This window comes from Hemibagrus wyckioides, linkage group LG13 (assembly GCF_019097595.1).
Source record: "Hemibagrus wyckioides isolate EC202008001 linkage group LG13, SWU_Hwy_1.0, whole genome shotgun sequence".
Taxonomy (NCBI): domain Eukaryota; kingdom Metazoa; phylum Chordata; class Actinopteri; order Siluriformes; family Bagridae; genus Hemibagrus; species Hemibagrus wyckioides.
Window position 1 is genome coordinate 18115247 of NC_080722.1, and position 56127 is coordinate 18171373.

The following is a 56127-nucleotide window of genomic DNA, read 5'->3' on the forward strand; positions in this document are numbered from 1 at the left end:
CAAAATCTAAAGTGACTTCTTTCCTGTTCACTCGTCCAATATCACTGAGCATCAGAATAACTGCTTTTTGTTTCAATGTTTGTATAAAGTTTTAGTGTATTAGCTTGTGTTTAGTGTTTGTGAGTAGTTCTCACACTTTATTAGGTATGTATCTAATAAATGTATCATTCTCTAGGCATGAATCAATGTAAAGTGCAAACAAACTGCCAATTTGCATGATTTTACACGAAATACACTCACACACCATGTAACATGCATGACTTGTGCAAAAGTGGTAGTTCAGTGGTTAAAGGGTTGGCCTAAGGTTGGGAATTTGAATCCCAGATCCACAAACCAGCCACTGCTGGGCCCCTGAGCAACTGCTCTGCTGAATAAAATTAGATAAGTTGATCGGGATAAGGGTGTCTGACAAATGTAAGAAAGTGTAGTGCTGTTTTGTCATTCCTACACAATTCTCTAGCACTTCAAGATGTTGAACAGTATGTGAACTAAATCATATACACACATCTACTTGTAGTTTATAGTATGTGATATTATGGGATCTAACAAACATAAATAATTTATAGTTATAATTCAATTCTACTTAACTGTAGCAATAAAACTGGATATTTCTTGTAACATAAAGGTACAATTATGTTGCCAGGTCCTACAAATGTCTTGCATGTTGTCTTTGGTCTTGTTTCATATTTATTTATTTAATTTTCTTTTTTCTACAACAATCAAGCCACATAAGAATAACACAAAAATGAAAACATTCTGGTATTCAAGATTTTTTTTTTTGTCATGTACACAGTTATATACAGTATGCAACTTGCAGTGAAATTGAATTATTATAGGTGTATTGCCATCCATTTAAACAGATGCTTATGTAACATGTCATGATTAAAGACCATCATGAAATAATCTGAGCAAAATTTATTTCATCCGTTTGTTTGATCAGATCCACAAAAACATACCATGTCTCAAACTGTTAATTACTGAATAGCAAGAAAATGTGTGAAGTAACACTAAGAAGTATTGAAGTAATCTGCAATATTAGTACTGCACAGGACATTAATCAATTAGAACCCATATTTACAGACTTATTCTATGCTGGATGGATGAAAGATTATTGCAGGCACATTTTATGAACAGAAAATGAACCAAATATGATAAAATCGAAAGAAAAAACATAATACTGGAATGTGTAAAGGCAAAGCTTTAACTCTTTTACCAGCTTTATAAATTGCTAGGTAGTCATTTTTGATTTGTAGACTGATTTCCTCTGAAGTGCTTCATAGACACTTAGATTTACTTCCTCGGTCACTGATTATCTACATCTTCATACATATTACCGAACATTGTGAACATGCATGTCTCAAAACTCCAGGGCAAACCACAGACAGCGGCATAAAATCAGCAGAAACACACTGGAAGCGGGTTCTGTCCTCAGCGAGGAATGCGAGTTCAAGTATACTAACAGCAGAAAACGTTTCTAGAAATGAAACATTTTACAAAAAATGGAATAAGGAACCAACCAACAGAGATAAATAATCAGCACATTTCTTTCAATATACAGCAGGTTTGTTGAGATTGTTATAGATTTGTGTGAGAGAACAAATGGTTGTGGTGTTGGATTCCTTGTGCCACCTCGTGGAAATGAGAATGACCGCATTACTGAAGAAAAAAAAAAAAACTTCCTGTAAATTCTATAAGCAATTTTTTTCACACAAAAATGAGTTACGTCAAGCAAGTGATGTAAATAAAATTTAAAGATTTAAAAAAAAAAAAAAAAAAAAGCACGTTTGGTTGAGATGAGAAAAAGTGACATAAGGTAACAAAGCTCCATGTTTAATAGGATCAGTCCCACATGGTAGAGAGCTGAGCCAAATTCTCTGTTGTGCCTTACACTAATCCTAAAGCGCAGACCACAGCAGGTGTTCCTCTCGCTCTAATCTAACAAAATCTACAACAGTAAGGTGTACAGCCTCCCCCTACTGACCTGTAGTGTGCAGCCCGAAATGAACAGGCATCAGATAAACAAACTGCTTTATTCCCCTCGATACACAACGATGTTCTTGTCCGTCTCATACACCTTAATCTCGTAGAGCATGTTAGGTGGAAGGAGCTTGATCATGTTTTCCCAGATAAACACTGCCAGGTTTTCAGTTGTGCTGTGAAACAAGAGAGAGGGGTGAGGTGTTAGGAAAGGTGTACGAATACTTACTGGCCACTTTAATAGAAACATCCCCTGCACCCCTGCTTATTCATGCAACCAATCATGTGGCAGAGGCGCAGATACAGATCAAGAGCTTCAGCTACTGTTCAAACATCAGAATGTGAATCTGAGGCACAATCTGACCAAAACTGGAGACTTTTTCCACTCCATTCCACTCAAATTCTTGTTCTTGGCTAACAGGAGTGGATCTCGATGTGGTCTTCTGCTTTTGCTCATCCATCTTAAGGTTTGACGTGTTGTGTGTTCTGAGATGCTTTTCTGCTCACCACAGTTGAAAAGTGTGATTACTTGAGTTACCCTAGCCTAGTCTGGATACTGACCCTTAACCGCCGCAGAATGAACTGTTTTTTTTTTCCTTCACATCATTGTATGTAAATGTCAGACAGTTGTGTGTAAAAAAAATATAATCAAACCAGATCCTCTTGCAACAACAATCATTCAAAGTCATTGAAATCACATTTCTACCTCATTCTGATCTTTGATGTGGACATTACCTGAAGCTCTGGACCTACATCTGAATAATTTTGTGATTGTATTGCAGCCAAATGATTGCATAATCATGTGATGAATGCAAAGGTGTACAATTGTTTCAAATAGAGCAGATTGTGAGAGTATAGACAGCAGCACAGAGCAGTACAGTGTATTATTCATACCTTACGGTATTAGCAAAGTACGGCACATCCAGATCCAGGTTTTTGTGGTCAAGTGGTTTCATGATTCCTTCCTGAAAACAATTCAGTTTTCATTGTCATCAAATATCACTGCCTCATTCACACTTGACTTTCTCATGCACCTTCACACCTCCACATTTCTCATTATTTACGATAACACTGTTGAATTCTCGATTCTGACTGATCAGAAGATTTCTAAATCATTTCTATAACCTCAGCTTTGACGGTTAGTTGGATGGAAGGAATCACAGGAATATATCAATACGCTGGTTTCTATAGTAACAACTTTCACAGAGACTAAAAAGTCTAATCTTTGTGGTGAACCTTTCTGTGATGAAAAATGTATCGAACATTTAAGGAAAGGCTCAAAGCTCAGGCCCAAAGCTGTTCCTTGCTGAATAAGGATTTTCGAAATCTTCAGGATGAATGATTTTCACACTTTCCAACATGTAACTTCTAACAAGCTGACTTTTTATCTCATTCATTTTCAGAGTGCTAAAAAAAAAGAGAAGTTGGTACAGGAACGACAGTGTAACTCTAAACAGATAAACATTATGGCGTGTTGTTCTGCCATATGTATGTAATGTTCGCAAATTGCTGTGTTGTAAGAGGAATAAAATTCTTCAGCATATACTGTTATAGGAAATAATCAGCTTCAGGTTGGCATCACATTATTCAGTCAATTATTATGCATCTCAGCATACCCCATGGTGTTTTAATCTTTACAAACCTCTATGGTCTGATCTCTTACTTAAAACTTATAACTACCCAATAAATGTTTATGCCAGTATTGTGTAAGAGTGAAACTTTCATCGTTTGGACGGTTAAAATTGGGTTAATGATAAACATATTAAGACTACTGACAATAACATTTGATTTGGGATCTATATTTTTTTTTTATCAGTTCAGTTATTGCCGTAAACATGTTTCAACGTTTCATTATTTGGTGCAGAAATAAAAATTTCAGTACATTTTTACAACCTGTATTGTTAAATCAAGAGATGAAGTTTCTATTAGGTTAATCAGTTTCATAAATTCATCATCCTTTTTTTTTTTTGTTGTTGCTTATCCGACACAAGGACACTGGGAACCTGGAGCCTATCCAGGTTATACTATACCTGGAGGAAATCCCCGAATCACAGGGAGATCATGAGGAAATGCAATTAGGTCTCTAAGCTCCAAACAACAATCAAGAACAGACCAAGCAGAACATAAGGGGTTAATAGGAATAGCCAATGGGAAGCTCCTACCTCTATATACTGTTTAAGATCAGTGAGGTTCATCACCATTCCTGTGTTTTGGTCAATCTGCATAAAGAGAATTTTTTAAATCTTATTTCCACAGTGTATCATACACTTGTGCCATGAGCAATAAATATAATGTATATTAAGATAATTCTTCAAAAATGTTGAGTGTTTTTCTGGGCGAATTCTGCATTACTACATCTGTAATCAAGTATAATAGTGCCTACCTTTCCTTTTACTGTGACTTCAACTGAAAAAAAAGTAAAATACATTTAAGCAGATACATGAAATCTGTAAAACTTTGGATTCACACACAGGCTATTATATTAATAAGAATAATGTCAGTGATTAACCTTTGTAGTTGTGCCCATGGCCATTGGGATTGTTGCATTTTCCAAATATTCTCTTGTTCTCTTCATCACTCAGTGATTTGCTAAATGCAAAGAGAATTTAAAAACAGATAGGAAAGCTAGATAGTTAGATTTAATCACTTTTCAGACCCTTTAAGTAAGTATATTTAAAAAAGGGCCTTGCTACAAGTCTAGTGGCTTTTGAGTATACACCACTGACTGTCCTACACTCAGTAAGTCTCTCCAATGAACATCATAACTGGTGTTTAGAGAAATTCAAACTCACCACTAGTGTCAAAATCCTGACAATTCTGATTACACAATTCTGTGTTTCTAACAACCAATCACTGATCTCCATTGTTTCTCCTACCCACAAACTCTTCGGTTCTTCATTTTAAATTCAATTTATGCCTATATTTACAAGTAATAAAATGAGTTATTCCATCTGTAACCTTCCCCTCATGTTTCCCAATTTCCTATATATATATATATATATATATATATATATATATATATATATATATATATATATATATATATATATATATATATATATATATATATATATTACACACACACACTATATTGCCAAAAGTATTCGCTCACCTGACTCGCATATGAACTTAAGTGACATCCCATTCCTAATCCATAGGGTTCAATATGATGTCGGTCCACCCTTTGCAGCTATAACAGCTTCAACTCTTCTGGGAAGGCTGTCCACAAGGTTTAGGAGTGTGTTTATGGGAATTTTTGACCATTCTTCCAGAAGCGCATTTGTGAGGTCACACACTGATGTTGGACGAGAAGGCCTGGCTCTCAGTCTCCGCTCTAATTCATCCCAAAGGTGTTCTATCGGGTTGAGGTCAGGATTCTGTGCAGGCCAGTCAAGTTCATCCACACCAGACTCTGTCATCCATGTCTTTATGGACCTTGCTTTGTGCACTGGTGCACAGTCATGTTGGAAGAGGAAGGGGCCAGCTCCAAACTGTTCCCACAAAGTTGGGAGCATGGAATTGTCCAAAATGTCTTGGTATGCTGAAGCATTCAGAGTTCCTTTCACTGGAACTAAGGGGCCAAGCCCAGCTCCTGAAAAACAACCCCACACCATAATCCCCCCTCCACCAAACTTTACACTTGGCACAATGCAGTCAGACAAGTACCGTTCTCCTGGCAACCGCCAAACCCAGACTCGTCCATCAGATTGCCAGATGGAGAAGCGCGATTCGTCACTCCAGAGAACGCGTCTCCACTGCTCTAGAGTCCAGTGGCGGCGTGCTTTACACCACTGCATCCGACGCTTTGCATTGCACTTGGTGATGTATGGCTTGGATGCAGCTGCTCGGCCATGGAAACCCATTCCATGAAGCTCTCTGCGCACTGTTCTTGAGCTAATCTGAAGGCCACATGAAGTTTGGAGGTCTGTAGCGATTGACTCTGCAGAAAGTTGGCGACCTCTTCGCACTAAGCGCCTCAGCATCTGCTGACCCCGCTCCGTCAGTTTACGTGGCCTACCACTTCGTGGCTGAGTTGCTGTCGTTCCCAAACACTTCCACGTTCTTATAATACAGCTGACAGTTGACTGTGGAATATTTAGGAGCGAGGAAATTTCACGACTGGATTTGTTGCACAGGTGGCATCCTATCACAGTTCCACGCTGGAATTCACTGAGCTCCTGAGAGCGACCCATTCTTTCACAAATGTTTGTAAAAACAGTCTGCATGCCTAGGTGCTTGATGTTATACACCTGTGGCCATGGAAGTGATTGGAACACCTGATTCTGATTATTTGGATGGGTGAGCGAATACTTTTGGCAATATACTGTATAATATATATATATTGTATGTATATATATATATATATATATATATATATATATATATATATATATATATATATATATATATATATATATATATATATATATATATATATATTATGCACTGTCACCTTATTTCTTTCTATAGAACAATTACACTGTTTTGGGACACTCCTCCATCTCATTGAATTCAGGTGTTGTTTTTCAGGGGTTGGGCTTGGCCCCTTAGTTCCAGTGAAAGGAACTCTTAATGCTTTAGCATTCCAAGAAATTTTGGACAATTTCATGCTCCCAACTTTGTGGGAATAGTTTGGGGATGACCCCTTCCTGTTCCAACATGACTGCACACTAGTGCACAAAGCAAGGTCCATAAAGACATGGATGAGCGAGTTTGGTGTGGAGTCCTATGGGATGAATTAGAGCAGAGACTGCGAGACAGGCCTTCTCGTCCAACATCAATGCCTGACCATACAAATGTAGGTCTAGAGGAATGGTCAAAAATTCCCATAAACACACTCCTAAACCTTGTGGAAAGCGTTCCCAGAAGAGTTGAAACCGTTATAGCTGCAAAGGGTGGGTCAACTCCACATTAAATTCATGTGCATGTAAAGGCAGACATCCCAAAACTTTTGTAAATATAGTGTATATAATACTTTTATGATATGGTGATATATGGTACAAAGTTGGCGTCACATGTTGACGTTATGACGTTACACCTTCTGACCAATCACATTCGAGCATTCAACCTCTCTGTGGTATAAATGCAAATTAGTCCATGACGCCATTTGGTGACTTGCAGCCGCCTCTGGAGGATCCATTACTCGAGGAATAGTGTAGTTCCTGGAAAAGTTCAGGAACTACAGGTCCCATGATGCATATGACCAAAGCAACAGGTTTTCTGTTTTTTTTTGGGTTTTTTTATTTCCGTATAGAACAGCTTATAGTAGTTTTGGTTGCGGGTTTAAACAGTAATGCTTCTACAGGATAAATCATCTTGGCCAGACATGTTTAATCTACCATAATGGTGTATATGGAGCATATCACAACAGCGCGTGCAACAATAATTTAAACAAGTGTGCATGCGAACGAAAGACGACTTCAACTTTAAAGATAGCTATATCGATTTTATGCGGGTTTTTGCGTAATTATCTGATTTATTTATTTCCTAAAGACATGCCGGTCGAGTGTGCTGACGTGAAGTATAATCGTTTACCTGTGCAGTCGATGGCACGCGCTGAAACTCTCCACTCGTGTAACGTAACAGAAACGCTCCTTTCCACCGCTCACACGCTTCACATCTTTCTCCATGATTACAGACAGCTGGGAGTGAGCGATACTATTATACACAGCTGGAACAACTCTAATAATAAAACAGCAGTTTATTGATTTATTCATTTCCTTCTTGCCTTATAAAGCGGTGTTTTTATTGGACAGCGCTCGTGCACTGTCATCATCCCGGAAGCTCGAGCGCTGAGTTTCAGCCATTTCATTGGCTGCCGCACAAAAACGCCTTAAAAATGGATTTCTTTAACCACACAAGTAATACCAAAATTAGTTTCCCAATATCTTCTTGTGTGCATAAAAAGTGGGAAACTGGGCATTTTCTACAGGGTGGATAGCAAGCATTATATGTGAATTAAATTAGAAAAATAAACCACAATCACTTACATTCAGGAAATTTCATCAGTGCATCAGATACAGTGCTTAATGAGTACTACAGCAACAGCTAATTTAATGTTAACTTTCCATTAATAATCTTTTTAAAGTTATCTTTTGATTCATAAACCGCTCTGACTCTTTAGAACAATTACTTTATTATTATTATTATTATTATTATTATTAATAATAATAATAATAATAATAATAATGAACATTTTGGTTTACAAATTAGTTGATACACCTGAGTTTCCTCCAAAAAATGAGATCATCTTCTTCTTTTTCACATCAAAAGAGCATCATAGTGTAAGATGTCCTTTGTAAGAATATACCATTTATTTTCTCTACTTACTAAAACAGGATCAATGTTACAGCAAGGTCAATGGCTTCTTTCCTGTTTGATATTTATTTAAAGAGTATTTCAGGCATACAATTTGGTAACAAAAAGGACTTGTTACAGGCAGAGGCAACCACACTGACACCACCGACATATTGTTCGAATTTATTTTTCCTTATTTGTTAACTATTTTTCCTTTCATGGTTTTCAAAATGTGTTACAGGAAACATATTTCATGTTACAGAATAATATAATGGAGATATTAACATTAATAATCCTACCAAAAGCTGAAAAAGCAGCTGCTTTTTGATTCCATGCATCTTCAAAAAAAAAAAAAAAAATGGAGATGTCCCCATATATCTGACAGTTTTGACCTTGTGGGGATATTTGGTATCACATTAATTATCTGCATTAAGAAATATGTCAAGTAATGATCCACAAGGATAGTGAGATAAACCGTAGAAACGATGAAACACTAGAACAGGTTGCATTTTTAGGAATGCAAATACAACTTTCCTCTCCTACATGTATTAATTGTTTTGGACACAACTTCACTAACTAGTTACACTTTTCAAATGTCAAAGGCCAAGTCTTGACTTTCCTACATAGCAAATTTTGTCTGATTTCCCTAAATTCTAGATGTAAACTACCACCTTTTTAAATACTGTAACATTTTTGTGGATTAATATAAAGGTTCAGAATGTGTAAAAGTCTGTATGTGTGATCTGAAAGGATTTTTAAGTAATGTATAATTCAGTTGAACTATAATTCACTTCAATATACACAGCAGTACAGTTGAAACAAATGTTTGTATACATCTGATGTAGGCTGAAAGAATGGCTCAAAACAATCATCTTCAATATCCAGTTTATCCTTGTCAAGAGAGAATTGGCCCTGTGACAAGACAAGTCTGTTGCATATGTTCCAGGACTTTGTGCAATGTCCCCATCATTTATTTCAATAGATTTTTGTCTTAGAATTCTATTTATATAAGAATAATACAGTTATATGCTCTAAAAAAACATTTTACACTTTCATTTGGATATCATACACTGGCTAAGATCTAAGATCTAACACGCGGTAATTTGATCAGGTTGGATTAATAAAGCCAAGAGGTTCCCTGCTGTGAACTGAGACACTAAGTCTGACGCCATAGAAAATATCCGAAGTTGTCCCTCTAATGGATCAAATCAAGATCCAAACCATGATCCCTTGTAATCCAGAGCAAAACAGTCTGGCTTTAAATAGCGGGTGTGATTATGTCAGGCAGTTTACTGAAGCTGAGCAGCTGAGCAAAGAATCCTTTCTCAAGATGGGCAACAGTAAAAGTGGTGCTCTTTCTAAAGAACTACTGGAGGACCTGAAGTCCAACACTACATACACTGAAGAGCAGCTTTACGCTTGGTATCAAGCCTTTCTGAAAGAATGCCCAAGTGGATGCATCAGCAGGGAGCAGTTTGAAAGCATTTACGCCAGGTTCTTTCCCGATGCGAACCCCAAGGCCTACGCTCAGCACGTGTTTCGAAGTTTCGACTCGGATAGTAATGGCACACTCGATTTTAAAGAGTATATTGTGGCACTGCATCTCACCTCCTCTGGAAAGACCATCGAGAAGCTCGAGTGGGCCTTCTCTTTGTACGATGTTGATAAGAACGGCAGCATAACAAAAAATGAGATCAATGAAATTGTCAAGGTAATGTTTTTGGCTACAAAAGTATTGTAGAAATGCATTATGTGTTGGTGTAATCCTGTAGGAACTGAATGGTATAATGCCTTCATTTTACCTTCATTTTTCTTTTCAAGTCAATATTTAACATGATCTCCCAAGAGGACCAGAAGAACCTCCCAGAAGATGAAAACACACCAGAAAAAAGAACAGAAAAAATCTGGGACTTTTTTGGGAAAAGAGAAAAGGGTACGATAATGAGTTTAGTTTAATTGAGAGTTTTATTTGATCACCAAGGCAAACAAAATGGTTGTCAATTTTCAGCAATGTATTAACAAAAACAGAGTATCTCTAGTATCTATTTTTATTCTTTCCTCCCTGCAGATAAAATTACAGAAGGAGAGTTCATCAAGGGAGTGATGGACAATAAGAACATCCTCAGACTGATCCAGTTTGATGAGCCTCAGAAGATTCAGAACCGAATGAAACAAAAGAAGCAATGATGTTTGCACTGTTGCCTGCTCAAGTTATCAAATTTTCACCTTTTAATTGTTGGATATTTTTTTCTATCCATTACTTATGACAAGAGACAACATTTCTTTGTCTAATAATTAGATTTAGCCACACTGAAATGTATGAAATATCATGTTTATTATGTCAATCCAAATCATTTTTTAACAACATTTATAAGAACAGACGCAAAATTGTAGATAAATACAGATGATTGGAACAATTATACACTATACAAATAATAATAATAATAAAAAAACATTCTAAGTGGCTCAATCATGAAAATGTCTGTCCACAATATACAGGTATGCCCAATATACACGCAGCCATTCGTTAAAAAACATCCTACATACACAGTTTCCATCTAGAAATATTTTTACATTTTTTGTCCATCAGTTCTCTGGTTCAGCTGTTTAGCATTAGATGTGTATTATTTTATTCACTTAGAAGTGTAGATAAGTTATCTCTAAGTTTTATTAAATGAAAGAAATGAAAGAAATGTTCATGTTATAGAGTTGTATGTAATATGTAGCAATGACCAATGTGTATTTTTGTAATTACTGGAATACTGGCCTTTTTGTGACGGAGATCAAATAAATCTAGGTAATAATTTTTACTGACACTGACTTGTCCTTTCCTTAGCCTGTGAATCTGATACATATTACAAACATTAAAGTCATCTATACATTTATGTCTGTGTGTGTGGTTTCATGTCTATCTGGCATTTTTGTAAGGAAAAGTGACAACTGAACGCTCTTTTTTATCTACAAAAGGAACTAAGATAAAGTGCTTCTGTACACGCAATACAAAGGACCAGCAGAATTTAGAAAGTAGCAGTTCGATAGGTAGGCAGTTCACATTGTATTTACATCAGATGACATCCTTTAAATCAGAGAGACAGAACTTAAGACTTGCTAAGGTTACTTGACGTATCTACATCTAAAATAATTATGTAAATATCTACATATCCCTTAAGAAAAGTTACGCAACATTGCATTGTAAGTTAAGTGCTTTTATCCGAAGGCTTAGACTGGAGCATTTGATAAAACAGAAGTGTATCTGTTCTAGGAAATGGCAGTGATAAGGACACAAAGGATTTTTTTTTTTTCATCTGCTGCTGCTGAAATCCTAATGCAATTAGATGGAGTGTATGGCTATATTCAGTAAAAGAAAAATAATAATAATACGAACGAGTATGAGTATTACCCAACAGTGTTTATACATAAATTCACCAGCACTTCTGGCCTATGAAAGAGTAAGAAGCAGCAGGAAGTTAAAACTGACTCTCCTCCAGGATCTCCTCCATGGTCTCACCCAAAGTCATGTCCCCATCACTGCTGGACAGACGCTTCCTGGTGTAGAACTCCAGACTCGGACACTGTCCACAGGACAACTCTACCCCTGATTGGATGGTCACCTGAGTGAGCTGAGTCTGTGTGGGAGCGTGGCTTCGCTCCTCATATGAGTCACTGTGATCCGAAGGGTGTCCAGTCCCCTGCAATGACTTTTTCCATAAGTATTTGGGGTGCATGTGGGAAAAGCAGTTGTGATCCTCCAAGCGGTTGGAGACGAACACGTGCCACCTGTTCTTCAGCTCAGCGCGGACCTGGTGATATAAAAAAACGTGTTTCACCAAGACTGCATTTGTGCCATAGTGCCACTGCATTTAAAAAAAAGCTGGAAAGTAAGAACCAGACTCACAAACATGTAACCTAACTTATTACAATGCTTCAACATTGTGTAATGGCCAGTGTCACATTTAAGGCTGTATTTTTACTCACTGTCTCCAGGCTCTCATTGACTTGGTCATTTTCTCTTTAAGGCAATATCCACTGCCTTCTTACGCTGTGTTTTAATACCTAATTATCTCAAGTGAATTATTTTGAGTTCATTGAGTCAATATGCCTGTAGATTTCAAGAGCAAAACTTTTCCTAGAGGCACTGTTAGTTTATTTGTTGCATTATTACATTAGATGATTTCAAACTGGGATTTCCTACTCTTCCATCCATATGTGACAAAACATACTTTGTTACTTTAATTTGCTAGTTAGTTAGCAAACCAACACTTGTTCAAAGGAAATATATATACATAAAATTCTCAAGAAAATCAGTGCAAGCCTGCCAAGGTAAGTATGTTCTGATTTGAAAACCTTTTTAAAAACTCCCCCATCAGCAGTACTTTTGCTGACCATTCGTCCTCGGTGTGTTTTTGTTCTGACATGCCTTTCCATGCTGTTTTTTTTACCTGTTTGCCCTCAATTAGTTTGTCTGTTATTACCCCACGGGTTCTGGATTTAATTATGAAGTCTTATGCATTCTTCTCATTAAGTCCAAGCCTTGTTTTTCATGTGCTTTGTGTCCTGGACACAACCATTGCCCATTTGTCAATTATGGATATTCTGTGTTTGCTGCTGGTTATCTGATTCTTAACATTTAATATGGGCCATGACTAGTACTGTATTCACCATAATCCAACATTTGATGAGTATACACATTTGCCATCCTACCTCTCACTCCAATATACTACAGATCCTTTATACACACCCCTACAGGGTTGCCAGGTCTGTATAAATTTTACTATACATGTGATTTCAACCTCTCACTTTACTCTACTTGTAAAAGCAGTGTAAAATTTTGAGAAGAGACAGATTATGAGGTTTGTTACAGGGACATTGTGCTGCTTTTGTCATTCTGACTTGGCAAACATGTACTTTTCCCTTGTGCAGCTAGAGTTCGCTCATTTGACATAGATATTCCCTTCTGAAGTGCAATTAACAAGCACATATCTCCAGGAAGTATCGAAATACAGAACAAATCAATTACATAACAACATATTTTAAAAAATTCTAGTGATGTATGCTTGTGAAAATTGCACATGAGCTCCACTAACATACCTCTCCATTGGCAAAACAGTACAAAACAGCAACCAAGAATCCCTAGTGAAAGAAATTCAATGATTAGCCCAATTACGGATAAGGAAGACTTTCTTAGCCAAGCTGACATAGACAACCATTAGGTTATTACCTGGAAAGAGCTCAGGGTTAAATTGATGAAATTTCGAGCATAGCGATGACTTCCCTCAATAGTTTCATCTATTAGGATTATGAACAGGATTTCATGGATCCCAAGCAATGGAATCAACACCAGTATTGCCCTTGCTAAACTGTAAAAGGGGAAAGAAATAATAATTGGAAGAGATGCTTAATATATGTTTAGATCATGGAATTGTGCCAAACTACAGTACACAACCACATACTGACCTGTATCTGTAGTCCGTAAACCGTAATTGGTCAGCTTGTAATTTTGACAGCAGGAGTTTTATGATCCTGAGAAATATACAGAAAATAACCTGAAAAACAAAAGGGTGTTTTTTTAGGGACCAGAATTATGACTTTAACTCTACATGTAAAGTATGCCCTACATGTACTCATCCTATGTGAGATATCCCATCAGAGCCATTAATAAGTACTTCAAAACACTCATAAAGGTATGAGGCATGCCGTTATGAGAAAATAATCATTGCTAGAATGATGTATGTGATTCGGTGTGATGTGAACCAGCATGAAGCATAGTTAATACAAAGAAGTGTTTTATTCTTCTTTTAACATGATGTTGTTAATGCTGTTATTTTTATTTATTAAAGAATGACAAGTATTTTTATCTATATATCGTCACACTCAATGTTGCAGAACATTGTGCGAAACAAATTCCTATTATTACAGATATTATATTAAGACTATAAACAGTTGATTCCTCAAAAGTTTCTTTTTGTTTCTCTTTCTTGAAGTTAATTAGACCAAAAAATGTCATTTTACCAAGAAACCCTCGATCCTGAAGACTTTTCTTTGTTGGAAAACTTAGAGGAACAGCTATAGCTATAACTTTTAGCCTAGTTAACTCACTATTTTCTCACTATATGAACAGTTACAAAGGTTAATCAGTCAGTGTGCTGCATCCACCATAATACTCCTAGTGTAAATTGTTACTACATAAATGCTAATCGATTAACGATGCTGCAGTACTTCAGTTGTATTTATAAAACCTCAACCTCTGTCATTATTTTCAACTTAATACAACTTCATATCAAATTCAATTAAAGTTAAAATTTTATTTGCCACATAAATAACCACACACCATATGACATGTCTTATATTTTGTGTTGTTAAATGGCATTTTAACAGAATTATAAGTTTAGATTTATGGTGTAATTCTGTTGATTTCAGCCCAGTGTTACTAATGCAATAAGACCACAATGATGCATACCTTATATACCTTACATATCATTTTTCATTGCTTAATTAAAGTGAAATATGAATTCATTTTTGCTCTAGACTACCATGTTTTTACAGAAGCACTGAAATGTGTTTCAGTCTTTTTCCACTTGAAATTCTGGATTGCATCTACATTTCTGAAAAGCTTGCAAAATGTGGGCTAAAACACTTAAATGATCGTTGTTTTTCACTAAATAACCACATTAAAAGCTACACAGTATCTAAGATAGTCATGATGTTAATGAGCAAATGGTACTGATAAGACATCTATACCCAGATGTCCAGCAGGGTTTGGTCATTTTCCTTCCCAATACCTAATCCAGCTCACCATGTTAAAGGGTGTGTTTAGCAGGCATGTTAGAGTAAAGAAATGAAGTGAAATAATGCTTTTTGAGCTATGATGGGCCAAGGGAAAATCATGGAGTATTATACTTACAAAAACTGACAGTGTAATTGGAGCTCTAATAATCCACCAGATCCATCTGTTAGTGATGACCCAGCAGCTTTGAGAAAAAACACAAGCAGCCATTATTTAAACATATTTAGATATAAAATACATCCTAATACATATATTGTATATGGAAAATAAAATTAAATTAAGAGCATGGTTAACTCCAGTGATGCTAGTTTGTCATGTCTTACCCTTTATTTTCATACAGAGCCTTAGCCACTGTCCAAGGTATCACAAACAGAAAAGGAGTCCCTGTATGAAAACAAGAGCATTTGAAATTCATGTAAAATTCAGGAGTTTTTTTTTTTTTTAATAGCATCAAGCAGTTGATCTAAATTTGTCACAAAACTGTATTTTTAACAGATATGCCAAAGCTAAAACCCATCCCTGTAATCTAAATACACTTTGTATTTATCTAGTTGCTGTTATCTAGTTTGCATCATCAGAGAATATCATACTAGCTAACATTTGACCTGTTGTTAGTTAGCTTGGTGTAATCCTTGTTTCCTTTATTTACAATCAGGAACTAAAGCAAATTTAGGAGTTTATACTTTTTAACTTTAACATGAGTTTAGAATTTGTAGCTGTACTTAAACATTTACCATTGTATTTACATAGATGTATAGTTTAACATTGAGAATGTTGCTATCCCTGCAAATTTAATAGTTAATCATTTCCACTCTAGCTTTGTTCCCCCATCAGATGATGTAGCATGTATGCTAATGTTTTTTTTCTATTCTAAGACAGCTATATGATTGACTGTTTATGTATTAGAGGATGGCCTACCCCATCCTACCAGCATGTATCTCTTCAGCAACCTCCTCTTGGTCAACACAGCAGTAAAGAGTAGAGTATGAAGGAAGATCGCCTCCAACAGGAGCCAGAAGTAATTACAGGCCACAAAGTACTGCATTGCTACCTCAGAGGCTTTGCACAGCAGGGCTTTCTGCAAGGTTTTAATTATATAGTTAATATCATGAAATACATTTATGCCAGGAATTTATGAACGATTATTCTAATTTTTATCTTCAGAGACAAAAAGTTTAATTGGAAATGTGCAGTGATGCAGTACTGTAGAATCCAGATAGTTGTTCCATCCAGCTTCATCGTTGGGCTTGTTGGAGTGTGTGACGTAAATTACAATTTCTTTGGTAATGACTGCCATAGCTCTAAGCATGAACGACACAAAGAGGTTCATGTGGATGTAGTTCCTAGTACAGTGAAGCTTCCTGAAAATTAGAAATAGAGATTTGTCCATTGCATTGTTTGTTTAGGATCGATATAATTAGCAAGCTTTGACGGTAATCAATATAATAAGACAATCAGATTACTGGAGCCAGCAGCAGACTCCATATGTATCAATGATAGGACAAAACAAAAACAACAATGCTTGATCAGTTGGTGAGGGGAACAAAGTCTTGCCAGAGAAAGACGCTTAGAAACAACAATAAAAACTAAGGTCACGATTCTGTAACATAACGGTGGATCAGATACAACGGTGATTAAGGATGGATGGCAATGATACACTGTATGGAAAAAATATGTGGACACCTGTAATATCATGTGATATGTGGGATATCCTCACACTGTAGCCAACAAGTTAGAAGCATACAATTGTCTAGAATGTCTTTGCATGCTATAGCATTAAGACTTTACTAAATTGGAACTAAGAGGACCAAAAATGTTCCAGCATGACAATGCACCAGTGCACAAAGCACCATCAATAAACAAATGATTTGCTAAGGCTGGAGTGAAAGAACATGAGTGGCTGTTCACAGAGCTCAATCCCACTGAGCAACTTTTTCACCCTACATCAGTATCATACCTGATCTCACTAATGTGACTGACCAGGAAAATCCCACAGCTACACTCTACAATTTAGTAGAAAGCTTTCACAGAAGATTGGAGGCTGTTAGAGTGGAATAAATCTATATTAATGTCCATGGTTTTAGATTGAGGTGTTCAGCAAGCACATAAGGTTGTGATGAACAGGTGTTCCCATACTTCTGGCTATGTACATATATATGTACTTTTGCATACTCCACTTACCTCAAAAATGACATAATAATCATAGCTAGAATCAAGCTGGACAAGGTCAACATGTAGCCAACTATGGAGAGGATCCTCAAGACTGAATTTTGAAATGCTTCATCTTCCTGTGTTAAAAGTAAACCACATTGTTAACTGATGTATAGAAGAATGCTTAGTCTTAGTATTAGAACTAAAGCAAATGTTTACCTTATTTTTGAAAAAGCCTGGGTCTTCACATTCTGACTTATCCTGCCAGACAGTGCTGGAATTCTCTTCTGTTTTCCAGGTTCCATTAGCAGTACATATTTTATAAACTTTTCCTGAAAATCCTGAATAAAACAGAAACATTGCAGATAAAACATGAAACAGAACAAATCCCGGTCTGAGAAAGTAACTTACAGTTCTTGTCTTTGTATGTATATGTTTTTCGCATCCTACAGTATCCACAAGTACAGGGTAAGAAAACAAAGCACACAAACCACTGTAGCAGCAAATTTTAACACCCAAATTTTCTGTTTTTTTTTTCGTGTAAGTATAGCATATATTTGCAAGAGCAGGAGACAGGATAGTGTACCTTCCTTAATCCATGGTAAATATGGGGGGCAGGGCACTGATATATTCCCGGGAGATGAATGTGGCCAACAGGCAAAAAGGTCTAATGTCCCATTGCAGTATATTCCTTGAAAAATTAAGGAAGAGGATCAGTGAAAATGTAGATGTTACACTGTATCACTAACTTTACAATACATAATTAAATATATTTTACAGTAATGTACTGTATATATTTACAGTAAATATGTATTATTTAAAAAAAAGCATATAATTTAAAAGTATAAATAGGTATAAAAGTATAAACATATATAAATAAGTATAAAAGTATAAATAAATATTATTTTAAAAATATTATTTAAAAAACCTAATTTTCACATGATGAGACATAGATCTTTACAGTTATTGTTCTTGTTATATATATATATATATATATATATATATATATATATATATATATATATATATATATAATTTTTTATACTGTAGTGACTACATATGTACAGCAATATCACACGATAAGAGTATAATATACTATAGTGAATATCTGCATGGCTGAACGCTCGAGGCCATAGGACATGCTGATATTACCACAGCATGATCGGGAGTGTGAGTTTCTATATATAAGAAATGAATGTAGAATAACTAAAAATTTCTGACAGAATATGGACAAATATATAGTTTATTTTTGCTCCATCACTAAAAGTAGTTTCTGATGAAGCCACTGGTATACAGGAACTGGCTCTGTGTTAATTTAACTAAGTACAATTAGGCTTTCAGGCTTTTCAATCGCCAAAAAACAGAAAAGTAAACATTTTTTGATTTGATGATATAAATAATATATACACAACAGTTAACAGTTTCATTGACTGAAGGAAAACTTTTGACATTTCTGAAATTAATTATTATTATTATGTTTTTTTTACAACAGAGAGGAAAATACAATTAAATCATTAGTATTATCATTATTATGCCATGCTATGGTTTACATTTACTTTTAATTATAGTAGCGGAGCTCTGCTCTGCTTGACATTCACATAAACCAAAGGTAGGGAAACTTAAACCTCTGTTTGTCAGTGAATAGAGACCACCATAGGAAAACAAACCAAATATTAATCATTCTTAGCACATCTGTGACACTGATATACTACACTAGTGTCATAGAAGTGTGTGTGGCATATGAGTGTATCAACAGGAATACCTCTGGGGTATTTAAACCCCAGTTGCTGTGGGGTCGAGAATGTCTCACCAACAAAATCTATCCAAACGTTTAATATTTTATATTTGTTATTTTATATCATTATTTATATCATTTTATATTATCTGGTTGTTCTACGCACCAGTTACAGTATGTTGGGTGGCTACCAGGGTTCTGGTACAGTTTTCTTTATATTCAGCATGGTTTTGCAACAAATCCTCAAAGATGGTGCCAGTGACCTTTATGAAAGGAGTTAAGCAACAATGAATTTGACAAATTCACACATCAGCTTAACACATCATACTGTTTATGCTATCATCCTAATACAATAAAACAAAGGAAGAAGAGTATATTTAAAAATTGTGTTATACTTATCAACCCATGTATGCACACAAGATGGCAGTGTTTAAATTCATTGAAGAGACTTAATAATATAATATAATATAATATAATATAATATAATATAATATAATATAATATAATATAATATAATATAATATAATATAATATAATATAATATAATATAATATAATGTTTGCATCAATTTTTGTAAACCTCTCAAATTAGTATAAATATCATAATATCAATAGCCAAAATTAAAATAAAGCATTTTGGATTACATTAGACACAGGTGGCCAACATCCATCCATTCTCTACATCGTTTAATCCTACTGGGTCACAAGGAACCTGGAGTCTATCCCAGGACATAGGGCACTCAGGGCATAGGGCAGGGTACAACCTGGACAAGATGCCAGTCTATCGCAGGGCACAATCGCACACACTACAGCCAATTTAGAGATGCCACTTAGCCTATAATACATGTCTTTAAAATGGGGGAAGAAACCAGAATACCCAGAGAGAACTGCTGAGGCACGGAGGGAGCAGGCAAACCCCTACACACACACAGACGGGAATCACACACCTAACCCTGGAGATGTGGGGCAAATATGGTAACCACCAAGCAACCATGAACTGTGGAAAGATATTAAAGAAAAATATAGCACTGTTAAGCTGAGACATTTATTTTGCTGTCATGTATTTTTTTCTTCCACAGCCTCATGGAAGCAGTCTCTTCTCTCATTCACAGGGTTTCACTGAATGCTTGGTTAAGTATGATTTTGTAAATAAATTATATGCTATGGCCTTCAAAGTCACCTAATCTCAGCTGAATGAACACCTAAGGGAGAATTTAGACTGCTCTTCATCATCATCATCATCGTCCCTTTCCAGACACTTACAAAATCTGTGCATATGTGCATTGTAGTGGAAAATTGGTTCATCAAACAAAATCAAATCAAACAAATCTTATTCAATCAAAAGTCTTTCTAAATATGTAATTATGTTTAATAGGTGGCAGTTCAGGTGATGTTACAGAGTTAACATATTAATAATGCAATTTTTACCGTTTAAAGCGTAGACACACCTCTGCTGTTTGTGGTGAAATATATGTGTCTAAGGGTTGGGGAGTTGGTCCTAATATTTGCTGCCTGATCACAACCTAGCAACCATTTGCTCACTCTGTAGCCCTTTACCAAATATTTACCCCCAAATTTCCACACTGCATCACTGGAAAGTTTTAAATAAAACAACTGAACTGGGAAGAGCTGGGATTTATCTCCAAAACATCATGTCTGAGGTTGTGCCTGGACAGAATCAGTTTACTATCAAAAATGTAGTTTTTCTCCACTTTACTATCTACTAAATTATTGTAGGATTATTTTATTCATTTTAAATGAACCTTTTTTTAAAATTTGGACATTCTAATGAATGAAGGACCTTCATAAATCAAACATGCAATGAAAAAAAAATTGTATTTTAATATTTGTAGCAAAAATGAAATCTTTCCTTTATGCAATAAATATTCGTCAAATGACAAAAGGATTTAGAGAAACATGCTGCAACCTTTGGCAAGAGTTCTGCAGCAGTAACAAGTGTGCCAGGGTGTTCACACTTACCCGTGTGTATGGAAGCAGCAGAAGGAGAGTGAGAAGTTGTATGGCACCCGTGTTTGTCAGCCTCGTGGCTTGCTGGAAGAAGATCCGTGTATCCATGTCTCACTGCTCACCTTCTTCCAAGGTGTACAGTGCACCTTGACTTCTTACTACATCCCTGAGCCCCTCAATCACTGTTGTTCCTGAGAAATCCTCCTGTTAGATGTGTGTACTTGATGAGATCAGATATGAGTAAAAGTAGCCTTGATGAATAGAAGTCCAGAAAAGAAAAATGGCAAGGGATTCTTAAGAATCCTCCTCTAATCCACACTCTTCCAGCACCCCGTCTTCAACTGGGAATGTGTCTTGCTTACTCGCTGGCTTCTCTCCTCCTGGCCCTCCCCAACCACTCAAGATAAGCAAAGAGGTCAACCTACAACGACAGCTCGTTCTGTAGGAAGCATTCGGGAAAAAAAAAAAAAAAGATCAAACCTCTTATCAAATGTTGCATCTAAATCACATTTCCAGGAGAGGTTTCAGATGTTCTATGGCTCTCAGATGTTATGAGTGCCATACCTCTGAATCATCGATAGCGGCACAGAGAAGACAGCCTGCACTTCATCCTGAGGGTCCGAGTCATGTAAAGAGTAGCGTCTGTGTGGATAGTGCATAATGTAATCGTAACAAGTTCTTATCCAGCTGCTTAACATTCTTAGACTGTTGTTCATCGAGAATTTGCTGCCCCTTCAAGCACAGCATAGAACTCTGGACTGACACAGAAAGTCATATTTGACACAGATATTTGCTTCTGTACAGTGTTTCACCTTTATTATATACATTAGGATAGTTTAAAACAGTGTAATAAATATAATCAGCATTGTATATATGAGATACGTATACAGAAAGACTGTTCAATTCCCTCATTTCTGGTCACATCGTCTATCTTCATGTATAGAAGCAGGTAAGAGGAGTTGGTAAATGGATTCGAACTCTCTGTAAATGTACACTGCGCTTCATTCACGGTCACATTAGTATGATTGCATTAGGCAAAAACCCACGCCTCCCTCATTTCATCATCAGAATTACCAGAGCAAAATACATTCATAAACAAAAGATTAAGACCATAACCATTTTGGCTAATTTGCTTGCTAGTGCATTACCACCTTGCATGTTTTTGCTAATTATGTAAATGCAAAATGAGAAAACTCAATTTGCATAGACATGAGGCACTGCAGTAATGGGCAAAATGGAAAAGCGATTAGCTGATGTGACTGCACGTATTTGTCATTAGAAACCTTTTAACTTGGTTACAGGTGTTTTTCTGTTCATGGAGAGTTAATCTGATCGTAATACTGAGAGAGCAGCGCAAAGCATCATCATATCAACATTTAACCAGGCTGACCTTCAGCATGCAGGATGTGTCCACTCTTTATGATTTGATTTTGCATTAAAGCTTGATCGAATGTGGGACATGAAGGTAATATAATGAGCCATTAACAAAGTTTATAGTCACAGACTTATCAGAGAGATACTCTCACACACATACATGTTTATTGGTTCAGCTTTTGAATATAAGAATCATACTGGTATTTTTGTAGCCTGACACTGAATAAAGGCCTCAACCAAACAAATTTATGTAAATTTTTTATGCCAGGATTTGCTTAAATACATGTATTATATCATTTGGGACAAACATTTGCGCTGTTCCTGCTGTTGCCTCAAATTCCCGGTCTTGTCTGAAAGGAGTAGAACCTGAGGTGGGTCTTTTTCCTGTTGTAGCCTGTTCACTTAAGGATTTAATGAAATGTTTTTCTGATCAACACGGTTGAAAAGAGTGGATATTTGAGGTGCTATAGCCTTTCTATCAGCACAAACCAGTCTGGCCATTGTCCTCTGACCTCTTACACCAAGAAAGAGTCCGCCTGCTGTATTGCCTCTCACTGGATATTTTTAATTTATTTTCTCCACATAATTCTGTGGAAATTTTAAACTCTCACCACCATGGACAGGGTTCGATTCCTGGGCAGGGAACCAACCTAGCCAATGAGGGGTTAAATCTTAGCGCCGGTCCCAAGCCCAGATAAAACTGGAAGGGTTGCTTCAGGAAGGGCATCCTGTGCCAAAATCAAATATGTAGATGGGTTGGTTCGCTGTTGCGACCCCAAACATGGATCAGCCCGAGGACAACAACTGTGTTAATTTTTAAAGGCAGTTATGCGTTAAAATCTTTCTATGAAATATGCAAACTAGCCAGTCTGGCACTCTCAGATCTCAGTTATCTAAGATGTTTCCCTGAACATTTGTTCCATGTACTTCACTGGCCTCCCAGTGACCAGATCTAAATCCGATAGAAGAATCAGATCAGAATTATTTTATGTTTAGTGAAATAATTAATATTCTGATGTTCTTAATATTATTATTCTCTCATTTCTTATCACCTGTAATCAGGTCTTTCCAGTGATCGAACTCCAGGATATTTAGGCTACAGCAGTGAGGGGATTAATAGCAAATTCTTGACTATTTCTTATTACATTGTGATGCAGCGTGTAGATGCATACAAGAAGGAAACCATGACTGTGTTCCTATATCTGTGACTGTAAAATAAATTCCCAGTCATGATATACTGTACATAAAATAGTCGTTAAGCTGTGTACATTTATGATAATAAAGTCAGGAAGTTATTAGAAAATATAAAGAATTTTTACAGTGATTTAAAGCATGTTTGTACAGTTCATCATTGTCTTTGGGAATGAAAATGTCTGCTTTCCTAAACTTTGGTAAATTATACGTCAGATCAACATCCTCTCCATTTGATTTAAACACATACTAGAAATATAAACTAAAATAACAGTACACTTACAATGTCTTTGCCTGTCTTCGAGAGACTTAAGAAATTTCCCATGCTCTCTGTCTCTGGGGTCAAGATGTGTAACGGATACACAAAGCAGAACAGAGAGAACGCAATTGCAGAAATTTGCACAGAAGCCAAAGTCACATGATCAGTGACTGCAAAGAATTCGTCATGCTTCATCTTGTAAAAAAAAAAGTCAGAATGCAACTGATTGAACTGACAAGTCCTGCTTTAGTGAAAGTGATGTGTCAAGCAACCTACATCTGATGAAAAGCTTATTTTCCACACATTTTCCGCAGTTGAATCTTCAGAACATTACTTTATTGGAACACAAGTAGTGTGACGACTACATAACCATTTCAAGATTTCATCTTTTTCTCCCTCATATTTTCCTCAAATCAATGTCCATGTAAGTTTATGGTTGTTGTCGGTATCGAAATGCATTTACTCACAGGTAAATAACTGAAGTGTCGCTGTGTAAACTCATCAAAGTGCTGTTTGGTTGCTACTCTCAGTGCTTACTCACACCATTGAAGATTGCATTGTATCCCATTTTGGGAAAGTGACTGTCTGTTTGGGGATGACTTCATCAACACAGGTGCTTGGTCTGACTGGGACGCTTGTGTCAGTGTTTTCTTTCGACTGGCAAGGTGCTTAAAAAATCATTGTTCAGTGTAATTATTTTTATACAACAGCAAACCAAAAGAAATCAGATATATTTTTAGATCATGATCGGCTTTTGATTGCTGTGTCTTATTGGGCTCCTACTGTCGAATAAATTGGGAAATAAATAGAGAGAAAAACTACGAAGTGAAGAAAGAAAGAAAGAAAGAAAGAAAGAAAGAAAGAAAGATGAAATCATATTTACATAATTTAGTGATTCAGTTTTTTTTTATCCATTAATTTCTGGATTAATAACTGATTTATTTGTTATATTCTTTTTTTTCTAGTCTTCTAGAAGCAATCTACATTTCTAGCAGCGCAGCACAACTTAATCTACATTTGAACTATTTGATGTTAAATCAAATGAATAACATGTAGAGTCCGATGAACTGAACCCAGATGCTTGTATTAATATGGCATTTACTTTTAGTGCATGTTTTAATACCATGCTGTGGCAATGAAACTTCTTATAAATACTATAAATCATTGGTTCACAAAAGCATGATATTTGGGTTGCACCTCATTTTCATCATTACCCCACAGTGCCTCGCTACCTCACGATGTTTTACACATTTGATAAACACATGGCTGTGCATGGGGAGGAGTCTTTACAGCGTGTTTATGGCCAGCTGTAAATGGGTCTGAGTTTGTTTGGTAAATCAGACAGGTGGTATCTAGGAAATTTAAACAGGCTGCCGGTTGGACACGTAAACTGTTTGGTTTGATCAAACATTAAGATGCATGTTTCTCCTGAAAATTTGAGCTTTTTTAACATATAAACAATTTATAACGAATGATTATCTTTATGAACAAAGCCCAGTGTCTGTTGAAAAAATTTTTGCACTTGAAAAAAAGTAAAGAACCTATTAAGCATTCGCATTTATTTAAAAAAATTTGCATTTTACTTTATTTTCGGTCGATTTACTGCTGTCAGATATAGCGAGTGGAAAACCTTTACAACCATGCTACAACACTACCAGTTTGGCAGCACTAAAGATAGCACAGGATGACACCATGTTCCAAAAGTCCATCAAATTTATATAAAGAAAGATAAGAAGATGTAAACTCTTCATGTCCCACAGGTTTATGGAGAATATCATTACTGAAAATGTGGTAATAAAATCATCAGTATAGTAGTGGAAGTGGAGAACTTCAATGTGGTGTCCATCCAGGATTTCCAGTTTCCTCCCACCTCCCAAAAATTAGCTAAAAGTTGGACAGTTGACTCTAAATCAGATCAGCACTAGGTGCGGATCATGAACTGGTGTGCATTCCCATCTGGCACTCAGTGTTTCCAGGACATAATAAAGTGGTTAATGGATGTTCAAATTAGACATTAACTGTAAACACAATACATAATACCAAGGCCAGTGATGCAAATGTTAAGCCTTTGCAAAGTTCTATGGAATGTTCTGGATTATATAAAGCATTTTCTTTGAGAAACATAAAAAGATTTTTGTTTTCTCAGAAGGATGAAGCAAGCACTCAGTTAAAATCTTTTGTCAGTGATTCAAAGTTTTTTTGTTTCACTCGCAAAGTGTTATATAAACTGACATTTTTATTAAACACTTTGTTGTATCAGCTTGTGGTAATCTCTTTTCACTGTTAAATACCACTCATTGATACAACACAATGTTTGCGTTACATAATACTGGTCAAGTCATGCATAAAATCTACCTAGAGTACCTAATGTACCTTTAGGGACTGAAAATCTGTTTGAAATCACAACAGCACTAAGCTTTTGAGTGATCTGTATATTGGTTCTGCTTGGAACAGATTTGCTTTAGAGAACTGAGCATGCTCATTCCTTCTTATAAACAGGCAAAGCAGCATACGGATGCTCAGGACACTTGCATGACTCCAGGGTCTGTTTACATTCTGGAGAGTGCTGGAGAGCCACTCAGCAAGCCCCCCGGCGCAGAGAACATGGCCGCGCAAACCCAGGAAGACCAGGAAAAACAAACAGGCCTCTGAACATCCTGTCCAAGCTCGGTCAACAACGCACACCAGAAGCCGTGGACATAGGTGAATCTGCCTCTCTTCACCTTATTGCTTTACTAAAGACACCACCACGGGCATTTCCTAGAAGTGACGGGAAGGTTGCAGATTTTCATTTTATTTTGCTTCTCAGCCGAACGCCATAATAAAAGAGTTGACAGGAAGACTGTGGCATTCTGTATGGAAGCCAGTTTTAGAGGTTGACAAACTGAGTCATTCAGGTGGAATTACCCGGCGATGACACTGCTTTCACCTCTGCACAATCTCATTAGCAGGAAGTCTTTCTGTCCCTGCGGGCGACAATATGCTCTCCGAGTGCAATCAGCTCTCTATGTCTTTCACATCGCAATGACAGCTGCCCTCACCGTTAGCACATAAACAGAGCCAAGATTGATTTCTCTCTAGACGTATTGACAATTTATTATTCACTTACTCCATATTTATTTGTGCTGTCCCATGATGTACATCATAAGAGAAAGTTATTTATTAGGTTTTACTGCTGCATCAAAGAAGAAATATTGGGGGGGGGGTTTCACTTTTCTTTCTAAATCTAGAACCCTACATTAAAAAGGTTTCCTACCAGGATCTGTGATGTTTTACTCCAGAGATCTGATAACCATCGGGTCAGTATGACCTCAAATCTTTTCTCATCTTGCAAAAACTGAAAAAAAAACAGAAAGGGGTTTGAGTGTATTGCTGTTAGTGGACCATGATGAACAAAGTATACATGGCTGAAGAAATTGAGAATTTGTTAGACAAGTTGATAGATTCTATATTTGGACTGTCTCACATCCATACTAAAGCCAGATGTCTAAACACCGCATGTGAACGGCCGGGCTTGTTCACATCCATGTACTTTTTATCCCTCTATGGTAATGCTATGGTTAATAGTAAAGCACAGCAATTCGGTCTTGGGGTTGATTATTAATAAAGTTGCCTGAGTGGAAGCTTTATCACGGGATGATATATTTATTCAGTGGTGGACAGTAAACCATCAATAAATGTGGCTATGGCTCCAAAGGAAAGCTTTTGACCATGTAATTGGATTATTTATCAACAGAAGACTAAATGACCAATGGTTGTTTATATCCCAGGGCTTGCTACGGAGGTCAAGAGGGAAGCTAGGGGTAGCGGCTATGAGGATGTGGCCTGCAGCAGTAGAAGAGACATTCATTACAGGATAATGTTTTCTTTTTTCATGCCTAAGCATTTAATATCTTTGATGTTCCCTTAGTTTGAACTCTTAAATCTTTTCTCACCTGACAGAAAGGTATGAAAGAAGTAACTGGTGCACATTCCACAGAAGGAGGAAATATGGTATGTTTAGCATAAAGTTCTTCTTTGAAGCAACGCCAAATTAATCTCAAATGTTCTTTCTGTGATAAACATATAATGCCTAGGAATGAGAAGAAATATACATCCTATGAGGATTTGCAAAGCACTTTATGAAGTAATGGCTTATAAGGCTGAATGCCATAGGATTAATTCCTGGAAGCTGCTGCAGGTCTCCATGAGAGAAAGCAGAAGCCATTCTGCTCCACATCTCCGACCGGCCTTGCTAACATGTATACAGCATTCTTAAATCGGCACAGCCCAACGAAGGAAGCGAAAACACTGTGACATAATGTACGTCTAACATTTCAGGACTTGGATTGCTAGTAAACGCAATCATGACAATTAGTGTCAGTAGTTCTTCACATCTGACTGCTTTTAAATTGTTCACTGGCAAATATTTTTCTGTGCATTTCATTTTTTTGTCTTTCAGAAAAGTTACGAATGAACCTACGAATATCTAGTCTGTGCACTTTCTGGAATTATTAAGTGTGGTATATATTCCTGCAAAAGAACTTCCACCTCCTTCATCCTGTGTTTCCTCATGGACTGTGGATGATCGATGAAACACTCAAAAGAGTGCAAGTTGTACAAAATCAACACAGAACCTGCATCTCTTCAAAAATGCAGGCAATGTTTGCCTGTGCGCAAACAACATAAATTAAGTCTCTGTCTATTGGGCTGAATCCAAGCGCACTAGATTCGCAGAGTTCACTGAGTCACTCCCACCATGACCACATTTGGCCACATGTGTCACGTTCTCTTTCTCTTGGCAAACAGGAAGGGGAACCTGGATAAAACTCACTGCCGGGGGACACTAATGAGTCCTGCAGTACCTGCCTGTATAATGTAAACAAAAAATCTTCAAGTCAATGAATAATAACAGGCTTCAAAACTGAGGTTTTGTAGTGTGTATCCAGAGTCTAGTGCATTTTGCACGATTTCCTGCTCAAACAAACCCACTAAAGCTTGTCATTAACATATGATGTCACCAAATGAGAATTTGGCTTCCTTGGGATGTCATGGCAAGGGAAGCCGTAAAGATCAGCGAACAAATGTGACATGAACTGCATGAAGGAAAGTTAAAGGCCATTGAGGCAAATGCATTCATGTTTCTAATGTGATGGAGTGCAGATGTGAGCCACAGTGAACTTCTGACCACACACACACACACACACAGAGAGAGAGAGAGAGAGAGAGAGAGAGAGCTCCCTAACATGCAAATAAATAAGCTATTGAATAATATGACACCAGAACAAGTCTAACACCATCAACCACCTTTTGACACCAGGTGTGCAACCTGTCCATTTCTTCAATCGATAAATAATCCTGCTAGCATGCTGAAATAGCACCACATTGTGACTAGCTTAAGTAGTGCTTACGACATGCAGAGCCACACCCTAAACTCTCATTTCTCAACACTCTTTCTGATGCTCTGGTAACTTTTGCCCTGAATCGTTTTTTTCTGATCTGAGATGTATTTTAGCTGATGCTACTGCAGCTATCTTTCTTTTTTTTAACCTTTAAAAGCAAAAGAGAAATGACATAAAGAGGGATAAAAACTATGTATAACAAGATTCCTTCTGGATTAAAAGATATCAGTGGAATTTCCTGAAGAAACTGATCATCTTTAGATAACATTCTTGAACAGTGTTTTAATCAAGGTTTTTTTCTTCCTTCAACTGGACTACCTTTACATCTGTACAACTGCTCTATAGTTACTCAGGTACTTATGTTAAATATTAAATATTAAATATTATTAATAATAATTAATATAATATAATATAATAATTAAATATTAATTTAATAGTAAATATTGTACATACCTAATGTATATACTTTATATACATAGTGTAGATACTTTCCAGAGATACAGGATGTTTCGAAATAAAATTTCATCAGCTGTGTCTGAGGCTGTTCAAGCCTATCTGCAAAGGTTTTCATACCAATCAAGCAGAAGCCACACCTGATTCCACCTGTTTAATCAGCTGATCTTGTCTTTCAGTAGACTCGGGTGTGGCTTCGGCTCGGGTGGAATGAAAACCTACCCCCACGCCGCCCCTTTGCGGATAAGCTTGGACACCCCTGCTGTAGGAGGTGAAAGCAGATGATATATACACAGAGTTTCCCCACATTTCTTTTTAGGGAAAAGGAACTGGATGGAATGTAATAGTGAGATTATGCTGCATTCGAAGATTTCTTTTGAAGTAAAAAATTGATATCAGTGGAATTTCCGGAAGACTCTCGTAATGCTGTGTATTTTCTCTCAGTCTTGAATTGTCAGTGCACTATTTTAACATTTGTATTCAAGGTTTATCGGACTTTGGATAGATAGATAGATAGATAGATAGACAGACAAAAAGGATAGATAGACAGACAGACAGACAGACAGATAGATAGATAGATAGATAGATAGATAGATAGATAGATAGATAGATAGATAGATAGATAGATAGATAGATAGATAGATAGATAGACATACAAAAAGGATAGATAGATAGATAGATAGATAGATAGATAGATAGATAGATAGATAGATAGACAGACAGACAGACAGACAGACAGACAGACAGACAGATAGATAGATAGATAGATAGATAGATAGATAGATAGATAGATAGATAGATAGATAGATAGATAGATAGATAGATAGATAGATAGATAGATAGATAGACATACAAAAAGGATAGATAGATAGATAGATAGATAGATAGATAGATAGATAGATAGATAGATAGATAGATAGATAGATAGATAGATAGATAGATAGATAGACATACAAAAAGGATAGCTAGATAGATAGGTAGATAGATAGATAGATAGATAGATAGATAGATAGATAGATAGATAGATAGATAGACAAAAGGATAGATAGATAGACAAAAGGATAGATAGATAGATAGATAGATAGATAGATAGATAGATAGATAGATAGATAGATAGATAGATAGATAGATAGATAGATAGATTCTTAAATGACACATTTGTCCTAACAGATTAATGACCCATGTCGAATTTGTTTTCTTTGTATAACGTCTAATAAAGTATGCCTTTCACATACATTTAGAAGTTGTACTTAATGACAAAGCTCTGTATTGTACCATAATGTTCACCAGAGGGCAGTAAAGAGCCATAAACGAACCTCAAATCTGGGGTAAAATGCTGGGATTGTATGTGAAACAAAATGCAGGTCATGCAATAATCTTACATGATCCAGAGAACATGATGATGTAAAGCACGAAAACACTGAAATCCTCAAAACTGTCACAGATGAGAAGCATGGCCATCCATAATCAGTCTGACAAGTTTTTTGAGAAGCATACTGTCATAAATCGGATAAATAGCAGGCTCGGGAATGATTAAGCAAAACCCGGCTGAAATGCGCTTCGTTCAATTAACCTTAAGGCCTCAGCATGTAATCAGTTGATCCTGTGTCTGGGGACAGGCGGTGAAATGAAACTATAATTTATGAATCATGGCTCATTAAGAGAGTAGCATCATTGATACAGGTGCTCAGGTTGAATGTTTTAAGACTCAAAAAATCAACCATGTATGTCTTCTCTTTTTTTTAGGATTCCTTACTACAAGTGAAAAGAAGTAAATATTTTTGAATGATATGTTGCTTACACTATATAAAAAAGCCTTGGGAAAGATTCTACAGGTTTTTTTATGACTGGAAAAATCAGATTTTGATCTTTTGATCCATCAGCCAGCGTATTTTAGGCTCAGTTAGATGCCGGACGCTCAGTATGTCTCAGACTGCAGTCAGGATGAATTGCTTTTGCAAGAACATCCTGTAAGGGCATCATCACACACTGTCTGTAATTTAGATCTGAGCAGTAGCACATAATGATCACACTGAATCAAAGAGAAGTGAGTTTTTCTGAAGCGCTTTAAATCAGACATGTCTGCATGGTGGGTATTTTTTAAATGCAACTAGACTGATTTGTGTTCGCGCTGGCTTATCTTCTTACAGAGGATATTCTCGAGGGACGCTGAAGCTGGTCTCATGCTCATGCTGTGACAGGTTTTAGGCATGAGAGCAGCATAAATCCTGTTAGAGAGAGAGAGAGAGAGAGAGAGAGAGCTGTATCGCTGAAATGTCCTTGTATATTATCCTAGCTAAATGACTGATTTCTTTAGATCGGATAAAAACCAATGTTGTGTGATGGTACAAGAGAGAATCATGTTCAAGGTAGCCAAGCTAAGACGGACATAAAGAAAAGGTGAAGTAGCCTTGACAGCAGAGCTCGAATTAAAAGTTCAGAAAGCCAAAAAAGGATTTAAGTGCATTACATTTTTCTTCCTAGACATCCTGGGCAAATGTAAATGTTGTATTCGGGTGCAATACCACCGGTTTGACTGGAGGATGCTAAGGGCATTAAAGGTTATCACAACCTAAGATGTATAAGACCATGGGTGGACAATATTCATTACTTATATACACTAGAAAGTATTATTGAAAGTGAACACTTTTTATTTTTTACCTAATTACATTTCCAGGAATAAAAATCATAGTTTTTGATCCCTAAATTTTAATTTAGACTTCAAAATACGCTTCAAATGTCTCTTCTTCTCTCATCCAGCCAATGACTAAACACGTTTGCTAAACATCAATCCAGTGGACTCAAACGTAGCATTCAAACATTTCAATTTAGCATCCAATTGAATTAAATGCATCAGTGTAGAAAGAAAATCCTTCTAAAGTAGGATGCTACACAGTAGCTAGTGGTTACTTCTATAGCTAGTGCTGTAGGTCTAAAAATGGATACTCCACCACATTTAGTCGAGCTTGATGATGATCACCCATTAGCCTGTTCTTCTCCAAAGCCTGCTGTAACTAGCATCGACTCCAGCGGCAAACAGAACTGATTTGAGTCAGACAAATTCTAGCTAAAGGTAAACAATGCTAACTTACAGAGATATGAAAAAAACATGACATTAACCTAATTTCTTCAGTTACAAACATTTACTTTTTAATAGCACATTTAATGGTAGCATCTTTTTTACCTTCACATTTATTGTACTGATTTTTATAGTTGCTCTAAAGTGTCTAATACCTAAGAGGAAAAATATTTGAATACTGGAATGATGACTTAAATCAACAGGAGTGATAAAAGTGTGGACTGGGTTTAGGGTTGAGAGTTTAGTGTTTTGGCTTGAGTATTGAGGGTTGGGTGTTTAGGGTTAAGTATTAAGGGTTTAGGGTTGGGTGTTGAGGATTGAGTGTTTAGGGTTGAGGGTTGAGTGTTGAGGGTTGAGGATTGAGTGTTTAGGGTTGAGTGATGAGGTTGAAGGTAAAGTGTTTAGGGTTGAGTGATGAGGGTTGAATGTTAAGGTTTGAGGATTGAGTGTTTAGGGTCGAGTGATGAGGGGTGAGGGTTAAGTGTTTAGGGTTGAGGATTGAGTGTTTAGGGTTGAGTGTTGAGGGTTAAGTGTTTAGTGTTGAGTGATGATGGTTGAGGGTTAAGTGTTTAGGGTTGAGTGATGAGGGTTGAGGGTTAAGTGTTTAGTGATGATGGTTGAGGGTTAAGTGTTTAGTGTTGAGTGATGGTTGAGGGTTAAGTGTTTAGTGTTGAGGATTGAGTGTTTAGGGTTGAGGGTTTAGGGTTGAGGGTTGAGGATTGAGTGTTTAGGGTTGAGTGATGAGGTTGAAGGTAAAGTGTTTAGGGTTGAGTGATGAGGGTTGAATGTTAAGGTTTGAGGATTGAGTGTTTAGGGTCGAGTGATGAGGGGTGAGGGTTAAGTGTTTAGGGTTGAGTGATGAGGGTTGAGGGTTAAGTGTTTAGGGTTGAGGATTGAGTGTTTAGGGTTGAGTGTTGAGGGTTAAGTGTTTAGTGTTGAGTGATGATGGTTGAGGGTTAAGTGTTTAGGGTTGATGGTTGAGGGTTAAGTGTTTAGTGTTGAGTGATGATGGTTGAGGGTTAAGTGTTTAGGGTTGAGTGATGAGGGTTGAGGGTTAAGTGTTTAGTGATGATGGTTGAGGGTTAAGTGTTTAGTGTTGAGTGATGGTTGAGGGTTAAGTGTTTAGTGTTGAGGATTGAGTGTTTAGGGTTGAGTGATGAGGGTTGAGGGTTAAGTGTTTAGTGTTGAGTGATGGTTGAGGGTTAAGTGTTTAGTGTTGAGGATTGAGTGTTTAGGGTTGAGTGATGAGGGTTGAGGGTTAAGTGTTTAGTGTTGAGTGATGGTTGAGGGTTAAGTGTTTAGTGTTGAGTGATGGTTGAGGGTTAAGTGTTTAGTGTTGAGGATTGAGTGTTTAGGGTTGAGTGATGAGGGTTGAGGGTTAAGTGTTTAGTGTTGAGTGATGAGGGTTGAGGGTTAAGTGTTTAGTGTTGAGTGATGATGGTTGAGGGTTAAGTGTTTAGTGTTGAGTGATGGTTGAGGGTTAAGTGTTTAGTGTTGAGTGATGGTTGAGGGTTAAGTGTTTAGTGTTGAGTGATGGTTGAGGGTTAAGTGTTTAGGGTTGAGGATTGAGTGTTTAGGGTTGAGTGATGAGGGTTGAGGGTTAAATGTTTAGGGTTGAGGATTGAGTGTTTAGGGTTGAGTGATGAGGGTTGAGTGGCGAGTGTTGATGTGTGCATTTCATTTTTTTACTACTAGGGCTAAATCGCAATGCCATTATCTGTATCTCTTCCATGTGGCAAAAATCCAAATTTGTATTTAAACTAAAGTTGTTGGATTTTTTCCAATTTTTTTAAATACAAACCGTACCACTACGTCCCCATAAACACTGGAGAAAAAAAACTGAAGTAAAAATGCCAGATGTGTCAGTATAGTGTGTGAATTCTGGCTCTGATATCTCTTCAACTACAGCTACATCACTCTAGTCTTTGAGTGACTAGAATGATTTTTGGTTGTTGTTTTTGTGTCACAAATGTCAGGCAAATGCAGATGCGAGTGCAATTTATTAAGTAAAGTGAAAGCAAAACAAAGGCGTGAAAAAAAGAACCCCAAGCATGAACTGTGGATATGAAGCAAAGAACATACAGGCTATAAATGGTACTGTAGCACACAACAACAAATGACAGCTATAACGACAACAACAAAAGCTTGACAAGGACACAGAAAATACAGTACAGAACTTATATAGTGGTGCTAATAAGACACAGATAGAGTGATAAGCAACCTTTTGGTGCTACTAAGACATTTTGTTGTTGTTATAATGCTCACTTAGTTCACTTACATAGTTCTTGTGTTATTGTTTGCAACAACCTACAATAATTTCTAAGAAACTTCCCAAATTTAAACCACCATGACACTGACCAGGTATTTACAGTACTAAAGATGAGTCAACATGCTCTTTTTTTGTCCTGCAACTTTCTTATCCTAACTCCAGCTTTAACTCTGACTCTTTCTGGTGGACTTTCTCAAACAAATTATCAGCCACAATTAAAAAAAAAAAATTGAATAGTGCACATCATATTCATCTACCGCTATTCATATCTGTGTAGAACGCCAATATCTGTTCATTCTCAATGCAAAGCAAACGCTAATAGGTTGTGAAATTAAATTCTACAGCTTTGTGCTGGTGTTACATCATAGTCTCTAACACTATGGCCTATTGCTGAGGTAATAGCACAAAGCCTAGCTGTGCTACGAGAGAACTAAGTGATGGAGTGTACACATCATCTCCCGTCACACTGAATTTGTTGTGTTCCAAGCCAAGCTGAGATAAGAGAGGGAGGGAGACATTGCCCTCTAAAACATGCACAATGTCTCCACTGGGTTATATTACTTCTTAAATAAATATCTTTAGAATCTATTCATCTTCATACTGTTTCCCTTTTTTTTGCTTTCTTTAGATGATGATTCCTTTGGTTCTCATTGATAGGAAATGCAGAAGTTCAGTTATTTAGGATTTAGGAGTGCCTTCTACCAATCCTAAGAGCATAATTCATGATCTGGGAGCTGGAGTGAGTGTTTAATTACATCATTTTTGCATCATTAGAATCTGGTTTTAAGGCATAATTTATAGATAGATAGGTTTCTCTAAACTGTGCCAACCATCCGATGTCAAGAGAGGTTTCTTCACTCTGGAGCTGGATTTTGAAACAGGACTGGAGTTTAATCCCACTGGGATTCTCGTTTCACCTTTTCAGAAGGACAGACAGTAATCAGATGGTTGCCATCAGGAGAATTGCGTAATACTAATAAAGTTCACTCACTTGCTCAAGACAGCTCGAAATATATTGAAGGAATAATTGTAGTAATGGCTCTCTGTGCAACTAGTCACATAATATGGGTCGATGCTGCAGATGGTATGGGCAAGTAGTTTAGACCTCAACACCATACAGCCTTAAAAATGTGGGGATTTTGTAGCTTATTGGTTAAGGCTTTGGCCTACTGGTTGAAAGGTTGTGAGTTTGAATCCCAGGTCTGCTGGGCCCCCTGAGCAATTGCTCAGTTTATCTCAAAATGAGATAAAAATCTGTCACTCTGGCTCAAGGTGTCTGCCAAATGTAAATAGCAAGCTAGTTTTTCACTTTCCTTGTTACATGAAACAGGATTATACATGTTCAGTGAAATGGGATATTGATTTCTATCACCCCCATGTTCATTTATTTATTCATCTTCATCCTGCTCTCTACCCTGTAGCAATCTGGAGCCTTTTCCAGGAACACTGGGCAGGAGGCAGGAATTTACCCTGGATGGGACACCAAAAAAAACGCAAAAAACGTATTAGCATTCAATGTACGTTCACACTACAATTTTACAGCGTCCCAATTCCCAGTTTTTTATGATCGTTACCCTTGACCGTGATCTTGACATTTATAAGCAATCTACAAATGGATTGAGCCTAATTTCTCTTTACTACATTGTTACCATGTAAATTTAAATGATTATTAACGCGAAAAAAAAATGCATTTAAGTATGATACATCATAAGACTGAACGCTTGTCCTGAAGTGAAGATGGAGATATCATGAGAATAATATGTGATTAAAACGAAACAGATGTAAAAATATAAATGAATCAAATGTAATAATAATAATAATAATAATAATAATAATAGATAGATATGATTTTTAAAATATGAAGTTTATGTAATGATATTTTTCCTTTAGTTCTGTACTTCTTCATACTGTACAGTTCAGAAACAAAAACAAATAAAACAAAATAAAATAGTGAACAGCAGGACTGTGAATGTTTATAACTCTATGCATTGATTTAATGTTTGGCAGGGTTTCAGTAGCAGCTGTTGCGACGTAGTTGCATCATGATATAGAGGGCAGCGGACGGGAAAAGACTCGCTCTGTATGCTTCATCATTTTTAATCGCCTTTTCAAGAAAGATACAGTGGTGCCACACCTGTCACAGTGAACATTATTGCTTCAAACCAAGCTGAAGAAATAAATTCACTGATGTATTTGTTTATTTTCCCTAATGGCATGTCACACATCAAGTTCAGAAAGTCAATACCTGAGACAAGGAGACGTTTTTAGATGAACTAAGAGTGAATGAATATAATAAACGAATGATGAAGTGGCTATATTGAAAGCTGCCCATAAAGAAGAACAAAGAACAAACATGAACATAGTCTCACAAATTGCAATTTGTGCTAGTAAAGCATATTTTCTTACAACAAGAGTCCAAGAATCTTATATATTATATAAAGGATCTTATTAATGGTGAAACATACAAAATATTGATCTTGGTCAAATTATTCACACAAAGTAACAGATTCAGCAAAATGCCACGTAAGGTCATTTACTCAGTCAAATATTCCTGAGAGCGAGTCCATAAATAAATGAAAGTGTAGTAGAATGTGACTGTACTCAAGAGTGTGTCCTAGAAGGTTTAATCAACCAGCCGGGACTTTTAAAGGAACACTGCCTCAATTTATCAGTCTTTCACCATGGGGACTTGACCCTTTGTTGTTTCTGGACCCTTCATCATTTTATTGAGAAATCTTGTGTGTACTAGTATATATTGTGATTATTAGCTTTGTCCTCTTGTGGCTTCCTTCCCAGGCCCATGTATCTTGTTTCCTGTTTCTAAACTGCAAAGTGATTTCAACATACTTAGGGTTTTACAAATGTACAACGCAGTGAAAAAGTATTTTCCTGATTTTGTATTTTTTTGTCACTGTTAAATGATTGAGATCATCAAACAAATTTTAATATTCCACAAAGATAAACTAAGCAAATACAAAATACAGTTTTTAAATGAGGATTTCTTTTAATAAGGGAAAAAAAGCTGTCCAAACCTACCTGTGAAAAAGTAATTGCCCCCTAAACCTAATAAATGGTTGTGCCATCCATGGCGGCTCCAGCTGCAATTAAGTATTTCTGATAACTGGCAATGCGTCTTTCACATTGCTGTGGTGGAATTTTGGCCCACTCTTCTTTGCAGAATTGTTTTAATTCAGCCACACTGGAGGATTTTTGGCCAGGAACTTCCTGTTTAAGGTCATGAGCAATGACCTTAAACCAATATGCAAAAAAATAAAAAATCAGGCACATAATTTTTCACAGCACTGTAATTGACCTAATTATGTTCTGTGCACTTTCCTGTAAAAGAGGGTTAATTCACTGGCTCTAATGGAAACTGGATAATGGAGCATGTTTTACTGAGTTAATATAACACTCAATTAACAGTCCATAATAAACAGCTATAAAAGAATTCAGTGGTGTAACAGTGACCCAGGGCAACACGGTGGTGCAGTTTAATCTGGATCTACCATTATATACTTAATAGTTGGATAAAAAGCATGAGTGTCTACATTCTACATACTATGGTCTTATACCAGTAAATATGTGTTATCTCTGGAAAATATTATTAGAGGTAAATTGTTATTTCTACCTACAGGGCAATCCTCAAATTCATAATACAGTATGTGTTTTAACCAATGGCTCACTGTAGGAACACAATCCAACATTTTTTGGTGTAGTTCTGGACCATCAACAGTTTCTCCCCTCATATCACTTAACCTGAAATTTTTTGCACAGGTTTTTGCTTTACAGCATCAGAAGAATGGAGCCATTTCTATCCACACAAGCCGATCAGGCACTTGTTTAGTCCTTTGTCATCTTAAGCTTGGACTACTGCAAATGATGTCATTTGTGTGCCATACAACTGATGCAGAATTTAGCATATCCCCAAATTCTCGTACATTTTGTCCACTGACTTTCTGGACCTGTTCTAAAATACTGATGTCCAACCAACCTGAAAGCACTTATCACCGACTCTCTTCAAGCCTCTAGCAACCTCTGGATCAATTTGACCTGCCATTTCTCTAGGAACAAGGGCAACATGCCTCAGGATTCTACTCTGTCCTGACACTCAGTCGGTGCAATGAACTTTGCTGGTTGTAAAAAAACAGCTGAGTCATCAACTGGATTCACACAAGACTGAAGATCGACCTCTTTTATTAGCACTTACATCAGCTTTAAATCTTTAAAATGAAACCTTGACTTGTAACCTGTTTTTGCTGGTATGCTCCTCTTTTGCTGGTATTAAACCCTGAACTCTTTGTATAAGCATAAGGATAATGAGCACTGGCATAAGTCACTCTTTTTGAGAGCAACTGATAAACGTTTTAACCAACATACATTTCTGCTATAGATTAACAATAATCATACATTTCACCATGATATTCTGGGGTGAATTATTTCAGCACTGTCTATTCACGTCCATTGTGCCCCATCATTTTTCAACCCTAAAATTTACCACAGAAGGCATGATGATGCTCATATCATGAAAAGAAAATCTAATGTTTCTCCACAGACTTTGGCAAAGTCATGCTTCTGTATATATATATATATATATATATATATATATATATATATATATATATATATATATATATATATATACCATTCCATTGTGTATAATAAAGTCATGCTTCTGTATATATTTATATATTATATATACCATTCCATTGTGTATAATAATGTATATGATCCCACAGATATACCATTAAAACATGAGCTTCTCATTTGCATAGTAAAAATAGGAATATATACAGTTGGAATATATACCTAAAACTAACTTTGAGGGCAAACACATGATTCAATCACAATATAATATTTAGCCTAATGTTGGCTAGAGATCTTGTCAAATAGTTATGATTTTATCCCTTAGCCTGTTTGCAACGTCTTAACACACTGCTAACAGGCTAACATACACACACACAGTGCACATTTTGTATAAATATAAACAATTTTTTGGAACTAGGAAATGTCTCAAAATGAAGTTATGCCTAATTTTATGCCCATCTGAGATTCTCCTCCAGAAATGATTCTGTGGGGAAAAAAGTTCCTTTAAAAGAGTCTTTTCTGAAGGGAGTTCCCGAAGCCTACAGCACAGACGAAACAGAAAGAAGGAGAGCTCATTAAAAGCTAAGTAGTGATTCTGTTTGTCTTGGGACGTTCACTGTCTTCGCACTTTCTAAAGCGCGAGTGTTTGAACTTGTGCGAGAGACCCGATATTCACACAGAAGGATTTCACATTAAAGCATCATTCTGACTTTAGAGTTCAGACAAAAAAAAATGCAGCCCATCTGAATTCCAACTGTGATGAAAATAAAGCTACAGGCTGAAGGCAGTTACATTTCTGGAAAATAAGGCAATTAGTAAAATGATATTCTAGGGAGGACAAATGTATTATAGAGAGTTGATACTTGACTTATATACCACACATATTCCTTGTTGGTGAGGACTTTAAACACATAAGGGCTGAAATTGGTGAGATATAAATCTCTGTGTCTCTATAGCTTCATATATATGACTTCAGATTGACTTTTACTAAGTATTCTAGGCTTAGTTAGTCTCCTTTTTTTTACTTTTTGAACTTCATTAGCATCTTTTTGATGAGTTACAGTGCTTGGTTTGTCTCTCTGGGACGAAAAAAAAACCCTTTCAGAGTCTGTTCCAGGGTTGAGTTTGAGGTACATTAAACAGACAGTCAATTTATAACACTAGCATACGTAAGATGCAGCCAAATATTATGTAACTATGACTTTTTTGTAGCTTGATAGACGACAGGCAAATGTTATTTAGCTGTGGGTTTGTTATATACAGCAGGGATTTCTATAAACCAATCCACAGACCCTGTGGCTTAGTGGTTAGCATGTCGTCTCGCACTTCCATGGGTTGGGGGTTGAGTTATTGCCTCCACTCTCCCCCTTTTCCTCCAGGTCCTCCAGTGTCCAAAGACTTATGTTGTATGGTTGTCAGTGAGTCCCGTGGGATTGGCTCCAGGTTTCCTGTGACCCTCTGTAGGATAATCAATACACAAAATGGATGGATTAGCATATTGAATTATCGGCCACATTCTTAGCGCCATATCCAAAGTAAATGCTATACATTTTGTCAAATTCATACAGTTACATCAGTGTCATGAGCAGTGTCATTCACCTCAACCAAGTGTATTTTTAAGGGATGTACCAAGTTTAAGCAACCTTACAACAAGAGAGAAAACCATTTAAAGTGAGGTACATGACTTATCCTTTAAAGCTGAACAAGGCAGAAAAGCCCAGAGAGCTCAGCTTCTTTGCTTTGCCCCCCGTGACAAATCCACAAATTACACACTTGAATTTCAGCCCTCTCTTTTCTCTTTTCGCTACAGAGTTACACACACTATGCTATAACAATCGGCATTTTTGAGAAGGTGTAAGTGATGCATGACTGAATAAACACACTTCCCTGATGATCCAGCTGAGATATTGACACCTGTCAAGCTCGGCTTATTTACATTCTTAATCTTACATTCATAAATGCATGGCTCTTTTCATGGGCGTAATAATACTGCTCAGGTGTTTCTCCAGAGGACTGGCACATGAATCCTGTAAAAGTGTGCATAATACACCGGTTGATATTCTAACTGGAGCTTCATGGGGAAAGCAGCACCGGAATAAACAATATTATTTCTGTAATACCTGAAGTCTTTCTGCTGCAGCTCAAAGAGACTAATTATACCATGACAAAGTCTGCACAGTGACAAGGCTGTCAGACCATATTGACTATGACACTTGTTTCCCTTTTCCCCCTCTTTCCACCTGTCTCCTTGGTCCGTCGCTGATAGAGAAGTCACTTCAGAAGAATCCATCTATTGAATACTAACTCCGTGTCTACCTGGGGCTTATTCACTGCACTGTATGCTCCTTTTGTCTGCGCTGTTCGAATGATCATGCATTATGCACGGGTGTAGTGGCTGGCTCGCTGGCACAAAAGTGTCCCTGAGTTGGATTAAAGCTGAACAGGAGCACCGAACCTACTTCCTTTGATTTATTTACTCACTTATGATTCAGTATGTACACCAGCTGCCTGCAGGAAAGTGCCACAATTACCTACTAACTTGGAATTGATCAGAACAGAGTCTCCTGAGCGTGGCTAACAAGCAAGCTTTTTTATTTAGGAACAAAATAGACTCTATTACCACAGAGTCTACCAGCGCACTCAAACAAGCATACAAATATTTTATGCAGGTCCTGTGGAAAAAACAACAACAGCAGCAACAATGGAGGTAATCTTGCTTTCACAACTGTTAGCAGTGGGAGTTTGTTGCTCTGGTTCTGGTTGAGAATTCTGAATTATGCATCATGAGGAACTTATTAATTAATTATCATATTTCATATCAAAGCATTTACATCTCTTAGGAGTAATCCTAAGAGGAACATTTTACCGTCATGAATGCCTAAATCCAAGTACCAGCATTAGAGAAGAAATGAAAGGGACTTCCTTCTACTGCATCAGTGCCAGAGTTTATTTCAGGATCTATACCATGGTTACAGTAAGCAGTTAATATGAGTACAGTGTTTCCAGGGAGACTCTCTTCTCTTCATTTGAATCGTACGCTGATATTCTGCTCTATTTGACCTACATACTAAGTTAAGTTGTCTCTGTGTGTCACATATACATTACTGCACAGTGGAATTCTTTCTTTGCATCTCCCATCCTTGGGGGTTGGGGTCAGAGCACAGGGTCAGTCATGATGCAGTGCCCGTGGAGCAGGGTGAGTTGAGCCTTGCTCAAGGGCCCAGCAGTGGCAGCTTGGTGGTGCTGGGACTTGAAACCTGGTCTTCCGGGCAACGACCCAAAGCCTTAACCACTTGAGCTGCCACCACCCTAAAACTCCCCTTTCTGTCTCCTTTTCCACCAGCGTTGTGAGAAAGGGGAGAGCGTGAACGCAGTCCCCCACTATCAGAAATTATGCAGTCAAGATTTACGCATTTGGGGATTTCGCAAAGGTCAGCACAGACCGAGTGCAATGGCTGAGCCTCACTTTGGGCAAACCACCTCTTTGATCAAGGTATTTTCCGTGCCAGGTAATTATCTAGTGCTGTTAAAACAGTATAGTATTTCTGATTGGAGATAGGACATTTGTGATATCTGTGTCCTTTAATTATACAACAATTATTAAAATAATTTTGGAATTGGCCTGGTTTCATTAATCACTGAGCTGATTCTGGATTACTTCACTATTTGTTACCAAATTTAGAAAATGTGGCCATTATGGCCAGTATAATCTGAAAGAAAATTAGATTTGCAGACTTTAATTTGAGGCAGTATGGTAAGCCAGTGGGTAGCCTCCAGGGTCCCTGGTTTGATCCTGAGCTCAGATTACTGTTGATGTGGAGATTTGCATGTTCTCTTTATATTCATATGGTTTCTCTCCAGATTCTCCAGTTTCCTCTGGGTTGGATATGCTGAATTATCCCTAGGTTTAAAAGTGTGTGTACATATGAAAGTTCTGATGGTGTCCTATATATCAGCAGGTTCTGATGACGATGATGATGATGATGATGATGGATCTGAGTTGAGTCAAATGTGGCCAAAAATAGTATGATGTCATTTACTGTTACTCCTTTTGACATTTTCATTGTGATAATATACCTTGCAGTTGTAAAAGTGTTAGTGTTTTGTTAGAGTTTCAGGAAAACCCCATTTTTTCCCCTCTGTTTATAATTTCTGGTTTAATTTGAACACTATATAATATATTACAAGTAATGAACATCTGCATGGGAAATAATAAACGTGTATCTGAGTTGCATGTCTTACCTCTTGCTGTGCCTTGCTTACTGATTCCACAAGAAACTACACATACAATTTTAAGCATTTTCCATAAGAGTCTGAATTGCTAATTATTTCTATACCAATTTATTTAACATGCAACTTTCTTTTTATTTGCTTTTAGTTCAAATATTTAACAGCATTCCAGTACGTTCTAACAAGGAGAATATTTGCACGATCTGTATCAGTAGTGCTTGACTTCACACTATCACACTTACTAACTCAACTGTGACAATCTCTTATAGGACAGGACGCTGGAAATTTTGGACTACTGTCATGCCTGCTGGACACAGGAAATGGTGAGTTATTCTTATAATACACTGAATGATAGGTCTGAATCAGGTCTTATTCTAAGCGCGTACCCTTCCTGCAGCACTTTATGTTCCTCCCATGGAGCAGCTGAGGTGAAAATGACGCAGCTTAAGGACAGAATGTTACATTATTGACATGACGAATCTCCCACACTTGCAGGTTCTGGAAATACATTATTAGTCTCAGTTCAGGCTTTGAGAGATTGTAAATAGTGATTGGATTAGTTCTCTGGTATATAAGACTGAGTTGGGTTGAGACATGAATTAATGGAATTTTCCAGGTTTTATACCCAGGTGTATGTTATGAACATGTGACTTGGTGTATGTGGGGAAATGGTTGTAGTGTGGTTCAGTATTTACAAGCAGCATGACCCAAGGCTGTGCGTGTAAGCATTATGTGATGAAATTAAGGCACTGCAGAATATCTATAGGCAGGACTTTTGAGCTCTTTCCCGTTGATTTGCAAATATTACAATCTGTTTTTGCTGATGGTTGCATAAGGCACAGTTAAAGTGAGACTTCATTAACATTAAATATATGTATTGTTTTCACATTTACATTTCTGGCATCTGGTAGACGTCCTTATCCAGAGCGATGTATAAGAGTGCTTTGACGTCTATATCAATGAATGCATACTTTTTTTTATACAACAATACATAAACAAACGGAAAAATAAGAGCTAGTGTTTCAGGAAGAGGTAAGTCTTCATCCTGTGTTTGAAGACAGTCAGTGACGGCTGTAAGGACACCTAGGGCAAGTTCATTCCCCCACCTCAGTGCCAGAACAGAGAAGAGTCTAGATGTATACCTGCTTCTTACCCTGAGAGATGGTGGAACCAGTTGAGCAGTGCTAGGTGCAGTGTGAGGAGTGACAAGAGCTTAGAGGCAAGAGATTGCTGATCCATTCTTGGCTTTGTAGGCAAGTGTCAGTGTTTTGCATCTGATGCGTGCAGCTACCGGAAGCCAGTGGACGGAATGCAGCAGTAGGTTGCTGTGGGAGAAATTAGGCAGGTTGAAAACAAGTCACGCAGCTGCATTGTGAATCATTTGCGGTAGATGAATTACATTCAGAGGTAGACCTGCCAGTAGAGAGTTGCAGAAGTCCAGTCTCGAAATGACAAGAGACTGAACAAGCACCTGAGCAGCCTGTGTGGATAGAAATGGCCGAATCTTTCTGATGTTGTACAGAAGAGCAGGTGACATTAGTAACATGGGAGGAAAAGGACAGTTGATTGTCCGAGGTCAGTACACATATTCCTATTTCTCCCTTCTTGTCCTCATAGGTAGCCATTGCAACTAGCTTACATGAACTGGCGTGTCTACTAACAGCCTATATATTACCTATATGACTGTATTGATCCTGTCAGCATGTAATCAAAACTAATCATTAATGAAATATATAGCCGATTCGTCCATTCTTTTCCACGTGGGGTAGAAACTGAGACGACGTCCCATGAGCCAAGATTAATTTATTTCCTGCCCAAATGACAGGGCTTCATCTAATCTCTTAGTCAAACACACTGATTGAGTGGCTATGCTCTGGCTGATGTTTGGCATTTTAACTAGATGACTGCAATCCTATTATTTATGCTCCCATATTAATTTACACATGATAAATGTTAGATTCTCTATATGATAGACTATATATTGTCACTGCTTTGCTAAGAATGTTCCACCACCCAAACAATAATATATCAAGATTCAAGATTCATGAAGCTTTATTGTCATTTCAACAACATATAGCTGACGCAGTACATAGTGAAATGAAATAACGTTTCTCCAGGACCTGGTGCTACATAAACATACAACATAAAGTTCAAACACAAAAAACAACAACACAGAGCTAGGACAGAAGTTTGTCCCAGAACAAACCATTTCTTCTGGAGCTCGCAGCATTCAGAAATCCAGTATACACATGAGATAATTTCTATGTATAATGAATTAATTCCCAAGATCCCCCAAAATACACTTAAAACAAACATGATTTTGGTGGATTTCATATGAAGAAACCTGTGAGAAAAGTTATGGTCACTACTGCTAAATTTTCATCCAATCTGCTTTCTGTTTAAAAAAAAGACAGGGAAGATAAATTATTTTCACAACTCTTTACTTCCTCTGTTTTCCCCTGTTCTCTTTTCCTGTCTATTAATAGCTCGTACAGTGCAGTTGTGCTCGGCTTGAGCTAATGGTTTTTAAAAAAAAAAAAAATCTCTAACAGTGGATAATTTATGGTTGTTAACCAGCATGGATCATTCCGGTGACATGGCTGCCCTGCAGGACCTCAGAAATGGCACCGTATTGATTTTCTGTTTCAGTTGTGTGTGGTGCTTTAGGCCCTTTCCTTATCCATCTTGTACCTCAGCAAACAAAACAATACTCTCCTTGTGGAACAAATGTCATGCAGGTTGACAGCAATGCCAATGCTCTGCTTGCAAGTTGTATGTTAACTTCATTGATATTCATATTTTTGTTGCTCAGAAAAGATATCAACACGCTTGAATACATAGCCTGAGATTTCTCTAGACTATTAACACTTGAACCGCTTGACTGATACATTTTTGTAAAGGATTATTCCTTCTTGATTGTGTAAAAGCTTTTCCTAATGAAATTTTAGTGTGCCTTGTAAGCTTAATGCTGATGCTGAGAACAATGTTTATACCAGGGTTCATCTTATTTAGGGGTTGAAGGTCACAGATTTCACAAAATATCTGCCCACACCAATACATCCAATCATTTCTCATATATAATACTGCATGTGCCTTGTTCATTTTAAGAGATTAATGAGTCCAAGGAAGATTTCACACTGGCAGTTTAGTCTGAAACAGAGATAGTTTGTGTGGAAAACTGGTAATGTAAAAGCTGTCATGTGGACTGGGAAGTACACTGCAGCACCAAACCTGAGACTCTCTGTAGGAGGTGGTGTGAGTTCAGTTACACTGGAACTATGCCAAGGTTCCTGTGAATGTGAAGGCAACTCATACTCTGAACTCCGGTCTGAACTTGATCAGGAAGTAATGTAACCTGCATGAGGGTTTTAGCTGAAGACAACATCGTTATTTTCTGCAAGACTTGTGTACCATGAGTGTCAGGGGAACGTAGAAGAGGTGGATTGCCTTATTGCACATAATTGCAGCAAAATACAGGGAAGTGGTAGCTTAGTGGTTAAGGTGTTGGACTAGCTGATGGGAAGGTTGTGCGTTTGAAACCCAGGACCACTTAGCTGCCATCACTGGGCCTTTGAGCAAGGCCCTTAACCCTCAACTGCTCAGTTGTATGAGATAAATGTAAGTTGCTATGGATCAGAGCATTTGCCAAATGCTATATATACACAGTTCGATAGAATCAACTGAGCCTGAAACCAGACCTCACATGCACTATATGGGCATCAGGGACTTCTGATACATTAGGAGAGTGTTTTGTTTAAGCTTTCCTTCCATTAACAAAGAAACATGTGGGCTTGAAAGGGAAGAGGTTGCTCAGTGGTTAAGATGCTGGACTACTGATCAGAAGGTTGTGAGTTGAAATCCCAAGAAATCACCAAGCTGCCACTGCTGGACCCTTGAGCAAAGCCCTTAAATGCTTAGTTCTATAAATGAGAAAAATGTAAGTCACTCTGGATAAGTGTGTCTGCTAAATGTAAATTACAAAAATGTGTCTATCATATTTTAAGGATGCATGTCTTAGTCTTTTCTCATGATTGACTGAAAACCATTTTTGGTTTTCGTGATTGTTTGGTCATTGGGGACACATACTGTATATTCGCTGGTTTAGTTCTTTACTTTCACTCTCTGTTAGATTTTGAACTTGTTACATACTTGTATATGGTATCAATGAAGCTCATTTAAATTACAGATCTTACAGATCTTTTATTACTGACATTTCATAAGTCATTTCGTACAGCAATAACAACAGTGACTGTTTATGCCTATAAACCTGAAACATGCAGTCCCATGTTCGGTTATTTTTTATTATTTAATTAAAAGATTTAGTAATAAACCTCCGGTAAATTGACTTTTAACTGCAATTAAACTTACTTAGACTAATGGTATTCTTAGTCTGTGACCTAGCAAACCAGTAAAGATGTATCACTGATAGAGCATTCAAAGCACTTTTGTACATCACTCTGGATAACGCCTTCTGCCAAATGCTTTAAATGTAAACTTATATACAGATTTGAAGCACACTGTTAGCTTATTATGTTATAGCAGTCCATCATATGCATATACACATCATAAATATGTGTAACATTGTTATTACTGTCCTTCAGATTCTCCTTGCTCTGGATCGCCACATGGTATCATCCGATCCCTATTTTTTACTCTGCCACATTTGGGGCACAGCAGTGAGAGCGTGGGATCAAGCAGGGAACATTTCATAAATATGTGTAATATATGTGACACTTTTTAAACGAATGTGTTAAGAGTTTTGGGCTGATTCAGATATGAGGTTACATGAATGAATCATGCTGCTTTTGACTTTCACTTAGCAGGATCAATTTAAAGGTTCCTGATATACCTCATGTCCCAAAGTACCTGAACTCACCCTCTGTTTTGAAGCCCTGGTCTAACCATTGTTAGCCAGTTGTTTATTTTTAGTCCATATTTGCCGGGAAAAAAGCCTGACCTTCATACAAAACAAAAACTCCTGACTATACAGAGTTAATGGACATCTGTGTCCCCAGTCATTAGCTAGCAGTAAGCTGTAACGAAAATGTAAGGTTCTAGGAAGCAGATCTCTGGCCATTAGGAAATAAATATGATGTGAGCTCTCAGTTAGCTTACTGCAGATAGCTGGCAGTGTGATCGGGGCGCTAAGTGGAAATGAGGTGGCTGGGTTTTGACCTGGCTCTCCTTTGGGCTGAAGACACCATTAGCAGTCTGTATGTGACCCGCTGTCACCCACACGCTTTCATATCCCCTATGCAGTAATAGCAACAGCAGCTACCGATCAATGGTAAAATTAAAGGCCACACTAATGAAAGCTGAAGCTGTGCTAGAAAATACACTGCTACAAATCTCTGAGAGCTGTAATGGAGCATTCTTTCCCCTATCTCATGTCCTCTTTCACAATTCCTTCTTTTTGTCTGGCAGCAAATCTCCTGATGTTTATAGTAGGCAGACTGTGTGGTGGTGGTGATGGTGCACACTAATTCATTGCCACTATTCATACGATACACAGAGATCGGTTCATTATTTATCCAGATGAGCAGAGGAAGAAGACAATAGTGAGAAGGAGCATAGCATGATTAAGTACTGTTGGGGCTGACAGCTTTGTGTGTGTGTGTGGAAATGAGCCCAGATGTTTAGATGAATGATTCATTTCATCCTTTGGCACACACTTACCAGGTGTCTTTGATAGGATCTGCCAGGTGCTGGCCAGAAACAGAGCATTACATATACTACACACACACACAAGAAAAAATACACAATAAATACACAATAAAGGCTTCAGTGCTTTTATTTTATTTTATTTACTATACACTAAAACCAAGGTGTTAGTGCATCTGAAAACAGCCAGAGAAGAAGGATATTTAAACAGTTCCTCAATGTAGCCATTCTATTTGTTTGCATCAGTCCTCCAAGGCTGGGGATAAAATTTCCACCTTTACTTTGCTGAGGGTTGAGTGTGCTTGTTCACCCTATGCTTGGGGGGTTTCCTCTGGGTACTCCAGTTTCCTCCACAGTCCAAAGACATAAACTGTAGACTGACTGACATCTCTACTCTGTAGTGTGTGGATGGGTGTATTGTGCCCTGCAATGGCCTGGCATTCTGTCCAGTGTATCTGAAGCTTTGTGCCCCGAGTCCCCTGGGAAAGATTCCAGATTCCCCACAACCCTGTGTAAGAGTAAACAATTCAGAAAATGGATTGATGGACGAACAGTTCTTAAGAAATGAGCCTGAAAAAATAAAAATGCATACATGGAAACATACATAATGCATAGCTCTGATTGACAAAAAATATTTCATACAGAATCACAAAGCAAAAGCCACTGACACGCAAATCATTTGAATTATTTACATACAGTAGCATGGAAAAGGTCTTATGCTACCTAAATTATTTAATATCCTAATCTAATATCTTTATTTTATTTCTCCTGCATTACAGTCAGTACAAAACTGTTACCGCAAACACATACAAGGTTCACACAGATGGAACACACATCTATCACACATCACATTTAATTGTTATAAATCAAAGAACGGTGCATGATTTCTTTATGTTTACACATTGAATAGTGCTTTTATGAATCATTGTGTGTCCCACCACTGCATCCACTCTGCACTAATGGCTGGACTGGGATTGTGCAGCGCACTGTAGCTTATCAAAGGAAATGTAGTCCAAAGTGTGCTTTGTAAAACGATCTCCATCTGCGTGTCAGCTTAAGAGCCTAAGCATTACGCTAACAAGAGGATCTGGAGGGATCTTTCCCCGAAAACTAGAGCTTGCTCTGTTAATCCCACTGTCACACAAAATGAAAGAAAGTCTGAGAGAACTGCTTTCGAAGAAATATGGAAGAATGATACTGTAAGATAACTATTTGTGCCAGTATTTGTCTGAGATCTCACAGCTTCCAAACGAAAAGAACAGACTGTAACCTTCGCCAAGATTGTTGTCGTTCTGTTCGCTCATGAATCATCACTGTGTCCTCACACTGCTTCTCTATATGCATTCACAGCACCTAGATTTTTGCCATCATTTAGGACATTGTGGAAAATGTCAGAATACCTGCAACTACCTGCAGATCGACTAAACTGCTTCACTTAGGTAGTTGTGACAGGCACACACAGTGATTAGTCACAGATCTGCTGTCACAAATCCCCCCCCAAAAAATTGTCAGCGACAGGATAATCTCGGCTAAAATTGTGAAGTGTGAACACAGCATGAAGATAGGCATGCAAATCCCTCCACCATGAGGCCCTGTTTGTTTACGGTCTGATGGGAGTTAATTGCTGGTACGTCAAGTCTGTGTTTTAATGGGCTGGATGCTGGAACCCTCGCAGGAGTATAACACACATAAAAGAGGCAGTGTGCCATGAGTGGAGCACATTAGACAAACAGGCCAAAACACCACTAATGAGCAGGGAGAGCCAATCCCACACACACACATACACACACACACACACACGTATGCCACTGATCTGTTTTATTTGCAGTGAAATGACTTCGGTATTTCTTCAGACTGTCACTATAATGTGGAATTACCTGTCTGGTTTTGTGTCAGCATATTGCATTGCACACACTGCATCTCAGTATCTTATAAGACCTACATCTGTGCCCAAATTCTTCCAGCCATCTATGCTCTGTGATACACTTATCAATAGAAATACAGAAATCTGATATCCATTTTGATGTGTACTGAGCAAGCAGCCAGAAGTGAAAGTGCCAAAGCCAAAGACAGAATGGCTATCACGTGTGATTTACACGTTACAGTTGACAACATACAGTCATCCTGTTTAAGGTCTAGTAGCTGGTTGGGAGTAGTTTGAGACCTACCTTAGTTTAACTGTGATTTAAGTAATGTCATTAAGCAGAGGTGACAGGTTTTAGTTCAACTGCATCTCAAACCACACAAAAGATCTGATAAAAGTTGGGCACTGGAAAAGGAAGACGATGTCTTCTTTCCTGAAGCTTTTCTCAGCTTGTGAAATACTCTATACTCATCCTTTCCCTCTCACAGTCTTTGCCATATACCTTACAATGAAACTCTATGACAGCTAGAGCTGCATCTGAAGTGAAGTTACTTGTACTTCCCTGCCTACAAGCCACCAACACTTGCAATTTCAACTCAGTACTCTTCTCAACTATCAGTTTCTTCCACATTAACAGAGTGAAGTCAAAGGGAAAAAAATGAACATGGCCAAAATCTAAATATATCTACTTTTAGTGGTATTGGCTTTAGATCACTTACAGTACTTGTTTAAATCTATGACACTGACACTAATGATTGCTGTTTAGAGAAGAAAATCATTAACGTTAGAGTTATTGACAAAGCATTGATAATGCTTATTGCTAGTGTGTGCTGTTGTTGTTGTGCTGCCATTTGTTGCATGATTACAGTAGAAATTCACTAAAGTAGAACAGTACCAGTATCCAGTTAGCCCTGTAACTGTGGTTAAAGTAGCATTTTAAGAGCTTTTCACCCTCTCACAGAGCAAAAAAAAAAAAAGATATGTTGTCATGTTGGTTTCTTTTTCCACTTCGCATGTCAAATATACTGAGGTGGGAACGGTCGATTTGATCAATCAAATATGATCAATATCACCAATATGAAGTGTATGGCTGCTTATAAGGAACTGACCCAAGTCAAGCATTCCTTGTCAATAGTCCTCACAGGAAGTCGTGCCACCAAGCTTGGGCTAAAAATAGAACAGACCACCCATGCCACCAATCTGTCAACAAAAAAACGTGTGAAAAATCACCTAGCTTTTGAACACATGCTGAAGGCAACGTTGGTATCGTGGGTTGACTCTTTCCAAGCAGCTTTCACTGACTGAAAAAACATCTGTAAACTCTCTCCGCTTGGCATTCCACTGTATCACCAGTCACTGAGAAGAGGTCATTAGTATTTAAACAGAGTTCAACAGTTGACATAAATTGGGGGGTTTCTTCCCAATCTGCCCCTATGGACTCAATTGTAAATGGTAAAACCATTTATCTGGCCCTATTTATAGAGTAAGAAAGCTAATAGACACTCATATTCCCTCCTCTGTGATCTGCATGAACATTTCACATTTCAGTACTATGCAGCTTTCTGTTATTATTCCTGTTGTGTGTGGGGGATTTTTTTGTTCTAATGAATAAACTTAATTTATAGTCACATCACAGTATGGCTTTCTCGCATTTAAATAATCGAATTCAATCAAATAGGGTGCGACATACAACACCGAAAATAAGTCTTAACTGATGGGAGCAGTAAATGACAAGTTTTAATGATGTTATTTATACACATGATACATAAAGTTTAATCACAGGACCTGGCAGCGGGACAGAAGCAGAGATGTATTTCATCAGAAGACTAAAGTGGATGAGTGATGCGCCACTGTTACAGACACAAGGACATTCTGATTGGTGCCAAAGATTTGATCCAAGCATGTAATATTAATCTGTACCTTTTGCTTTATTAAGATTAGAAAGCTGTACCACTGAACTACGAGTTGTAAATTTCCATATGTTTAATGCCTAAAGTAATCTTAAGATGCTACAAATGTGAGTCACAGTAAATTGAAGATTGGAAATTGTTCAGGTTGTGTATCACTTTTTGCTTTTTTTAATTAACAATGCATGGCATGTTGCAGGAAGGGAAATGTGAGCTATTCATTGGAACGGCTATCACAGCCATGATGAATGAGCTGTCACATCCAATTGTTCCACAGTCTTGCTCTCTGCAACATTCTTCACTGCCAGCTATCACCAGATTGCCAGGTCACACTGGGTGAGGTCAGAGGTCAATTCAAAGGGTGGCACCAAACCTCAACTTATCCAGAAATGTTCATGATCATTTTATGATTCATCTCAGTTTCATTCCACAATGCAATATATTTATTTATAGCATATTTCTGTGTAATTAAGAATAATTCAACTCCTTCTCGCTCAACAAGTATTCCATATCATTTCATATTTTACTGTAATTTATGCACAACGATGTGAAAGCAGCCACATTCATTAAGCATTAACATCTGGCTAATAATTTATTTAGCATATAAACAAAAGAATAAATGTATTTTGCCAAAACACAATAGATTAATCAAAAACATGGGATTTTAAACATTAAAGTATCCATTAGTTTTTTAAGCAATTTATATGCAGAACAGTCATTAGCAATGCTGTTAGGATGCCAGTTGGTTTATGAAGAAAGCACATTTTTTAAAATTATTGCTTTTTTTGTACATAATTCAATCCAGGGCTTACAATTCTAATTAAATCCATTTCCTATCCAAATTGTAACCTTTCAAAATGTGTAAAATGTCAAGTAAATACTTATACAGGGCCCATTGCTCACTTCTCCCAGGTTATGAATTACTTTCACTTTTTCTCCCATATGACCTTCCCTCCTTCCTTAGATGCTCACGTATGATATGAAGCAGGTTAGCTAGAAACAACAGGTATACACCGCTCAGGCATAACATTATGAAGGCTGGCCCGTGTGGTCAGATCCAGGCAAGCTACTGTTGCTCATATTGCTGAAGAAGTTTATGCAGGTTCTGAAATGTGTCAGAATACTCAGTGCATGACGGGTCAGGACTGTTCTGGCAGCAAACGGGGACTAACACAATGTTATAATGTCATAATATTGTGCCTGATCGGTGTATAGTGCATTTCATTAAATAAAAACATTTACAATGGCACCTGAGAATGTGTGAGATATACTGTATTAGGCAGCAAGTGAACAAGTGAAGCTTATTGAAGTTGATATGTTGGAAGCAGGAACACTGTGCAAGCATAAGGATCTCAGCAACTTTAACAAGAAACAAACTGTGATGGTTAGATGACTGGATCAGGTCAAAACAGCAGTGTTTCTATAAGTGCAGTGGTTAGAACCTACCAAAATTGGTCAAAAAAAGGAGAATCTGTGAACCAGTGACTGGGTCAATTGTTGTAAAAGGGGGAAAGGCTAGCAAGTCTGGTCTGATCCCAGAAAAGCTTCTAAAGTACAAAGTGCAAAAAAGGTTAATGTTGGTGATGATAGACTGGTGTGTAGCTGCAGACTGGTCAGAGTGTCCATGCTGACATCTGTCCACCGGCAAATACACCTACAATGGGCATGTGAGCATCAGAACTGTACCATGGACCAAAGAAAGAAGGTGGCCTGGTCTGATGGATTTATGTTTCTTTAAACATCATATGGATTTCCAGATGTATGTGTGTTACAGGGGAAGAGATGGTACCAGTAAGCTGTGGTAGCTCGAGTGGTTAAGGCTCTGGGTGGTCTACCAGAAGATCAGGGTTCAAGCCCCAGCACTGCCAAGCTGCCACCATTGGCCCTTGAGCAAGGCCCCCAGCCCACCCTGCTCTAGGGGTACTGCATCATGGCTGACCCTGCACTCTGAACCCAAACCCCAAGGATGGGATATGTGAAGAAAGAATTTCACTGTGCAGTAATGTATATGTGCAAATAAAGGCTACTACTATGGAAAGTAGGCAAGTTGGGCAAAGTTCTTCTGGGAAACCAAGGTTCTTGGCATTCACATGGATGTTAATTTGATACGTACCACCATAGCCCAAGTACATCGCTTCATGGCAAAAGCATTCCCTAATGACAGCGGCTGCAAAAATTGTTCAGGAATGGCTTGAGGAAAGTGTTCAAGGTGTTGACTTGGCCTCCAAATCTGGAGCATTTGTGGGATGTGCTGGACAACCAAATCCAATCCTTGAAAGCCCCACCTCACAACTTACTGGACTTAAAGGATCTGCTGCTAATGTTTAATGCCACAATGCCACCTTCAGACCTGTTGTGGATTCCTTGCCTTGATTGATCAATGCTGTTTTAGGGGCACAAGGGGGATCTACACAATATTAGGCAGGTGGTTTTAATGTTATGGCAAATCTGAGTAATTTTTTTTACAATTATATTATTTCTAGTGGTAGTAGTAAAAGTCCAGAAACTCTGGAAACACTCTGTCTTTGGCCAAATTCTTCCTCCTTTACCATGGGGAAAAGACTTTCAGCACAAGGTTAAATCTGTTATTAAATATTAAAAATCTTATAAAAAAAAGTCACAAATACTGTTAAGCAGAACCAATACCATAATATTAGAAAAAGTTTTAGGAGGAACTGTAAGCATGAGCAAACTCTATTTGAACTCTATTGAATATTTGTGGTTGTAATTACAGCAGACAGTTCAGACGCACACCCTGACAGAATATAAAGGAGTATGAAATGTTCTGTGTGAGAGAGCATCTAAGAAATTTTTACATGTGTCTCCAAAATGATTTAGACATCTTATTTCTCTCTCTAGGGGAGGTTTCACTGAATATTAATTGTCATGATGCCAATAGTTTTAAAATTAACATTTTGCGTGAGGATGACACTAACAATTTTTAAGTTTGGAAAAGTACAGGGT

General features: G+C 37.4%; 3 protein-coding genes and 1 non-coding gene across 6 annotated transcripts; 1 reads left to right on the forward strand and 3 right to left on the reverse strand.

Moving 5' to 3' along the window:
* Positions 1-687: 687 nt before the first annotated feature.
* On the reverse strand, positions 688-7749 carry pts (6-pyruvoyltetrahydropterin synthase). 2 transcript variants are annotated; one of them, XM_058407115.1, is made up of 7 exons: positions 7513-7748; positions 4487-4566; positions 4361-4383; positions 4140-4196; positions 2872-2942; positions 1982-2153; positions 688-1656 (listed from the first exon to the last, which is right to left on the reverse strand). In XM_058407115.1, the coding sequence occupies exons 1-6, from the start codon at positions 7692-7694 to the stop codon at positions 2030-2032; spliced, it is 537 nt and encodes a 178-aa protein (XP_058263098.1). In that variant the 5' UTR covers positions 7695-7748; the 3' UTR covers positions 688-1656; positions 1982-2029. The 2 variants fall into 2 exon arrangements, with proteins under 2 accessions (XP_058263098.1, XP_058263099.1); XM_058407116.1 differs by lacking the exon at positions 688-1656 and having other exon boundaries at positions 1711-2153; positions 7513-7749.
* Positions 7750-7762: 13 nt separating this feature from the next.
* Positions 7763-10745, forward strand: rcvrnb (recoverin b). Its single transcript, XM_058407114.1, has 3 exons — positions 7763-9985; positions 10096-10207; positions 10343-10745. Exons 1-3 carry the CDS (start codon positions 9473-9475, stop codon positions 10459-10461), a joined length of 744 nt encoding a protein of 247 aa, XP_058263097.1. The 5' UTR covers positions 7763-9472; the 3' UTR covers positions 10462-10745.
* An 8-nt stretch (positions 10746-10753) lies between these two features.
* LOC131364049 (glucagon-like peptide 2 receptor) lies at positions 10754-21582 on the reverse strand. Of its 2 annotated transcripts, XM_058407112.1 has the most exons (15): positions 21476-21582; positions 20924-21350; positions 19821-19940; positions 19111-19207; positions 17796-17900; positions 17429-17550; positions 17240-17346; positions 16263-16419; positions 15977-16136; positions 15382-15442; positions 15176-15242; positions 13729-13817; positions 13493-13631; positions 13363-13404; positions 10754-12074 (listed from the first exon to the last, which is right to left on the reverse strand). In XM_058407112.1, the coding sequence occupies exons 2-15, from the start codon at positions 21017-21019 to the stop codon at positions 11742-11744; spliced, it is 1695 nt and encodes a 564-aa protein (XP_058263095.1). In that variant the 5' UTR covers positions 21020-21350; positions 21476-21582; the 3' UTR covers positions 10754-11741. The 2 variants fall into 2 exon arrangements, with proteins under 2 accessions (XP_058263095.1, XP_058263096.1); XM_058407113.1 differs by lacking the exon at positions 19821-19940 and having other exon boundaries at positions 10756-12074; positions 20924-21542.
* A 21272-nt stretch (positions 21583-42854) lies between these two features.
* On the reverse strand, positions 42855-43018 carry LOC131364226 (U1 spliceosomal RNA). The gene has a single exon (XR_009206440.1). It is a non-coding gene; the product is annotated as a U1 spliceosomal RNA (small nuclear RNA).
* Between the last annotated feature and the right edge of the window lie 13109 nt (positions 43019-56127).

Bases quoted from the DNA above. Each gene is read 5' to 3' on its own strand.
- rcvrnb (XM_058407114.1), top strand. From the start codon at position 9,473: ATGGATCAAATCAAGATCCAAACCATGATCCCTTGTAATCCAGAGCAA. The intron at 9,986-10,095 runs GTAATGTTTTTG...TTTCTTTTCAAG, and splicing joins AGATCAATGAAATTGTCAAG to TCAATATTTAACATGATCTC. The intron at 10,208-10,342 runs GTACGATAATGA...TCCTCCCTGCAG, and splicing joins TTTTGGGAAAAGAGAAAAGG to ATAAAATTACAGAAGGAGAG.
- pts (XM_058407115.1), bottom strand. From the start codon at position 7,694: ATGAATAAATCAATAAACTGCTGTTTTATTATTAGAGTTGTTCCAGCT. The intron at 4,567-7,512 runs GTAAACGATTAT...CTTTGCATTTAG, and splicing joins GCGTGCCATCGACTGCACAG to CAAATCACTGAGTGATGAAG. The intron at 4,197-4,360 runs GTAGGCACTATT...CTCTTTATGCAG, and splicing joins AAGTCACAGTAAAAGGAAAG to ATTGACCAAAACACAGGAAT.
- LOC131364049 (XM_058407112.1), bottom strand. From the start codon at position 21,019: ATGGATACACGGATCTTCTTCCAGCAAGCCACGAGGCTGACAAACACG. The intron at 16,420-17,239 runs GTAAGTGGAGTA...TCTAATTTTCAG, and splicing joins ATTATTATGTCATTTTTGAG to GAAGCTTCACTGTACTAGGA. The intron at 13,405-13,492 runs GTAATAACCTAA...TTCTTTCACTAG, and splicing joins TAACCCTGAGCTCTTTCCAG to GGATTCTTGGTTGCTGTTTT.